Here is a 71,522-nt window from a genome sequence, read left to right as displayed (position 1 = left end):
TTGTGGTGATGAATGGTTGCTCATGAGTGGCTTTAATAATTACTGTAAATTTTAATATAAAGAAAAAATGTTGCATTTTATTTTCTAATTTGCCATCTGGCAGGAAATCTTCTGTGTCTTTATAAAAATTCACCAAATATACACAGGCTTGAGCAAGAAACACAGAAATATTAGTCCATGCTTTCACTTTGGGGAATGGGCCCCTCAAACTGAACCATACTGGAATATATCAGCAACTGGGCTGTGACATAATTCTATTTTTAATCTCAGAAACAGAGGGGACATATGCTAGGTCACAATAATTTTCAAAATGTATTTTTAAATATTTCATGCCATTTGATCAAGCTGTAGAATTTAGAGATTTAAAAAAATCTTTAATTATTTGATTCACTGGTTAATATTTGATTAGACATAGCTTTTCCTTGATTCTTCTTTGGCTTACTGTGATATTTCATATTGATTTAAAAAATTTACAAACATTGATCTCAGAAATTGAGTCAAGGTTTCTGTTTTTATTCAACAGCATGAGACACACTTTGAATTCAGAGCCTGCTTAAAGTGATATTTGCTCTAAGATACTGAGTGTAAAAAACCCACTATTTATATATAATAGCTGTTACTTGTGAAAATAATATCCAGCAACTATGGAAGTTTCTTGATCTCAAGCCATTACTGACACTTGCAGAGTAAGACATGGGAAGAGGAAATGAAAGCATGAAAAACCACAATCAGAGTGAAGAGGTGAAATTGTCTCCTCTGCCTCTTGTTCACAATCATCTTCCTTTTGCTTGAGGAGAGGTAAATATTTACAAAATAAAAACTTAAGTATATGATTTTGGCTTTCATAATGGGCAGATTATTAATGAAGGAGATTCTGAGAATCAATGTATAACACTTAAAGATGGAATTTTTGTTTCTTTCATTTTCCTGATGCCACTTCTGTGATATTTGTGAGAATTTTGTTGATTTTAAGTGGGATTCAATTTTATTTTCTCAACAGATTATATATAAAATAAGATAAAATGGGCTGGGCAAAATTCCTCCAATAAGTACTTTTTTATTTTGTGTCTCTGTATATCAATATTTCTTATGGGCCTCTTCTTAGTCTTTAACACATAAACATGTTTTAAGTGTTTAGTGAATTTTTGTGTCCATTTGGGAAGGCCATTTAGATCATAAACATATCAGGTGGTGCCAAGTATTGTCAATTAAAATGCAAAGGTGTCAGTCAGAGATCAAACATAGGGAGTACTGAAAGAAGGATAGTGTTTTGCTGGCAGGCACTGCTGGTTGTCTCTTTCCTTATTGAACCCTCCTTTAGATTTTTCTTTAAATACTTTTGGAGAAGTAATTCTAAAAAACGTCTAATTAAAACTGAAGGGAGAAACAAGGAACTGAAACTCAGCTTCAGGCCCGATTTTGTATTTTCAAATATGCTTTTTGTGTGCATCTAACTTCAACTAAGCCAGCAAAAATCTTTTACAGCTCTGGATACTGCTTACACTTCCTGAAAATTTTGCAATATGAAATGAGTTCTGTTACCTACATCTCTGTCTACCTCCCTCTGATTCTAGGACCACTTCATTCAATTTCCACCACCGTGAAACTCTTGATTTTTGTGGACCTAATTCATTAGCAATAGAACAGATAGTCCTGGCTTAGCAATGCTGTGCAACTGGCAGTTCAGGAAGAAACCCCACTGAATTCTATTACTCCTCTGAATACTTTAAAATCAGTCTCTTATGTTACTTTCATGGCTTGATTTTCTCTCGATATTTCAGATTAGGCTATTTCCCAAGTACTCTCTCCAGGTATTCAAACATCTATTTCCAGAACTTTGCTCTCAAGAATTGCTCCTGCAACCTCAGGTTCTTTCTCTCATTATTATCTCCCTCACTGATTTCTGTATTGTAAGCAGACTCAAATGAGGCCAGCTCCTCATTTGCACTTCTGATCTGGCTTGGATGACTATGGCTGTATAATCCCTTGTATGCACTTTATGCACCATAAACAAAATTTGGGACAGCAGAGTCAGTAGAAACTATTTACACGTACCTTTTCCTGAGACCGAACTTATGCATACAAATGTGATTTGACCTTGTGAAAGGAGATTCTGGGGCATCTCAAAGTACCCCAAGTTCTCTCACCTGTCCAGTGTCCTACATAAAATCACCATTTGCAGTTGGGATAGATGGAGCCTCTTCAGCCATGCCTTGAGGGGCTGGGGCTGTTTGCACTTCAGAGAAATGTGTGACTAAGTGGGTTCCAAAGTGCCTGCAGTACGAGCAGACAAATGAGGAGATTTGCTTAGAGCATGGTGGCTGAGTCACCGTAAAGCAAGGCCCATTTATGTCTTACAAGTCAGCCCTTTGCATACCTGCTGAATATAGCCTTTAGCCCATATTTACAGATAGGCATGCCCTCCCTGCTGACCAGTCCTACAGGATATATTACCTCAAGTCTTGGTGTCTTCACCCTCATGGCAGAGAGAAGGAATGATGTCCTGGGCTGCACTGACAAAGCATTGCCAGCAGGAGAAGGGAGGAAACAGCTGCTCTGCTCAGCACTGGTACTCACTGCCAGTGAATACCAAACTGCATTGGAGTACTGCATCCCATCCTGGATAGCTCAGTGCCACAGAAATGTGGATGAACTGGGCCATCCAGTGGGGGGCCAGCAGGATGCTGAAGGGACTGGAGCATCCCTCTGATGAGGAAAGCTGAGAGAGCTGGGGCTGTTCAGCCTGGAGAAGAGAAGGCTCACAGGGATTTCATCCATGTGCGGAAATACTTCAAGTGAGAGGGCAAAGAGTGCAAAGCCAGGCTGTTATCAACAGTGCCCAGTGATGGGCCCAGGGGCAGTGGGCACACACCAGCACACAGGAGGTTCCTTCTGAACATCAGAAAAGAACTTTTTACTGTCAGGGTGACTGAGCACTGACATAGGTTACCCAGGGAGGTTGTGGAGTTTCTATTTTTCTAGATATTCAAAATTCACCTGAACATGGGCATGGTGAGCCTGCTGTATGTAGCCCTGCTTGAGCAAGGGGGTTGGAGCAAATGACCTCCAGAGGTCCCTTCCCTCCTCAACCAACCCGTGATTCTGTAGTTAATTTAAAACACGAAAGTCCAGCACAGTTCCTAGCAGAACTTGAACATCCCCCTGTACTATTATTTGTCTGTCAGAACTACAGTGTTATATGAACGACCAGATATCTTTTAGGTCATTCAGCTTCCTTACATTCAGACCTCAAACTTTTTGGATATTGGACCTTATATTTGAATTGCCATTTTAGCTCTTTTCAGTTCTGTACTTTCCTCCAAGTCCTCCACAGAAATCTCAAATGTAATTTCCATCAGCTGATGTGTTTATTCATCCATTATCTTAATCAGTCAGCTTTTGTGTATGTTATCCTATAGCTGTGTGCGTGCCAGTTCAGTTAATATGCTTGATGCATAAACATCTGGTTTGCTAACATAATGATTATTATTTTTGCCATAAACAAAAACAAGAATTACAAGCAAATGCTGCCACTGACATTCTTTGAGGTAATTGGGTTTTTCTTTGCCAATGGCTTACAATTACTGTGTAACTATTTTTGCATATAACAGATTTCATGATTCGAGTAGAAGGGATGAGGTCACTGTTTCATATCTATGGAGATATGGATCAGCATGCAGTATTCTACTTTGTACAGTAATTTACAGGAGCTCTGCATTGTTTCTGTTTGTACTATGAATTCAGAAATCTGTACTTGCTATCAAAATAGCATATGCACACCCTTTAAGGCAAATTCTCCCCCCTTTTTTTTTGCTGAGAAATTTTTGTTTGCAGAGAAATTCTTTCTTTCCTGGTTCTTTCTTTCTTTCAAGGCTTTTGTTTTCACATTTAAAACTCCTGCCATTCCTAGTTTGAGGAAATGCCATTTTAACAAAAAGCATTACTTATTTATGAAATATTCCCATTATTGCTATGGATCATTAAACCACCATGAAAACACCAGAGAATTTGGATGCTGCTGTGGTACAGATGATTTCCGTCCTTATGCTTCTTTTAGTAATGCTCTGTGAAGTGATATTGACAGACACAAGGTTTTCTATGTGCCATATGGTTGTAGGCCTTGGCAATGAAAGTATTTTAGCTTCACTTTCAGATAGACAAGATGTTTTTAAAAACAAAAATTTTTCTTTTTGCAGTAATCACATTTAGCTACAGTTCTTTTGAATGAACACTCACCTTTGTGTGAGTGGAAGGACATCCCTTAAAGTATGAAAAAATTTCTTGGTCCAGTGACATGCACGCTAAATAATCAAGACTGCAAAGTACCATCCAACCAAAACCAGGTGAAAACCTGGTGACTCGATATGGGTATGCATTGTTGTTGAGTATCAGAATAACAAAACAAGCTTATTGTGCCTTTTTCTCAGAGCAACTCCATTATTCCAGAAATATTATTAATAAAAAAATATAAATTCTTCTCTATGCTTAAGAAGAGATGTGAAATACCATTTTTATATGTTTTGATCATGCTGTGTAAGCTCATTAATCTATCTGCTGTGGGGGAGAAAAACAGACTGCAAAATCGCTTTTTTTTTCAGCCTCTGCCTTTCATTTTGCAAGATATGAACTTTTTTTCCCTTAATAATAACTAGAAAAGTTGTTCTTAAAAGGCTTGACCTGGGTGCTTGACTTTTTGTCTAAAGAAGGCTACACCCACATAATTGGTGTAGAAAAAATGTGACCCTTTGTTATCAGCAGATGCTAACGCTCTGTTTTATCTTTTCATGGGTTCAGTATGTGCCTCCAAAGCTATCAGCCTGAGATATGACCTCACATTCTTACAGTTTCTTATGTTATTCTGAGATTCTTACAGTTACTATGCAAACCTTTCCTTCTTTTCAAATAGGATTTTGCTTGAAGGAGTTGTGAAGAAATGTTGCTGTTCTTTATTAGAGGTGAATTCCTAAATTTGTAAAGGTTCAGTGCAGTTAGGAAACTTGTAAGCAGGAGTAGACAGTGAAACAATGATGTGGCCAAATGCCATTAGAAAAATTATATTGGTATTTGCCTAACAACCCTCTTGAAATCCAGACAGGCCCTTAAAAAGTACTCCTTTTCCTTCTTACAGCAAAGGCATTCAATCCCAGAGCTTTTTAGTAAGGCATGAAGGGATTGCTCCATACTCTCCCCTTCTACATTCCTTAATTAACCAGTAAGACTTAGTTCGTAAGGGTTATCATTCTCTATCCAAGTCTTACTAACAGGTTACAAAAAGCAAATGTCACCAATTACAACTGTCATAACTGCAAGAATCTATTTAACTTTTTCATTGGTGAGTTTTTTCATGGTTGGTAACTTGGTCAAGATCTGTGAGGGGAACAGAGCTCTCTCTGCAGTAGTCTTTTCTATGAAAAGTGTTTACAGTAAAGCTTGTGCTGCCAAAGTGAATGTGTAGTCCATTGGCACCTGAGCCTCTGCCCAGAAAGGATGTTCTGCCTGACTGGCTGTGCTACCTTTCTCCTCAGGTCTCCAGAAGCATAAGTTGTCTTTGTTTTGGTACAGAGCACTGGCTTACAGGACAAGCTTTCTAAGCGTTCTTTCCTTAGTGCAATACAGTCAAGAAAAATGCTTGAGGAACTTGACAAGAAATGTTTTTTTTTCGTAAAAAGAGGAAGAAGAGACTGACATGATCTTAATAGGCATCCATCTGCTATGTGACTTCATAGCTTGTGGATGTTATGCTGCATCCATCTGCTATGTGACTACAAATGGCTTCCTGAAACTCTTAAAGAAAAGGATCTCGCTATCTCACTCCATAACTCAGGCTTGGAAGACTTAAAAGATGAAAGGGGCCAAGGTGAAGTGTCAAAAACAGAAGATTCACCTACAGCTATTCAGGAAAAAAAATTCTGACTTGTCTGTGTAATTCTTGGAAGATGAATTGTTTGGGACGTCTGACTTGCTGTTGGAAGGTCCAGTCCCACCTGGAAGAGAAAGGTAACATTTTCTGTGACCAGCAGGACTGAAGACAAAGCCCAAGACTTCTAGAACCAGAGTTGCTAATGACACAGTTCAAAAAGAGGAATGAGGCTGGGAAAGTCAGAGGAAGGGTCCCGAAAGAAGCAGCAAATAAACCTGCCATTGCAAAGAAATCTAACCCTTCTGCTCTTTTCGTAAAAATGGTGCTGTAAACCAGAAACTTGAACTAGAAGTGTGATGTTTATCAGGTTTCCAGATAGGATAGAACTTGAAGACATGTAGAAGATGTCTGTTGCTAATGCCTACCATTATATTAAATTAGCTAGTTCCACGTATTATATATATGCATTAAGTGGTCTTGTTTTTTACTGTTATATGGATTTCACCACAGTTCCATTTAGATAACTATTTTGTGAGACAGTTTTGCATAATCAAGCTGTGATGAAAGAAAAATGAACTCAGCATTATATCATAAAACAGTAGCAACAACAATAATAATAGTAATCTCCTCTCATGACTCCTTAGAGCCTCAAAGCTGAATGTCAAATAAATATGAGGGGAATGAAAATAATCAAGATTTTGTTTGAAGAACGGGGATTTTGTTTGTGTTTCAAATGTATTGTTTGCTCTTCTGAACTTTCAGAACAATATGCTATTCTCAGATACTGCCATACAGCTGTAAACAGTAACAGTATTTGTAGTCATATGTTCAAAGAAAGAAGCGAGCTTTGAAATACCTTCACTGGATTTTGTTAAGAATAATTTTCTAAGATACAGACATTTTGCATTAAAAGGAACCCCAGTACACCACTGGACACCTTCCCCTGCACCAGTGGATTTGTAGTAGCAATTTTCAGCAAATGCCCAAGAATAAATGCATCTATGTGCAGATTTAGATCCTGATAAAATATGAAGCTGTTTTACAGCATGGATTTGATGCAGAAATTACAGGGTACAGTTGACTCCTGCCCTAAAAGGCAATAAATAAATGTAATACTCACTTCAATACCATTACCCTAAATTTACATGACAGGAGCTGAATTTGCCTCAGCAGTCTCACATCTACTCAGGAACAACAGATTTTAGAGAGATGGAGTCAAGGGAAACTGCCCAATTTTAAATTTCTTTTTTCAGCTGACCACCTAATTTCAGTTTCTCACTTCATCAATTTCTCCAGTCATAGATTTATGCTATATTTTTATGTCACATATATACCTATTTATATGCACATCAGATAAATCTTTCTGTTAAACACAGCTGTAAAAGTTATATTTTTTACTATTAGTCTTAAATGTATTTTCTTAGTGAAGAAAAGGTCTTTATTTTTAAAAGTGTTGTCAAAATATTTGTTTGGAATACTATAAAAGCAACTGCCAGATCAGAAAAGGACTAAATCCAATGATTTAGTGGATTTTTCTTCTGTTCCCAGATTTCATTCTTCCAGTTGGTAAAGGATGTTTTGGGATTTTTTATGAACTATCAGCATCATACATGAAAAAGACAGGTTGTGTTATTAAGTTAAAAATCCTAGGATGGAGAAGCAAGGAGTAACTGACAGCTTCAAAATGAACTGTTTATCACCAACCTCACCCAAAATTAGCCTGGAATATTTATGCCAGAAGGAAATCTGCTCTTGGATGCCAATGCTCAGTTAAATAGGTTTAATTTTTAATAGATTAAGGATGTTTTATTATTCTTGTTGTTGGACAGAAAATGTTGGATATATCTAAACTTCAGATCAGTTGTAGCTTGCGATCTCTCCCATGAGAAGTTAATAAATCTTGGACTGTGCTCATAAGGAGGATGCAACACTTGCAAATTCCTCATCCTTTGAGGATGCCTAGGCCAGCCCTGGGTTATGGGCATAGAAAAGTGATCTGCAGAAGTCATGTGCCTCTACCTAAGCCTGTAAAGAATAGCACAAGGTGATGTCTAAGACCTGCTTGTCAAGGATGGAAATGTCTCCTTTTAAGCTTGGGATACCTTTCTCTTCTTTGGCTTGACTGCTCTTATTAAGTATGCAAATTCCTTTGAGTAGCTCCCTTTGAAGATGAGATTATCAATCCTAGTCTTTTTCCTTAAAGAAGATAATCAGTGTAGTTTTGGACCCATTGTGAGGTAGTCTAGTGGTTATGGCATTCACCTGGGAGAAGGTAAGTAAGGATTTAAATTTCTTTTTACACAGTAGGGAAATGCTTTTAAAGGAAGTCTTGAGAATCTCAGCACCAGAATACTTTCTTGTCCAGAAGGTACATGGTGGAGATTCAAAGTCTCAGACAAAGCATGGGAATGATGCTAATGCTTTGATGCCATGGATCACAGATTTATTTTTCAAACTGTTGTGGAAACAGGCACTATTGCTAAATCCTTTAATAAAGTGGTGAGCTAAGAAGAATGAATGACTGTTATTGAGACACAATATATTGTCATGAGCATCTGGCCTTTTTTTTAATGTATGGTACTTTTAATGTATGGCAGCTTGAGGTACTTTCTTTAAAGAGCAAAATGCCCCAAAGATCCTGTGACTTTCAACAGGAAAGAGATCTCACCTTCAGCCACAAAGGGACATGGCATCTAGACCTTGAGCTAAGTCTAGGACTCTTACTTAAGGTTTTGAGTTTTGACTTTAAAAGATCATTGGTAAAAGCGATATATAGCTGTCCAAAAGAGTAGGAACTTGACTTTCTGGAAGAACAAAGGGTTACAGGAGCAGTTCCGAGTCTTGTACTCAATGGCTGTTATATTCAGAGCCACTAAATGAGCTTAGTCAAAAACTATCCTTGTGCAGAACAATTCTCTCCAACGTTTATTTCAGCTCTCTGGCAAGGACAAGTGAGCATATTGGCTTATGGCTACAAGATGGTGATTGAAAGAGAGGGCTAACCTTTCTTACATGTGAAGATTCAAGGTTATATGCAGCACCTTCACTTCATGCACAGCACATTTGTACTTCCTTGTGATGCAGCCTGGCAGACTGGTTCATAGAAATCACAAATTTTAAAGCCCAAGCTGTCAAACTGCACCCTGAAAGCTTTTAAGATAAAATTGCTTCCTTGTCCAGTAATGTGTCTTCACAAAGCTTAGCATATTATGTTTACTGGAATATAAAATCTAAGAAAGACATTTGAACAAAGAAAAAAAAATCTCATCCTACCTGGACTTGTTAGGTATTATAATGCTCAAGAAAAAAATGTTCTGCTTTTCCTGTTGATGATGCTGAAAAAAATAATAACTGAACTGCCGTGTGATTATGGTTGGTGAGTATAGCAATTTCTCTGCTTGGGGAATTGCACTCAGATTATAGACTACAGAGATATGTAATATATACATATAATATGCCTATGTATCTATATGCTTATATCAGTATACAGCTGGCTAGTGTATCCCTATATGGCTATATCTAATCCATATGATTAGATGGAGATATAGATATAAATAAAGATATAGAGTTCTAATTGATGCACAGCATGGTTCAAGAAACAAGTACTAAGATGGGCACCTTTCACTATTCTGAACTCATTCAGATGTTAATTGAGAAAAAAAAAAAACTATTGCTCCTGGCTGACTGGTGGAACAGATTGATTTTCTTAATCCATATGCCCCCACGTTATGAAACAAAGCTTCAGTGTCCTTCTGAAACCCTTCCAAAGTGTTCCCCATGCTGTAGGTAAAAGAGCAGAATCACCTCAAAGGTGTTAGCTACAGAGTGCACACGCTTCTCTGAAACTGTAATTTCCGATGTAAAAATGTTTTTGTATTTTAGATTTGACTTTAATATTTGACTTAAACAAGCCAAATGGGCTAATTTTTAAAGCATTAAAAGTCGATGTCAGGCTTAAGCAAGCAATATCTTCAGAAAGTAGAGTGAGAAGTGTAAATATACAGTACAAAAAAAGTGAAAATTGAAATAAATTTATTAATATTGATGAAACATGTTGACATCTTTTTGCAAAAGTTCCATACCTTCTTGGCGATTTCTCACAGACAGCTCCTCACAGCACTGACTCCTTCCTCACAGCAAACAAACTCCAGCTGCCTTCTCACCCAGCTAACCCACTCTTTTATAGCACTCATCCTCATTGGACACAGCTGTGGCCTGTTAAGGGCAGGCCTGTTCCTAACCTTTGGTGATTAGTACAGCTGCAACTCCTCAGGGGTGAGACTATCTTCTGCACTATCTCTATTCTGTAACTTTCCATCCCCCCACAGAAACATATATAGGTAAAAAAGTTTTAGATTTAATTGTATTGAATTCTATTAAATATATTCTGTTTCTGATATTACCACTGGTTTAATTCATTATGCTAATTCTGCTACATTCACTTTGCAGCACCAAAATGTTCAAAGAGGAAAGAACATAGTATAGATGGAAATACCTTCCAAGTTGACATTTATCTTCTATCTTCTACCTTCTTCTATAGGTAAGTGCAAAGAAATAAGATGATATGAAATACAGTGTCATCCTGTCCCTTTACACTAAAATAACTGGTACAGCTTAATCCACAGCTTTTTCATAAAGGCAGACATTTTCAAGATTTCACATCAAATATCACTGAAGGTGCTCTAGGATGACCCTGCTTGAGCTGGGAAGCTGGAGTAGATGATCCACTGTGGTCCCTTCCAACCTGAGCCATTCTGAAAAGCACAGACTTGCAGCTGCTACCACTGGAGACACTTAATTGCCAGCTCAGTCATGTATTTTATGTGCAATGCAGTTGCTAAAGTGAACAAACTCCAGATGCCTGTTGCTGGGGCTATTGATGTCCTTTCTTTAGAACCTTGCACAGCTGGTCTGATTAGTGTCTTTTGAAGTACTGCTTTGATTGCCAGGTCAAATTGGTTTTTTTCAGGTTGGTAGATTGTCATCTGTTGAGCAGTTAATCACTGTGTTTAGGAACCGCAATCTTGCTGTGAATCATCTTGTGTCTAAATCTGCAAAACCCCATGCACCCAGTTATTGTGGTTCATAAAACATAATGACTATAGTGAAACTGGTACATATGTTTGAAATACCTGTTCCACTTGTGATATGAGCCTTTGCTATCTCATTTCAAGAGAAAGGGAAAAATTAATAGAAAGTCAAGTTGAAAAGACAAGTTTGTGAGTCCTGATTCTTCATTGTGTAGGTATAAAGAAATATTTGGGCTAAAATATTTTCCCACTGAAGGGAATTGTCCATGTAACTAAACAGGAAGTCCCACCAAACACTATTTATAGGGTGCAATTCAAAAAACCTAAACTAGATTGTGCTCCTTAATCATCCCCTGGAGAAGCTTCTCTTTCTCTCTTGACTCTCTCTCAGCCCAAATCAGTACAATTGGTTGGATGAGGGATAGGAATTTCTGGGTTCAAAATGGGGCAATTTATTTGGTGAAACTTCAGGGCAACAACTACACCATTAATTCTCCTTGTGATTAAAACTTGAACACCAAAACTTTATCAGCTGAATCTGCTTTTGGTCAGAGTGTATCTCCATATGAGTTTTATATTTCTCCAAATTTGTTATCTTTAGTGAAGATGATTTTTATGAGACATCTCTATAACCTGTATAGGTTATAACCTATATAAATCAGATCCACATTTTTTTAAAGTGTTATTTTTGCAGAAAGTGCTGAGCACTGTCTAGTAATTACTAGTGTATATGTATGTATTGTGCCATAAAACTCAAAGCAGTTGCTTGCTTTTTTTCCTAGCTTGAAATAAACTGCTCAGTTCTTTACATTCACTATTACTGTGAAAATATTCAGGAAGCTGGAATATTTACTGAACAGTCTTATATGTCCTAAACAAATAAAAGCACCAGAGGAAAAAAATCAGTTTTAATACAGCAGATGAAAGTAGTAATCTCTAAATATTTTCTGACCTCACAACACATGAACAGCAGTCACTTGAAGTATTTTAGAGGAACAGAATAAAGCTTCAGAGAGCAGCCCCTAAATATCTGAGTAGGACAGTAAGGAGGGACCATAAAGAGGCTATGAGGTCTTGGGAAGATGTTGACTGGCCTTGAATGTTACTGACATGGAAGCTGGTCTCCTGCAGGTCAAACAGCAATAAAAATATTATCTTGATAGATCTGCATGCAAGTTTTGCAGAACTACTGTAATTAGGGCCAGGGTTTGCTAAACTACCATAGTAGAATTAATAAGGTACTTTTGTCTTTTGAGAAAAGTGTCTTCAGGACAGCACAGTACAAGGTGCTGACATTTACATTAATGTCAGATATTTTATGGCCAAAATTTGGTAGAAGAATGCTATTTAGTAAAGGATGTGGATTTTTCTACAATATTTCATTTGTGAACTTGTTTTTCTTTGACAAAGAGTCACAGAATTCCTGAAAAAGCTAAGCTGGAAGGCACTCTGAATGATCATAAGATTCAGCTCCTGGTCCTACATAGCACCATCCCCAACATGTGCCCAAGGGTATGGAATGTCTGCCTAATTCTCCAGTCCTTGAATACTTACACAAACACACATATACATATATGGAAAGTAAACAGCTTTCATCAGACAGATCTGTAATTTTCAGCTCTGAAAAACCAGGAAGTTTTAGGGAAGAATGTGTTCCCAAACAAAAGCAGCAGAATTCACAACTGATATGATTCACAGGTAGGTGGCTATGTACATTCAGGTGCCTTCATTTCCTTGGGAGAAAGCTGTGCATGCAATACTGAAAGAGCAATTTGTGATTTTAGAGTGATACAAGGACAACACTTTTGCTACATATTGAAGAAATTCATGACTATGAAGGTGGCAAGGTGCTGGAACTGGTTGCCCAAAGCAGTTGTGGATGCTCCCTTCCTGGGAGTATTCAAGGATGCGGCTCTGAGAAACCTGGTCTAGTGGAAGGTGTCCATGCCCACGGGAGGGGGGTTGGATGATTTTTAAGGTTCCTTCTAGCACAAACCATTCTATGATTCTGTTTGGAAGTGCCATTGAAAAACAACTTACCATCCCTGTCATAATTGGTGTTACAATATTCTGTGGACTCTGTATTTGTGAAAGCACAGATAGATAAAGGGAATGAAATTTCTCTGTGGCTTTGTCTTATGCAGAACTGTTTCATAATCCTAAATGATTGGTCACAAGACTTGGTGGAGAATGAACATATTCCAGACAGTGAAAAGAGAAAAAAAAGTTGAAATAAAATTGAACCTGCTGCAGCACTAAGTCACCTTTCAGACATTAGGAAAGAAGGTAGAAAACAGGCTTACTCACCAAAGCTCTCTTCTGTTTTCCCCTTCTCTTTGAAGCATCTTGGGTTACTTATGGTAATAGCCAAAAAATTCCTTCATTATTTTTCTTTTTAAAACCTAGTTGTTTGGCCTGGATCATGGAATAGCACAAGGAAAGAGTAGTCTATCATAAACACTCTGTAATAATTTGGAATTTCCCTTCTTATGAATTTGACTTGATGACATTTCTGAGGGTTTTTTGTTTGGGTCGTTTTTTTTTGTGTTATGTTCTGAGGTTCTTTTCGGGGGGAATTCCAGTAAGCACAAACATTCCATAAATTTCAGATGACTATTCTTTGGTTTTGCTTTGATGACTATTCAAGTTTATAGCCTATTTGATATACTCAGATTGTTAATTTCCTGATAGTAAATATCGCCAGGAATGTACAGTATTTTGTCTGTGCTGCCAGACTGGTGAACACAGGCTGGAATCTTTTTGGTTGTCCTCAGAGCTATCAGAGTTTGCATGAAGACCAGCCAATAATGCATTTCTGATTTCAGTTCAACTACTGAAAGCAGTTGCAAGGCCTACTTTAGAACTCCTGGTTTATTTCTAGTAGTTATGGAAATATTATTTATGGGGTATGGGTGCAGTGCCTGGGGAAGTTCTGAAAAAGAATTTGTTTTAAGAGATTAAGTACAAAAGGCAGGGCCATAATTCAATCATGTAAAAGATATAATTACAATGCTCTGCTCTCATGATTTTCAACGATTTTTCTCAACCCATTAATCAATCAACCCATTTCTCAACCCTAGATCAATCGTGGCTGTTTGGGCCTTAGTTTCTATGGGTTGGTTTAATTTTGAATCCTTCTATTTAAAAATACACCCCAGTGCCACCAGGAGGTGTCCGTGTGCCATTTTTTGGTTACTTTCCGGGGTGCTTGCCTTTTTTTTATTTTTTGTGGGGAGAGCTCCATAATAATGCCATAATAGCAGTTTCTAAAGAATCATTATTATTAATACTATTATACACTGTTGTTGTTTGCACTTCCAAACAAATGAGGATATTGTGTTTGTGTCCAGAGAGTTCTTCATTCTTTCCACAGATGAGAGAATTACGGATGAAAAAGACCTGTTGAGTCATCCATCTTCTTCCCTTCTGGCATGCCCCGTTCTCTGGAATATACTGTATAATGTATTGAGTGAGGATATCAGTCTGTTGCTAGGGAAATGATGACTATAATCAGATGTTACATAGTCTACATTTTGACTGCATTGCAGGATCAAAAATGAGGCTGTGAAAACAAAGATTTTTACTGAAACACTTAAGTTGTGCCCTATTTGTCCTTGTGTATAATTTCCAGGAAGACTGGAGTGTATACCTCAAAAAGCTAAATATCTCACAGTATTTTTATGTTGCATATTCACATTTAGTCTGTGGTGTTTAATTGTAAAGTATATAGTGTAGTTTCAGTGCAAATACAGGCATAAAATATTTACAGATCCACAGGAAATGACAAATAACTACAAGAAATTCTATTACATTTCAGCCTAAAGTAGAGCCATTTTTATTACCACATGGATATTTAGAATTATACGTCAGAGTGTATCAGTTTGGGAGAAAAAATTAATAAACCTGGTGATAGAAGGTATGGTTCAGTTGTACTCCAGAGGGTATCTTGAAAATCCTGTTCCAACCAACCTAAAATACAGTGTATGGCAACAGTCACAAGCATTACCTGCAGATGCTGTGTCTGAGGGAGGGCTATGTGCAGGAATGACACTTTTTTCATGGCTGTACAGTCAGATTGAGTTTTTCTACTTTTTATTGCATGTTCCAACCTATTTTTTTTATAAAGTGCACACAATCCTTGTTGAGAAGAAATAGCATAAAAACAATTTCCAAATACAATGGCGTGTTGTATGGGTTATGGCAAAACTTCTTAAAATGTTAGAAGCTTTTTAAGTTTGCCAGATCTAATTTAGTAGCTACATTTATGGGAGAATATGCTTTTCAGGCTACCTGTGTAACACCCCAAGTTTCAAGCCCCCATCCCTTCCCAAATTTATGCATAATGTTGGTGTTTTACATTCATCTGTAACTGTAATTTTCCACCAAAACCCAGGCATAGCCTCTTCCAGGGCCAGTTATTGAATTCCCACAAGTGATGGCAATCCCAGGACACTTTAAAGTAGATCCTGACACCAAGGACTCATCTATGTTCTGTTCTATTGATAGAGAGAAATATTAAAGCAGCAGATACCTATCATTACAGTACATGTGTTTCTGCATCAATAGCCAGCTGCTCACTGAACTGGAAAGAATGTGGGGAACAGAAGACATTTTACAGCCAAGTGAGTTGACTAAACTAGTGGGAAACACAGTGAAATTTCACTGAGACTTAATTATAAGCTTCCCATAACAAAAACATGTCTAATACACATTGTCTAGATACTTGCCATTTGAGGACCCTAATAACAACTGAATTCTACGAAGAGAAATGCATGGTTTTGCTGATGTGAACATTCTAACACTGAGTTTCTTTGCACAATCATGTGTTCTTTTTTATTGAAAAGAAGAACCTGCAAATAAAAATATATGAGTAATGAAACTGACCTATTAGCATGCTGTGTGGTTAAAAATATCCTGTTTTCTTTGCTGCCTTGGAAGCCTGTTTTTCTGGACTCATACTTAAAAAAAACTGTCTTGTGTATCTGTTTGCAATACCCATGTTTGATGAACACAATGAGACATAATTTACATGCTAATAGAACAAACCAGATGTAGAATAGATCAGCTTACATGCAGAGCAGCTCAAGATCTGATCTCTCCACAAGGATCTCCCATACCTCTTGTAGGTGATATGTCACTATTTCCTATAAATTGCTGCCAAGCTACCTTTTTAAAAAATTTCATCTCTTATCCTTTTGTATGCAAAAACCTGATTAATTTTTCAGGTTCAATAATTTTTTTTTCACAAAACTAAATCTAAGCATTAACTGATTAACCACTGATAAAACAGGTTTATTATTTAGCAAATACAAAACGCTTATCATCTGTCTTTGCTATTGAAAGAAGGTGGTGTGGGTTTTTTATTAATGTTTTTGTCTCAGAAATTTTGGGAGCACTCAGTTGAACTTTTGTAAAACTATTTGCTATCACAATTACACCCATGGATCAGCACCACAGAAATTCCTAACAGCAAATAGGATTTAAAGTGTATACTGATGGCAAATTTGCTAAAAACTTACCTTAAGCACTCATAAGCAAGTCATCACTAGCACTGATCTCTTTATAAACATTTTGTTTCAGGGGACTGAAGCATGTGTTGCCTGAAAATACCAAGAGATCATTTATACACACACATCATGCATTGACAAGTCTGTCCTGTTCTCCATTCTAAAACATCAGCAGCTCCTAAGCCATAATGTAAAAATCAATGTAAAAGGATAGAACATGAAGTCCTGCTGCTTTCAGAAGATGGGGATACTTTTCGTAAGCATAAGTGCACTATATTTTTGTTTAGCTTTACCCTCTGCTTTATAACTTGTTCATATTTTGTTAACTCACTATCAGATAGTGAGCTAGCACTCATCCACATTGATAATCTCTGTCCCTACTCTCTTGTTCAGCCTGAAGATGTAGGGAACACTGACAATGTTCCTGCCACTACCCTTATTTCTATAATTTTATTATCTGTTAAGCATTTCTGCTTTTTAAGAGCATTCTGTGTTCTATGTTAGAGAACAAGAGACATCTTTGATTTCATTAGAACCTGGTGATACTAGGATTGGTCTCAAGGGCATGTGCCCCAGATTTATGGATGCTTCTGTTCTAGATTACTGTTGAGAACTGAAGTTGGTTCTGAAATCAAAATATCACCTAACATTGGAAGAATTTGTCTTCCTTTTAGCTATTACAAACACAACCTAACTGTTCATCATATGATAGAGGAAGCTATTTTGTGCACTGGGCCCACTTGCCTTGCTATTAAGAAAAGATCTCCTCCTTATATTGCTGGCCTGTCTTCTTGAATTCACACTTCCTTCCTGGCTCTGTTGCTTCTCTCATGGAAAGAACTTCGAAACAAATCCCACTCTGTGCATTGACCAAAAAGATTAAGTGAAAAAGTCTTTCTTCTACTCTACATGAGCTTTAGTCAGTCAATATACAATAATACAGCACTTCATCTATTTCTAGGGTATTATTTTACATCAGGGAACCACAGGAAAATAAACCAGCCAGGAAGAGATGCAGAGCAAAACAAAGTAACAAGTCAGCAAAAATACAGCATGCAACACAGGAACACTGGTGAGGTAAGGCAAACTCTGTCAAAGCTGAGGTTACTACACTGTGCTCAGTCTCAACAGCACCTCAGTCTTTTCTCTGGACAAAATTCAGTGATGTTTCTGAAATATAAAATTAAAACATTAAGAACACCTGAAATTCTCTATTTTAGCTGAGAAAGGCATTCATGCTGTAGAATTTCCATCTTAACCCCTTTGGTAGTTGCTCCTCCTAGGCACCAGATAATTAATTATCCATTTGTACTCCTATGAGGATAAACCTTTTCCCATTTCAAAATTTTGGAAAAGAGAAATTACACAGATGAGGATCAAGTACACTGACATTTTTTCACATTCAGTAATTGTGTTATCAAAGGTCATGGTGAACTTTTGGCTCTAAAATGATGGTTTGATGAAGTAACAAATGTGTGCTTGCTGCTGTCTTTTAACACATGCTTTTTGAAGCACAAGGCCAACATTTATGGAAATAAGCTGAAGAAAGAAATGCCACTATCTCTGTCCAATTATGGTGCTAAAAGTTCTGTTTGTTTGAAGTGGAGAGGGAGCCTGAACCCTGCAAGTGCAATGATTATAGCCATAGACTTCATTATGGAAACAAGATGTGAATGCAGAGACTTTTTAAGAGATGGACCTTCAGAGTGACCACAGCACTGAAAACATCTGTCTAAAGAGACTCTAAAAAACCCCCCAAAAATGAAACAACAAACCCACCATCATCCTACCAAAGCCAAACCTTTCAAGGATAAAGAGTATTCTATTATGCCGATATTCCAGACCTAACTTTGTTTTGTCTATATAGCTTTTTGGGAAGATCTTTCTAAGATAAGCATGGATTAAACAGACATTTAACTATAATGAACACAATAAAATAGAAAGAAGGTACTGGAAGAGAAGCCAGAGTGTCAGGTAAACTGAAATAGATAACTAACAAAAGCAAAAATAACCCAGTCAAAGTCTGGTTTTGCAATCAGTTTCCCTGTTATATGATGCAATTACACAGAAGTAAAGGTGTGAATATATTCAAAGCAGCTCCTTTGTAATTGCTTTGGTAACAATAATACTGAAGATACTGTGCAGTGACTTGGCACAGACTAACCACATGTTTACATTAAGTGAGGCCTCCTTGTAGATGCTACAGAAATATCCAAAATTAAGACAGCAAGCACAGTTCAAGGGATAAATCAAGCACTCATACACTTTTGGGGGAAGAGGAACATAAATAGCCTTTTACTCCACTAAAATTAACAACGCTATTTTCCATCACAAAGAGATGGGTTTCAAAAACCAGCAAAAGACACCATAATTTGTTTAAAAACAAGGAAAAAAAAGAGGAGAAACAGAAAAAACAGATACAAAATAGAGAGGAAAGGCTGAAATTAATTTTATTTAACAACACAAAAGAATTAAGAAGGGAAGTATACTGAAATAAAGAAAAGCAGTGAAGGAAAATAAGGAAAACCATCACTTTAATATACTGTAAGTACTTATTTTACTATTGCCTTTTTCTGCAACATTTTACTGATGATGTTTCATGGATCATCAATAAAGTAACACTATAAAAAAACCTCTAGAATCCTATTTCCTTCTGGCAATTGTGCTAGATTGACAGTAACTAGTCCATGAAAAAGGGCAACCGGTTCAGCTTGAAGATTTGATGCAAGAGCGAAAGGGGGAGGAAAAATGAAAAAAAAAGGTGAATAATAATGTGTTAAGTCTGAAAGGGACACCAAGTGAAACAAAAGAATAAGAATTAAGGATAACAGTATTTCCAAAGCAAATGGACTACTTCTCTTGCCAAGAAGATAGGGCATTTGACAGCTAATAAGACAGCAAGGCATTCAGCTTCCAAACACCAGAAGGTGAGAGTTAATATTACACGCATGAGCCACAAGCATACGGCTGGCTTGTTTTTATTAACACTAATAAATGATCTCATAATACTGATCAGAAGTGGGTTTTGTTCCTCCACATATCTCACAAAAAATTTTTAGGTGACAAGTACTATGATACATATGGTAGAAACAAACATCTGTGGCCACAAAGATGTTTTGTTAACTGATGATTAATATATTCAGGAAGCAATCACACTATTCATTAGTAAAAGTTTACAAACATTAAAAAGTGCATAACATTTGAAACCAACAACACAAAAATATATATAATATATATACTATATATAAAGTGACATCACCTCCTATTAATAAAAGAAAACAAATCTTCTGACCTTGTGATTGGTGCTTGTGTGATTGCCATGGTTTACTATCAGTCACTCTCTTCACTCACCTTAGTCACACAGAGGTGTGGCTGCCCCATTTTGCAGCATTCAGCCTCATGAATGGCCTTGTCTATTGGGGCAGGACAAGGGGGAAAAACAAATCAATCAGCAATAGCTACTGCAGAACAGGTTATTAATCTGTAGATGTTTTAAGTGATGTCCTGGATGGACAAGCTATCCTGGTATTTTGATGTAGGCCCAGTTTGGACTGCCATTTGGAATAGATGAAATGGGAAAAAATCTAGTCTTTGGGTGCTAGATGCCAAGTCTCTCACCTCCCTTTCCAACTCCAAGCCACAAGGCTACTGTAGCAGATTCTAGCACTTGGCTGTTCAGGTGCATCAGTAGCAGGCTACTGGCTGTGCAAACCCAACAGCCTGATCAACTGAGGCAAAGGCAAGGAATAGTAAAAATTCAACCCCTTGCTGGATCCAGCCCGGGAGCCACTCATTGGACTATTCTGCATTCTAAAACTCCTTTCAGAATACATACTTGGCAATAACCTATGCCAGTTATTTTCCCATGTGTAAACAAGGCCTATCTTTTACAATGTGAATCAGGAAAACTTCTAGCACCATGGAATTAGTTTGAATTTCAACCCATATAAGGTAATAAATGTATTCTTAAAACTACCATAACAATAAAATACTTGGAATAACATTTTAAAAAAATATCTCAGAGAAAGATTAAGAAATTGGGACCAAAATTAGAAAAATGGGGAAGAATAACATAAAAGATTCAATTTGAGTCTCTGATATGCAACTAACTACAGGCGAGTGGCAAAACTGTACCAAGGACACAACACACGCTCAAGTATTCACATTAACAAATCGTTTTGAAGGCTCATCTAGTAACAAATTCGAGTGTTGCTGAGTCATTCAGGTTTAGGCATAATCAATTTAGCAGTTGATGTTTAGATCTATCATGTGCACATCACCACCTTATGCAAAAAACCAGCCCTTTCAAAACGTGTGGTAGAAAAATTCACAGTAACAGAAATATTCTTCATAAGCAGTTGAGAAGGGGCAGTGTGGAGCATCTAAGTCGTACAATACAAAAACCATTGTAAATAACAGAGCTGTAAAACAGATGCAAAGTTCTAAAAACAGTGCTTTCTTTACAGTTCTTATAATGGGCAAACACTTTGGCCAGAGAATTTTAAACTCTGAGGATCACACAAGCCTTTGCTTAAGATACACAATTAGATCCTCTGATGCTTCAAAGGCCATTTGCTACAAGATTTACCTGTTCTACTTTCTAAAAGTGTTCCCATCGAGTAGTCATTATGAAGGGATCCATCTGATGACACTATCCCAAAAAATCAATACATGTTCAACCATTGCTGATGACAGAGGTAGAGAAAATTCTGTCTTCTGTCACAGCTTGTACCCAGATTTTTAGCATTGTGTTGAGTGGGTTCCAGCAGTGAAGACACATGCACTTTCTTTTCTACCAGCTTGCTCATGGAAACAAATTTGTTCCAGCACACTCTTGTAGCCTGAAAACATCCAGCAGCTGCTCCACTCGGTCAAAGTCGGATGTCAGCTCTCTTGCTTTGCTGCCTCCCCTTGGGCCTCCCCAGTTTGCTCACTTGGATTTCGCTGTGCATCTCCTTCTCCTTCTACAAGACAGGAAAAAAAGATGAGTAATCCACCCTAAAATAAAGAGAACCCTGATTGTTCATCCATCAGCTTGAAAAACAAAGTAAAAAGAAATTGAAACTGAAATATGAAACGCCTCACTACTAAGATAGCTATACTTTGTTTAAGAAATGTCTATTGAGATGCAAATTACTAGCTGCAATCACAAGTATCACTAAATAAATACCAAATGTAGCTTAAAATTAATGACTTTAACAAAAACAGTAGAGTATTTTTGAAAATTTCTTCACTATGATGCTATAACAGTATAAGAGAAAAAAACCTCATTGCACCAATGTGAACAGATACTGCTACAAAGAGATGCAATTTCAATAAAAACAAGAGTTTGTTAAATCTGCTTTAGTTCTATGCATCCATTTTCAGCATCATGTCCATGGTGTTCAGTCCAGCTGTCTCACTACAAACCACAGAATGACCTGAGGAACAGCTCACATCCTACAGAGGCACAGTGAGCAGGCAACTCACAGTCTGTCTAAACAAGGCCAAGAAAAGCATTGTTCAATTATTTTACTATCTGTATGCAAAGTACTGTATTTTACATAACAATTAAAAACCTCACACGTTCAGGCAACAGGAAAGTGAGTGCAAGTGAGACACAAGTCCCTGAACACTGGACTGATCAGCCATAGATACACAACAATGAATAATGTTAAGACATACATGTCTCATGTATGTTGCAAGGATTCGGAGTAATTTGTACTGAAATGGCATGATAAGGGAAGAAAATTCCATGGCTAGGCTGTAAGGAGGTTTAGACAGATGTAGCAGTGCCTCTTAATTTTAATCTATAGATCTTTAGAATGAAGATAGGGTTCTCAGTGCAGATATTTATTGTTTCCTTCTTTCAGATCACATGGTGCATCTCCAGATTTATTTCTGTTTATAGAAATAAGCATCATAAACGCCTTCTCTTTTCTGTGTAGAAGAAAGGGCACACTGGTAGGGGAAAAAAGTTCTTTGCCTTGCAAAGAACATTGCAAACAGCTTAGACATGACAACTGTGTTTTGTGCATGCACTGAGTAGGCAGGAAAATGCCACAAAAGATACTGTGAACTATCACATTCAACCTGATAAAAAGTTGCATGGAAAGTCAATTACCTATTAAACAGTGAGGTTTGTTCTGTTCATTATGGGTTGAGTAGTAAATAGACAATTGTTTTACAAGGCACTTTCCCAGAAAACTCTTTTTCACTTTCACCCTCTCAAATTAGAAAGGATTCCATCAGGATGGATCCGCGTGTGATTATTTATTATTAGACAAAAATCCCTTTTGCCCCAGTTGTCTAAACACTTTCTAAAAACCTCCTACATTTGTTCTAATACTGCAGAAGATGTGATTAGTGTCATTTCAGGGGGTCATTTCTGCCTGCTCTGCCCTCCATTTATTCTGACTGCTACTACGTGGGCAAGCCAAACTTTTGTGGTGGAAATCTTATTAACAAGAAGAATAGGAAACATGTCCCACTGAAGAGCAAAAAAAACTCTTGCAAGGTATTTGTTTTTAAAAGAAAAATCACTCTTGGACAAAAAGCCCAAACATTGTTAAACACAGAGCACAGAGACCCAGGGAAAGAGCACTACGGTTCTAATATAACACTCCCTGAAAGATTCTTCTCAACTTGCTGAAAAACTCATTCATCTAAACCCATTTAATCTATAATACACTATCTTGGTACCAGCTTTTTCTTTCTACTGGCAGAGATCTCCTACCAAAGGCTTTAAAATATATTTACAGAGATAAATTTGCTTTTAAGTTCTGAGAATCCCAAAACTACTAAGCACATGGCTGTTCTTCCTTTAAAACCTGATGGCTAGAAACTCTCAAGAGCAAGACTGTAATTTTTACACAGCATTTTGAAACCATCAGGCAGTATTAAAAAAAGAAACAAAACTAAATAATACAATACTCTGAGCCACAATACAGTTGTGTGAGTAGGTCAGCTGGCTAGAATAACCAGTCCTGCAAATGTACAGCTTTTAACTCAATTTTCTTCCTGTAACATTACTGACTCTACAGTGTCTATCACTATTCCCCCTGCTTACACCCAAAACATTTCTACCATGGACTAAAATCAATTACTTTCACTCACTAATTTCTACAGCCAGTTCTTCATTCGGGTTATGTAGGTGTTTAACACCTTATTACACCCATTATTTGTAGATGCTTGGACCACTACAATTTTTACAAGGAAATGTCCTTTTCTGTGTTCTATAGCACCTATAAAAGCAGCAGTTTGTTTTAGACATTAGATCTGCAGGGACTTGTCATTCTTCATTGTACTTTTACCTCACTACTTCATTTAGCTACAACCTGCAAGATCAAGTTTCTTGGATTGTACTGGTTACCTTGAGAGTATTGAGCAGGAGAGCTACCTGCTGATTTCTGTGCTAAATATCTTTCTTTTGCTTCTGAACTTATGAGTTCTATCTGTCAGATGTACACAGTGTTGCTTTTACCTAATTTATATAAAACATGTTGACACAGACCTTGGAACCTGTATTTTGGTGTTTGGTAAATATATCCATTCCATAGATAATAACAGGTTGTTAGCTTGCTATGGACAAAGAAAACTGGGACAGTTGTTTTGAAGGGAGAGTGCCATACAGTAATTATACTTATTATACATAATTATGCAGTAAACTCTCTATTATCTGTTGTTGGCTCATTGATGAGGGGATTAACCAACACTCACCTCAGGTATCAGCTACTGAGTAACAGAAAAATACATTGTCTTTGAACAAGTCTAGTGCTGTTAAAAGCTGTTCTGGTTTTTTACAGGAAACTTATCTGCAGGCTTTCCGAAGTGAATGTACTAAATATGCTAGGGTAGTTTAATTTACATATGTTTTATAACTACCTTTTTTTTCCTTTAACATCTGCATTATCCTACTCTGCCATTACTCCATGCAGCTGAAAGCAAACACATTTGCAGTTTTGCAAGAAAATGCATGCAGCTGTAAGAGGAATAAAAGGAAGGAATCGAAACTTGATGTCTATATTTATATAATTAAGTTGTACTTAGCATAAACTGTTTGACATGCACCTTGAAAGAAATAAGATATAGCCCCCAAACGTGTTTTCTTCTTAATCCTGTCAGATGTGATGCACATATGCATCCTACAAGGATTAATATATTCTGAACTGGGATTTTACATGCAAAATATTCTTTAGCCTCTCTTGATTTTGAATGACATGAAGTGATAATACTCACATGAATACTAGGTAAGACAATGCCTTTTTCCAGTAATTTTTTGGAGGCTTTTACTTGGCCCCTAGTTGTACTAATAACACAGAATTTAAATGTGTTTTCATTTTATCTAATGGAAATTGAATAACCTTTTGAAGAAGTATGCAGATGTTTCTACTATCTAAGGTAATTTTATGAACAGCTCTGTATGTTTTTCTGTATTGATTAGGTTACCTGGGCTTCAAAAGGGATCATCAAGAAGAACTAAAGAGACTCCTGAAAACACATTTCTGGCTTATAAGAACTCCACTGTTTAACTTAAAAATAGGGACTGTTTTTCTTTTCTAAATGGACAAGATCAAAGAAGATTTTGATAAGTGTAAATTAGAGACTGAATGTTGGCATTGTGCCATTCAAATAGCATCTACTTTTTATTTTTCCAATATTTTACACCTGTTCTCACTAAAATAAAATGACACACCTACACACATAAAGCATTTTTAAACAGAAATAAACTAAAGGCCCTGCCCAGCTAGAATTGCATGCATATAGAATCTCTAGGTCGCAAACTGGCAAAAGGAATGACTTAGGATGTACATGAGTCCAGAAGCCAAAAAAAAAAGCCCTCCTTCAAAACAGCACTACAACCACCTCAACACCATGGTGCCCACATGTGACTGACTTGTGAAGAGACTCCCTCTCAAAACTCATCTTGATCTCTGAGAAAAGTATGTGCACAAACAGGGCAGCTGCTTACCAACAGTTTCTACTTTGCTGCATTTATTACCTTCTGGTATTATTAAAATAAGTAAAACCATGCCTTCCCTAACATCTGAAAAGGGCTTTCTAATACCTGTAACATCTATTCATTAGCTGCTACTCATCTAACATAAAAATAAATACCCAGTCATATTACTATTTTTAATTCATGTAAAGTCCACTCTCCCTCCCTCCTCTCAACTGAATATGCAGAAGCTTTTAAAAATGTTGGTAATATTAAAGATTTAGGATTGCATTACTGCTTGTCATCTTAAGAGAAGGACAAGCATCAGCAGAAAAGAGAAAGAGACAATTTACTCAGAAACAAAGATCCAGGCAAAACAAACACTAATGCATTCCTATTGCTCTGTCCTTTGGCAGCTAAAAAAAAGTTTATTTCACAACAACCTTTCAGCAGACATATGGTTTTTCTTACAGGCCTCAAGTCAGATAGATACACAAAAGGATATTATGCAGACTTGGGTTTTAATAAAAACTTCCCTATTTTCTTCCTTATACTCTAATTTTCATAAAATTTATCCTGATTTGGACCCTGCCACTAGACACTCACTGCAGAAGAACTTTTCTTTATTCAGGGATGTGTTGTACTTGCAAATAACCACCCTTTCCATTATAAAGTCAGTGATTCTTACTGCAGGCAACCCATGTTTATTAGAAAAAAAATAAATTTCTTCTGCTGAGGAACAAGGGAATAATGTGGGCACATAAACCATGCTTTGTGTACTAGTTCTCATTTTAGTTTTAAATAAATACAATAAAATCCCAGAATATACTTACCTGTTTTGTTTATATCAAGCTCTGATAACTTTAAGGCTAGTTCACTAGAGTTCCCACCTGGAGAGGACACAAGGATGTCATGTAATGCATTTCTTCTACCTGTTCTTCCTGAAGCAATAAAGTCTGCATATGTAGATTCCACATCAGTCATTGCTAACAAATATCCACATAGCAGTACCTGGATGGCAGGAAAAAAAGAAAAACAAAAATCACCACTTAGACCACCAGAAAACCAGATGACTTCATGGATTAGGAACAGAAGTTCCCATTACAGGGTAGATTGACACATCTTCTTTTAGACTTTGAGACTGGTTAGCCAGTCTCAAAATTTGGAGAAATTAGAGAAGAAACTGAGTAGAAAGCAAAAACACTGTGTGTATTTCATGCCAGCTGTATTCAACAGTATTTTAACCAATTTCATTTTCCCTGCTTCATAAAGTGATAGTGAGTACTTTATAAAAGCAATGACCTCAGCAACATAATTTCTTTATAGAGTTGTCTCTGCTTTTAATATTAGCTGAGATGTAGGAGGTAGGCAGGGGGTGGAACAAAGTTCTTTTCTACAAAAAGCAGAATGTAACGAGTAAGAAAGTACAAACTGATAATGCTTTTGAGAGCAGAACCCTGTGCTCATACACAAGACACTGTTTTGTTTTGTATATTTTCTTTCCTGTTGGTATTAGTTTTGACATTGTATAAAGACCTTTTCAGACTCAACTAATTTTGGTGTGGTAGGTTCCCTGATGCGTTACCTTAATGCTCCTGAAATGAGGGGAGATGTGCTTCCAGAGCAAGCAGAATAGCTGAACTAGACTGCAGAAGTTTGAAAGCAGTGCTCTGTAAGATAGGTATAATCTCAGAACTTCTTTTCATTAGAAAATAATTATTTCTTGTGTCATTATGGAATAAAGTGATGATGTGCATTAATGCAAGATCTGACAAAGACACAGGAAATACAATATGCTATTTCAATCTCGGGAACAGAAAGAACTGCCTCTCTGCTGCAATATATGCTATAGATCTAAGCTAGCAGAATTTTATTTTCTTAATTTATAAAATCTTAAAGAGAATGGGGAGGAGCACTTTCTCTCACTGATCACATTGCTTTTACTGTAGTTTCACGTGTACGTGTCTAGGGTTTCCTGCAAAATGCTAGGCAACCATGCTTTCCTCATGTTTTATGTTTCCATGTCATAGGGGAATCAGGGAAGCTGTCTGCTAGAGGAGTACTTAAAAGAGAAGAAACACTGCAGAACCACTCAACCAAAGCAGCTCCCCCACAGTTGTATGCCTCCTTCATTTTAAGCAGAATTTCTCTGGTTCTGCACACTGCAGACAGAGGATATGGCCATGCAGGCAGCTACTCACAGCTGCCTACAGCAAGAGGCTTTAGCTGTTATTACTAAAGTGGCCAAAACTTCACATTGGCATAGAATGGTTAAATCTTTCTAATCAGTTCCTACTGCAGGTGCTGGACACTGAAGCAGCTCTTGAAGTCATCACAAATATTAACAGCAGCTAAAGGTTCAGCTTTCTCTCTTCAAATAAACAAAAAAAGCCCTCATTTTTATAAACACTTTTTATTTTAAAAATAGATACAAAAAAGACAACAGCCAATCCTCTTCCACCCTCACCTCTGAATAACTTTACAAACCCTGTTCACTCCTCATCTTCATTCCATTCCTCACCGCCCCAGATTCAGTCAGCTGTATGAGGGTGTATGTATGATGTGTGTGAGAAGCTAAGAAAAGAGCTCTACACCATATTTTATTTAGTCTAAATATAACTACATCAAGTATCATTGCAAGACTGACTGGCTCGGAAAGAAGTTCACTGCTATCAAGCTTTGGTGTCCCAAGCCAAACACTGAATGGCTGACAGGCTAATTTTACTCTTAGGATCAACCACTACGATACAGGAAACTGCTTTAAAAAACCAAACCAACAAAGAAATAAAAACTCCAATCAAATCAACAACAACAACAAAAAAAACCAATCCAGAAAACCTAACACCACCACCTAGGGAGGAAAAGAGGTCAGCATTGACTGAAAGCCTGCCTGACATACATAAAATCGTGCAGTGTCTTTGTTTAATAACAAAAGCTTGCATGAGAATGAGACCCCATGCATTTCTTCCTCTGAACTGCCCTCCTATTTAAACACTGCAAGAATATTGAAGCAAGTGAGAAGTCTACCATTTGTTCTTTGCCCAAGGTGCAGACACTGCAATGCCAAATACATCAACCATGTAGTAATGCAGCATGTAATTTGCAATGGTTCAGGGAAACAATGAGGACAGTTTCTATAAGAAAACAGCACAAGTTTTCAGACTTATCTGACCCAGTCACTGAATAGCATTCACCAAAATCAGAGACTAAATGATTTTAAACAGAAATCCCTTATATTTGTGCATGCTTTTTATTGCAACTGGCTTGTAGAAAAAGAATGCAAACCATGAAAGCAATCAATAGTATTACAGGCTTGGATTTCATATCAATGTAGGACCAGTCCAAAGTCACCGTAGTAATCACTCCCCATGAAGACATTAATTTATTTTTAGTATAGAAAAAAACACCACAGAGTTGTTTTCTTTTCTTCTTTGAAAGGTGCATATGGAGTGCATCAGGCCCAGAATAACTAGAGAAGACCATGACTGAGATGGAACAAACTGCAGGGCTGTAAGACTTGCAAAATAATCCAGGTTGTACTCCATGAGAAATTCCCTGGATGTACAAACTGCACTCCACTCCACAGAATATGCTTCTGTGAGATAATACTTCTCTTGAAACATTCCATAAAAATGGAGACTATCAGGGGAAATCCCAAGCTTATTTAGTTTTAAAACAAGCTATATTTATTTAGCTACAAAACAAGCTATAAAGGCATGGAAAAATGTGCTTGTAGAGAAATTTTTAAATGTTCATTTTCTGTATGCTCAATATGGTATTACTAACAACATTCTGATAAAAAAATAATGTTATCAAACATACATTTATGACACTTCCAAATTTTCCTGTCTGTGTCTCCTCCTAAATAACAAATACCATTCTGTTTTGTATTGGCATTATCTTGAGACATTACTGCATAAATATGGAACTACAATGATATCACCCAAGAGCTCCTCTTCCAATGAATGGCTCAGTGCCCAGCAGTTTGTACTTATTCACTGAACCAGTCATTAAGGAATTAACATTCACTTCAAAAAAATCTTTTTCCCCCCTGCAGTCTCTGTGCCAGGAGTGGAATTTGCTAATAACTGTAAAATATAATTTGAATTTCCTAAATAATTGCATAAACAGGTACTCCTGCATTAAAGATTGTGGTCACAGTCCCGCTAGTTCTAAGAATTTTAATTTTTCAAAAAGTTGTGAAACCAGTACTCTACTATGTGACATTAAACTGAAACAAGAGGGCTGCAAACCTGCCTGTTTCTGCCAACTGAGCCAGCAAACTGAAGAAAGGAGGTCTGGGAGAATAAGGATTAATGAAACCTGCTGTTGCAAGATTGGATTCCTTGGTAACTGATAAGATACTATCCCTTCAGAAATCCCCCCCAGCTGTGATTTACCTTTCCTCCCATGCAGAGTCACTATGCCTGATATGGGTTAGAGTTTGCATCACAGCCCAGGGGATTTTCATACAGCATTTTTTATTTCCTCAGATTCTCAATTTCATAAACATCTAGAAATGTGGGTATCTTAGACTTTTTTCTCTTTCCCTTCCCAGCCCCTTCCTCACAAAAAGTTGTGCTGAAAATTATTTACTTAAGAAATTACAGAGGATGAGAATGGTAGAGTTGTTACCTTGGATTTTAGCCAGTCTGTCAAGACATGCCTGTATTGTTAATGAATATTCTACACTGAACATAAGGGGTAGAGTAAGTATCCAAGGAATGCAGAAGGAGAAAAGAAGGGTGCCAAGGATAAGTGCAACAAGGCCAAGTGCTTAATTTGCACCAGAACAACTCCATGCAATGCTACAGGCTGGAGGAAAAGTGGCTGGGAAGCTGCTCAGTGGAAAAGGACCAGGAGATGCTGGTCAATATCTGTGGAACATGATCCAGAGAGTGCCCAGGTGGCCAAGAATGCCAATGGCATCCTGGCCTCTGTCAGAAACAGTGTGGCCAGCAGGAGCAGGGCAGTCACTGTCACCCTGTACTCAGCACTGGTACAGAGTCTGCACCCAAATCCTGTGCCCAGCTCTGGGCCCCCCACAGCAAGGACACTGAGGTGCTGCAGAGTGTCCAGAGAAGGGCGACCGAGCTGGGGCTGAGTCTGGAGCACAAGTCCTGTGAGGAGCGGCTGAGGCAGCTGGGGGTGCTTAGCCTGGAGAAAAGGAGGTTCAGGGGGGATTTTATCACTCCAAACTGCCTGAAAGGAGGATGTAGCCAGGCAGGGGTCTGTCTCTTCTCCCAAGAAATAAGGGACAGGATGAGAGGAAATGGTCTCAACTTGCAACAGGGACAGTTTAGATCGGATACTAGGAATACTTTTTTCACTAAAAGGGTGGTCAGGCATTGGAACAGGCTGTCCAGGGAAGTGGTCAATCACCATCCCTGGAAAAGTTCAGAAGATGTGTAGACATGTCACTTAGGGCCATGTCTTAGTGGTAAACACAGTGATGTTTGGTGAATGGTTGGACTTGATCTTAGAGGCCTTTTCCAATCTTAATGATTCTATGATGAGAATATTATAATTCAACAGGTACAGAAAGGATCAGTATTTGTGTTTTCAGAAATTTACCAAAATACTCCTTTAACTAACTCCACAATCCAATTTATGTTAAATTTTCCATTTCCACCCTATATAAAGCAAATGTTGTCCCACAAGTCTCAGAAGATAACAGTCAATTCTCTGTAATTGAAAAAATAAAATCTTTAAAAGTTACTGTTGAGTTCACAAATGTAATCCAAATTCGACTGTGTTCTATAATCATTCAGTGAAACCCGGTAATACACAGTGCCCCTGCTCTCAGGGGTTTGGGAGGAAAAGTACAGAAATTATACCAGCATGAATTAAAAATCAGTGTCTCTACTGCTCATGGGCTAGAGGTACCCAGGGTTGTTGAACTTAAGTCTGTTTAAGGGACTAGATACCTAAAAGAAGCCCAAGTGAATGTGAAGTACCTGTGCTAATTGGTTTCATTATTATTTCAAAAGGAAGACAGAACAAGAGCAGGCACTTGACACACTGCTTGTCTATGAATTTGGCACATGCTGCTGGCAAGCACCAGAGAGCTGCCATTTTCTTGGCAAAGCTGCAGTGTAAGGCCAAGAGGTAAAATCCTTCAATGTATGCTCCCGCTCTTTCTCCATCTATGCTTAATGGCAGCATCAAATAAAAGATTTTCAAATAAAACTCTCCCAGGCTTTGGCTGCTAAATGTTGTATCACGATCAGCACATTATTTAAATGTAATTATCTATATTCAGCTTTCACAAGGGAACAAAAAAAAAGAAAAAAAAAAGGAGAATTTGTCATTTAATAGCATGTCTGATTTAGAGAAGATGTATAATTATGCTTTTAAAATAAATTTTGGTTCCAAATCTAGCCTAAGAGACAGGGCTACAGGGCTCTTTCCAGTGAGGATACAGACCTATTCCACAGCAATCTGTAGCTAGATTTCTACCTTATGCATGGTCTTCTAAGCTGAAAGCAAAATCAGAGGAAGAATTTAACAAAAGTGTTTTCTTCCACAGAGATTCTATCTATTGTGTTATACAATAATGTGTTTTTGCACAGACAGATGAACAGAGAAATATAATTAACTCTTGAAAGCAAATGAAAGAAAATATTAATAACAATGCAAGATATAAAGCTGGGCAGTATTTCGATCTGCACTTTGAAAATCACTCCTGTAGTTTTTTTCTGTCTGATGTTTCTGAAGTGACCAGCTCCTTGAAACAGTAATGGAGAACAGGTCACTTGCATTGGATAATTAGCATACTTTTAGGGTGCACATTCTATACATAGCCATCCTAGTACTACTAAGATCATAATAGAAATTAACAGGCAATTCAACTGGTTAAACAATAAACAGAATGAAAAAAAACACCTGAGATTTTATTCAGAAAAAAAAGCCAAACTTGTTTAAACCTGCATAAAAAAGCACTATGAAGTGAGATATCCTTCAGCTCACAACCCATAAAGGCAGATTATTCACAAAGACAGTTAATAGGTTCTCCTTTTATATTATCTAAATTGCAGTTTTCCTAAAGAGATCTACAGAACTAAAAGCCAAATAGTTACAGTTCTTACCGTGTCCTTGCCCAAGCAAATTTCACTGTGCCCAAGACCATAAGAATTTGGTCTATCATCCACCACTTTTCTGAGGTCACAGATTTAGTTTTAGCTTCCAGTTTTCCATGAAAATGGGCAATGGAATAGCAGCAGCAATTAAAAAAAAAAAAAAGGCAAACATAACCAATAAAGCAATACTACAGGGACCTTGGTTCTCTGGAAAGATGCAGTGCAGATATCATTGATGGTTTGGGGAGTAATTAAAAACTAACAACAAATGTTTTGATATTTTGAAATTAACACCCTATGGAAGAAACTAATCACAACATTTAAATATCTACATAGGGACACTACGTTAGGGAGCAGAAGAGGGTGACCTAGAATCCACCATCACTGTTCACTGCCTAACCTAAAGAACACGAATGGCAGGCAATGTGTTTGTGAGAAAAGGCGTCCACTGCTGTGTGACTTTTACCTGCAGCTTGTGAAAGAACCTCTTGGCTTGTGAAGGGAAGGAGCAAGTTAAAGCACTACTTTCCAGGACACACTGATACTCTCTATGAACAGAAAAAAAGCATTGCAAGCACCTTATAATCACAGATAAAGGCCTCAAGCCAGGTGAGAGCATTTCAGCTCCTCACATGACATACACCTGGCAGCCCTGCTGAGCATTCACACATCCGTCTGAGCTGAAAGGAGGTCCATGTTTTAAGGTTCTGACAGGATGAGGCCAGGTATGCAGCACCTTAGAATGCTATGGTGCTTTGAACCAAGGAACACAGGCAGAAGAACACTACATTGAACAAATACAGTGTTTGTTCAAAAGGACTAGTTTCAGCCTTTGGAGAAAGCCTGTGTATTGGGGTCTTTATATGGCAATTCAGAAGCACTTAACAGTTAGATGAAATAATAATTTTTGTCATGAAGACTAGGACACAAAAATCACCCCTCAACAATAAAAACTGGCTCTTCCTCAACTGCTGGGTTACTGGAAAAGACCAGTCTACTGAGAATCCATTAACTGACTGGCAGCTTGGAAACACTGTGCAGAAAAGACAAGAATTGCTGTAGAAATGTGAAGTTGACGTCTGCTCAGGATCAGGATGTTTAGTAGGGGGGATGGGGATTAGGGGGGAGGGAAATTTGTGTGGGCTTTGCTCATGAAGCTCCTAACCTTGCCTTTAATTCAGGATTCGTGCTGTAATCAAGTTTATTCTCTCAGACACTTCTGTCAGTAGTGCCAGCATTCACAGCTAGTGATTTAAAGGTATTGATCAACACAGGTCTCATTAGGTGAGACTCTGTTCCTTAGAGAACTTGATATAAGCACTGCAGTGACTATTTTTATCTCCTTTAGTCACTGCTACATACAACAGGCTGTATACAGTTTCACAGGGGATAAAACTCCCAAAACATTGAACAGTCATCATCAGTAACCTGCAAATATTTTGGCCCAAACTGCTGTCAGCCACTGTCTTCCTTACAGACAAATTTCCACTTAAAAAACCAAAAATACAGGTTTAGCAAACTTTTAACTGAAGCTCTGATAGCAAGATAATTCTGTGAATTACCCTCAGACAGGTATGAGCCTTCCAATCAATGGTATATAGGCAGTGATGTGGAAGACACTAAGAAAAAGGGTTTTCTAAGGAACACATTTACAATTTTTGGCAGAAGTTTAATGCTGTGGAAGGGGCTAAGAATGAGATTTTTAGACCATGAGAACTGCATTTGTTCAGCCTTGAGGAATGAAGGTTTTAGGGGGCACCTTACCACCATCTTTCAACATCTAAGGGGTGGCCAGAAACAAAATGGAGACTCCCTTTTTACAAGTCACATGGAAAAAATGAGGGGTGATAAGTACAAGTTACTACTGGAGAGATTCCAGTTGGACACAAGAGGAACATTATTCACAATCAGAACACACTCATCCACTGGCAGTGGTGCATTCCCTAGTATTCTACACCTATAAGATTCAGCTGAACAGGAGGCTGGGCCATCTTGTCTACAGATGCCTTTGCCAAGAGAGGTTGGACTAGAACATCCTTGAAGTCCCCTTCAAACCTGGTATCATGATTCTATGAATCCTAACTCTAGATGCCCTAAAAGGATTCTGGTCTATTAAATTTTTTAATTCAACATCCATAAAATGCTTATCCATGTAAGATCTATTTCCCTCACTCTCTCTTTTTTTTTACTTTGCAGTTATATATTTTGTTAGATATTACTTAACTAGTACTTTGACTTCTGAGGTCAAAACAATAACACTATCATGACCTCCCCCCCAAAAAAACCCTCAAAAAAACCCCAAAACAAAATCCAAACAAATAAAAGGAAAAGCCTTCATTCTCATTAAAAAAAAGCAAAAAACAAAAACAAAAAAAAAACCCTAAAAAATCCACACAACCAAAAAATCCAATGAACAAACAAGAAGTGGCATAAAGACTGTATGCAGTACATTGTGGTGAACTTTTCCATTTAAATGGGAACCAGCTCTGTTTTCCAAAAAAATAGTTCCATAACACAAGGCGGCCTCCATTTCTTATAAGGGCTCAAATACTCAGATGAACTATAGATTGGAATGGCTGAACATTCCTTAGTAATTCATTACAGTTGTTGCAATTCCTAACAGCAAACCATGAAACTAACATGAAGATTCATGCTCCTTTGTCACAAGCCAAGAAATGTAGCCCATTTCTTATATATTAACCTATGCCCAGTCTGGTAAAATACTTTGCTATGCAAAATACAGCTGTGTTATGCAAATTGTCAGAGCTTGCTCTTCATTGTTTTAAAATATCAGGAAAGGTAATGGCTAGCAAGAAGATATTAATGAGCACTGCCAGGACTTATCTATGCATGTGCTGGGCTAGGGGAATATGATGGCATTGTAAGAACACAATATGGATGTGAAAGAATCAGATTTCAGGTGGGGAGGCAGCATCCAGAAAAGGTAGTCTGTCTGCAGAACAAGACCAGAAATAAAGAAAAAAGCATATGGAGATGGGGAGGAAGCAGCAATCGCCTGAGATAATTAGAGTTCAGTTTGAAAAAACAGTTTACAACCAAAAAGGAAGACTGTGATGGACTCTTCCAGCTGCTCTACCAAACAGCTCCCAGTGGGATAACTTGACTCAAGGACTTGACAGAGCCACTGATGTGAGTGCAGGGCTTGGCTCCCCCATTGCAATGGGTCGCTCCCATCCCCAAGTTAGCTGAGGTTTGCATTTTGTGATGCTCAGCACTCTGTCAATTTGACTGATATGTTTACAGCATCTACAAGAGCTGTCTGCAGGTAACAAAGCCTTTGAAAGGGAAAGCATGCAGTTAGAACAGCAAGGAGAAAATGTCTAGATAACAGTATCATGACAGCATTTATAACTTAGCATTTATAACAGGAGGATGCTCCAGCATTTTCATAAGGTTCCTTCCACACCTATTTGCTAGGATTCTTCAATCTTTTAGTACAATGTGTAGTCTGGCCATCAGATATTCAAGCTAAATGCTCTACAGTTAAGCTGTCCTTTAACTCTTCCTTATTATTAAAACAAACAGCCGTCCCCCCTCCAAGGCACTTTTCCTCAAATCTTTAGGGTAATGTAGGCTACTAAACAGAAGCAACATTTGTTGTATTACATATCTTTTCAGTAATTTCTGGTGAAATAGCTCAACTGTTTGCATGTGATTACCTTTTAAAATCATGCAGTCATGACTCATCAAGAAAGTATGTGTTGCAGCATCCAGAACAGAAAAGCTTCAGCTTATTACTGTTTCTTTTTGGGCAGCGGCAAACACTGTACTGAAAGGAAAGCATTTGCCCTTTTTGATAGCTAGATCAACCATAACCATGTATTTCTAAATATTAAATATTGGTTCCTATTTGCTTTTAATAAAATCAATTACCTCTCAAAAAAAATAAAACTGCTATAGGATAATTTGCTTCTGTGAAGATCTCACATCTCACGTGCAAAGTTGGAGTTTCCAAAAATATACCCAATGACATCACATTTTTCAGTATTTGCAAAGATAAATACCACTGGGCTAGCCTGAAGACCTGTGAACACGAGACATCTAAAGTATATTTTCACTGCCTGGAAGAGAAAAAAAAATAGATGGAAAAGGCAATTTATAAAATACTGATTAATGTATTGTGGCACAAAGATATTCACATTCCTGGTTTATCTGGTCAGCTTTTTGACTTGTTAATAACAAACTGCCTTTCCCATCCTTTTTTTTTTGTCCTGTGGAAGGCATTTAAAACCTACTTTACATTTGAATTAGTTTTCTCAGCCATCAGACATTCTGCCTTTTAATTACTATCTAGAAGCTGCAAAAAAAAAAAAAGCAGCGAACAATTTGGCTAACAGCATTTCAGTTTTTTTAACTTAAAAGCAGTTCAATATATTGTACCTCACAAAATAGATCCACATGTTATATTGTATATCATTTTACTTTGGTTTCTCCTATTCTCAGCCTTACATTTTTCAAGGTTTCCATCATTTTTGCATTCTGTTCCCATGTGTACACTGACTACTTTAGAGACTAAGGACTGCCTGGCTCTGTTGCTATGCAACAGCATAGCCTACTTAGGGCTTCCTGAAATAATTGTCTCAAATGTGCTTTTTTTAGACTTGTTTCCAGCAGGAATACTTTACAGATTCTTTATAATGGACCACTGATATTACCACAATGTTAGATAGTGGTCAGCTGGGAAGTATTGGTAGATACTTAAGATTAAAACAAAGAATATTATGGCTTGCAAAATTCTGGACATATCTGCTGCATTTTCACAGGGAGGTAAATATCAAAAATATCCCTATATTTTTGCCAGATGTTATTCCTGTGTATGAGAGCCATATATTTATCAGAGGAAAAAAATTCTTGATTGTTCTTTGTTTTATTTTATTTAATTTCATTCAAAGGAAAAAAAAAGTTCCCTATTTAGAGTATGTCACCCACCACTTAGGAAAAATGAACCATTTTTATACAGAGTCTATTATAGAGTTAATAATCTCAACAGAATGAACACATATGCAAATACTCTTTATTGCAATTTATTATCAAATAAGTTGATGTCAGAATTCTTTAGGACAAGGCTCCAAATTTTTAAAATCACATTATGGATGCCAAAAATTGGATCTGCATTTGCTTTTTGAGGTATCTTCAAGGAGCCCCTGAGAAACTGTCCCATGAAACCTTCAATCTTTCCAGCCTTCAAAAGCATTTTTCTTGTTATAACCTTGTAGTGCTCCTGCTTCAAGAGTGGAGAAATATGTTGTTTTCTTATAGCTGGCATAACTGAGAATCTAAGGTTAATTAATTTCTGTAAAAAAATATAGAGCAATATAAATACAAGTCTCTTAAAAACAGCATTGATTAATTCCAGAGGGCCAAACGTCTTACAGTACTACAGGCTGAGGGATCAAAGCAAGGAGGTCTGACAGCACAGAATATTTTAATGAAAGAAAATATTTTACCTCTTATTCTTTTTTCTCTCTTGTTCACCTTAGCATGTTCAGCAGCAGTTGCATCTACAGAGAGCAGCGTGTCAGTCCAGAATTGTGATAAAGAGAAAGATGTTTGTCAGAGCCAGAAAAAATAAGAGCAAGGTTTAAATTAAGGTCCCTGCAGAGGCAAGTCCACCTGCAGCCTTTTAAAGGAAGAGGGGGAAGAAAGCAGCAATTTTATACTGTTTGCAAGATCCTAAATCTTAAAGATGACTTTTTCTTAAACAGAGTGGACGGTTTCTCAAAACCAAATGCAGGAGGTGGCGTAAAGGGGTAATTTTCCATATTCATATGCATAACCACATACATGCATAATAGCCAAGCTATCCAAGAATATGAGTCAGCAAGGTTCAGTGAGTGGGACAGTCCCAGACTTCAAGTCTCTGTTCTTTAAAACCACGTAAGTAGTACAGCTCAGACTCAAATCTGTAACGATACTGTTTTAAAAGATAAGATACCAAGACCTGAAGAGCAGCAACGCTTGGAAGAGTCTCCTTTGTGGCAAATAACCAATTTGAAACCTCAAAAATGACCCAGAATCAGGTGGGGGAGAAGAAAGCATTAATAAAGACTCTATAATGGTGATATCTGTTGTTATTATGGGCAGCTTGCATTTTATACTTTGCAGTATTTATGGGCATTTGAAAGAAAGGTCAAATAATTTCTAACCTAGGAAAAAAAAATCCCTTATATTTGTCACAAAAGGCTTGAACATAGGAACGGCAGCAACCTCTTTTGCAATGCCCAGGTTAAAACAAGAATTTCATTAAACAAAGAGGAAAAAAGTGAAACTAAGTCCCTTGCTAAATAATCCTTTGTCACCTAGGATACAACACCTTTGTATTGAAAACTGTGCACTATAGAGAACTTTTCTGATAAGTTTCCATATGCTGGAACTAGCTGGAAACTAATTGGCTTGCACAGACTAATATTTAATTAAAAATTGTGTTGCATTACATAATCTGTCCATGACACTCAGATTTAAGATGCATTTCTAGATGCAAACCCAGGTACTCTCACAAACACATTACCCAGCCACAATCGAGGAACATACAAGTTCTGCAAACCACAGCTGCTTAGAATCACTGTTACAGCTTTGAACCTGATGGTCAAATATTTCTCTTTGCCCCAATTTCAAGTGAAATTAAAGCTCATATACTGAATTCATATTCATCTAATGTCCCAGTTCTTCATCTACAAAAAGAAAATGCCAATCTGGGCAATTTACAAGCCAGTGATGGAAGCATATAAACAAAGTAGAATTTTCTGGACTCTCACACACCTCATCGATTTCAGCCAACCCTAACAAATTGCTCAATAACTTTAAAAGATGGCCTATTTAAAACCACATACAGTAGACATTTTATATTCATGCCAAGAAAAGTTATCCAACCAAACACATATTTCCTGCAGCTCAAGTTCTTAATTCTGCTGTGCAACTTTGCCTTTCATTGAAGTTGCCGTCCACTAAGAAATGTTTGAAAAGCCTAAGAAGAATCTGAACATACAGTTCCTGCCCTATGCATAAAGTCAATAAAATATAATAAAGTGTAAGCCATGTTTTCTGGTTATGAGCATAAACACACAGGTATAAGCAGAAACAGGAGAACTTACAGAACCCCTTACAAAATTCCTGAGAGGAATTCATGTTGTCAGACTACACAAATCCATCTGTATTTGAACAGCTTACTTGAGCTTCAGGGCCATGCAAATTGCAGATTTCTTCCTTTTTACTACCTGCTGGTGGATAATGAAAGGAAGTACCAGCTGTCTGCTTACAGTAAGAATGCGTATGTGGGCAGAATACTTCTTAAGACTTCCAATTTTTAAATCCTGGCACAGGGAAAAACCCTTCAAGAGCAAGAAGCACCCACAGATGTGAATTCCTGGATACCATATTCCCCATAAAAGGCAAGCTGCAGGTATAAATTCAGAGAAAGAAGGTAAAAATATAAAAAATGTTGCTCAAAATCTGAGGCAATGAAATCCACATCTCATAGTCACTAAGGAAGTGTCTTGTTTGAGTAAAAGCTAAACTTTAGCAATAAAGAGAATAAAATAATTAAGTAATTGGGAGACGATGAAAAGACATATGGGCAGAGCACAGTAAAAAAGTGCATGAAAACAAACCCAAATGGACTCTCAGACTGAGCAGATAAAAAATCAACTTGAAGTATTTCCTGACAGAGATAAGACTTACTTGATTTTTATTTATTTTATAGTTGTCATTCTTCCTGGCAAAAATCTTGAGATGCTGACAGCTATCTGTAAGACTCTATCCCATCCCAAGTACAACTATCCACCTTTATACCTAGAAAAACATGAAGGACCATAACACCAGAGAAAACTGGTAGAAACCAGTAATGTTCCTATGCAACAGTTTGAGTGTTCAGGGTTAGAGAGCTTTGAATATCACTTTATCTACCCATATAAATATATGTATGTATACCTGCTGAGATGGGCATCATTAAATATTCCCTCCATCTGCATAACTACTTTCATCTAGACATATAATGTAGTAGAGTCTGTAAGCTTAGTAGATTTCCCATAAACTGTAAGAGAACTACCTTACATCCCAAACCTTTGTCTATTTATTTGTGAAATAATTAGCTTTAAAGAACCACTTGTGGGCTGACCTTGGCTGATGTTCACCCTGCTCTCCCATTCCACCTCAACAGGGGGACAAGGGAGATGATGGTAAGATGAAAGAGTAAAGAACCAGTGGGTTGAGATAAAAACAGGGAGATATTGTAGTAATTATGAGCACTAGCAAAACAGACTTGACCTGGGGAAAACTAACTTACTGCCAATTAAAACAGTTTGGATAGTGAGAAGCAAAGACAAGTTAAACCAACACCTTCCCTCCACATCAGTCCCCTACCCGCCCTAACCTGCCTGTGCCAAGGCTCAGCTTTACTTCTGTAGTTTCTGACTGCTCTTCCCTTCCCTAGCACCCAGCAGCAGCCCAAGGGGACAGGAATGGAATGTGCAGTTACAACACTCCCTAACAGTTGATGGTCCTGCTGCTCCTTCCTCCCCACACTCTTCCCCTGCTCCAGCATGGTCCTTCCCATGAGCTGTTCCCACAGGCTCCAGCGTGGGCTGGAGCTCTTTCAGGAAACACCAGGGAGCTCTGCTGGGGCACACACTGGCAGACAAATGCCTGTTTCTATACCTACTCCACTGTGGTCTCCTCCAGGGGCCAGGAGCAACACATCCACTTCTTCCTTTTCCTGCAACCTTTGTATTCCCTGTGCTGTGTCTCACTATCTTTATTTCTCCTCTACCTGTGTGTTTGCGTTTTTTTTATTCCCTTGCTTAAATATGTTTTTCCAGAGATACCATTGTCACGGCTGAGGGGCTCAGCTGCATCCTGCAGTAAGTCCATGGAGCAGACTTGATCTGTGTCCAGCATGGGACAGCCCTTTCCCCACAGAGGCTGCCCCTAAGGCACCTCACTGCCAACACCTACCCAACAACAAACTTCCTATCTGTCAGAAGATACTCAATGGCTATAAATTATCATTGGCTATAAATGACCATTACTGTGCTTTCCAGTGTCTTCCTTAAACTCCACTAACTGCTGAGACTGCCCTCCTGTCACTTTTCACTTTCCTTCACTTAAGACTAAGAAATCACAACGATGTGAGGACCTCACCCTGGTGTCTCGCAGCTGATGGGAGGCAGCCTCTTTCCAAGCACAGGCTATGTGGATGAGCACATTAACACCATGAGAGACAGTCACTAAGGCACTATTATCTACTCACCAGCTTCTACCATCACAGATCAAGAAAACCTCAGTGCTCATGATCACTGTAGGTGGGACTTTTATAGCACCAGCATCGATGTGTTTTTTCCCCAAGACTGTAGCCTTGTTTTACTTGAGAGAGGACAATGAATCTTTTCTGTTATTTTAAATAATATTAATACAAAATTAACTTTGACATTTTAAGGTTTCTGTACCAAGAAATGTAAGAGAGGAGTATATACCAGCTTTTCAAACTCAACAGCTACTTCCAAGAAAGCATACACTACAGAAACTAAATTACAAGTTTTTTTTCAAGATCACACCATATTATTCAATTGAACTAATGCTTCTCAGAAGAGCCAGAAGTGCCAAGAATGCAAACACACTGCAAGAGGCAACATGTTTGGTTTTGGGTCTACTCTAAGCATTGATTAGCTTGTTCATAAAGTAAATATTCCAAAAGAACAACAGGTAAGAAGACAATACTTGCCCATATGCCAAGTTTGCATGAGTAATTAGAGTATATAGAGACTCATATTCTCAGTTTCAGGTGGCCAACATGGGATACTACAAAGAACCTTATGCTTCCGAAATTTGTATGAACTAACCTTTATAAAGTATTTAGGGTTAAGTAGTGAAATAAACTACCAAATGCAAGCCCTTTTATCACTTCTGAAACTTTGACTTAATGTAACATTGAAATGTAGGACACCACCCATGAAATTTGAAGATAAAATGCAAATTTCAAGACCAAACGTTAATGAAAAAATATCCCACTTAGATTTCAGCTCAGTCAGAAGTTCATCTAGACTGTAAAAAACATTAAGGGAAGAAATATAGGGGGGCAGAAGAGAGAAGGCAAAAACTTTTTTTTCTACTCCTAACCAATTAATGGCCACATTTTCTAACCTGCCTATTTACACCTGGATTAAAAGCTTCACCGAACATGTACTCCACAGGCATCATTTAGGTAAGCAAATTTTAACTTTTAGTGCAATACATTTGAAATTTGCTATCTCAACCACCAAGAAGTATCTTTTCTACCCTCCCCTTTAACAAAATTTTCCATTGCTACTACATACCTTTTACCTACAGCCTCCTCATGATCCAGGAGAAACCCTGCCAGTATTTTCAAACAAATAGCACTGATATTTACACAGCAGATAACATCCCGTATTTGTTTTCATCAGACTCCAATGAATTCAGAGCCAAGATAAAAATGGAAAGGCAATGTATCTTCAGTTCAGAAAAGCTTTTCAGTAATCTGAATGAAATAACATTCTGGTAAGACACATCTTAACTATACCATGCTCAGCCTCAAAGTCTTTTAAATCTTTCTGCACAAAATGCTTCTACCTCCCCTTAATAATTTGCTTGTTAGCCCTTTGTGGGGAATATCTTTAAATACGAGTTTCAGAACCAAGCAATATTTTCTTCCTTTTGTATTTTGCCACTTATCTTGCTCAGCCCCCTGTAAGGGTTATTCAAACGTTAGCACTCAAATATTAAAAACAACTAAATTACAAAAACCATTTATCTTGAGAATTATGAAATACAAAAATTTAAACATGCAAAGCACTGAAAGGAAAAAAAAATCAAGAATCTGGAAGGCTAACTGCAATAGAAAACTATTTCCCCAGGGATAACCTTTGGATGAAGACTCACAAACTCTGGGTGCTACATTCCTGTGTAGCTGAATCCACATGTCTTGACATGTGTCCCCTCCTTTCCACAGAGCTATTTTTCATGATGTCATTACAGGATTAACATATTTGTAACCAGACAGAAATGATCTACGCGTGACAAGATGTGTTTTGGGAATCACTGCAAATCTTTTAGCCATTTGACTTGTATGCCAAATGAAGCAAACTTATCTGTAAAGTCAAATTTGGTTATTGCCTGAAACTCCACATCTATCACACTACATAACATGATGATTCTTAGGCTCATTAAAGCTATTTTACATAAATTTTCCCCTTGTTTGGCCTACTTCAGGATGCCATTTAAGGGACTTCAAAAGTTAATGGGGTCAACAGAAAGTAATATCAAACTTAAAATTTCCCACAAAAAAGAAATAATGAAGGATTTTTTTTCCTTTTCTTAAAAAAGATACAACTGAACTGTAAACATGCACAGATTCTCTGAGTCTTACATTCAAAAGAGTAATATGAAGACAAGAATAAACTAAGTGCTATGCCATCCCCAGTAAAAACAGTAGAACAGGAAAAGGCATTCACCATATTAGCTCTAAGAATATAAGGAGAAAGAAGGGAGGGCTGTTCATCATTAAAAATCAAAACAACTCTCTATAATTCCAAGAAACACAAGCACACCTCTTCCACTCATCACATCCAAGACCAAAGAAATGCTTCTTACCCAATGAAGTTTAGTTGGAACAATTTTAACCAGTTAACTTTCTGGTTAAATGACAAGTTGAAGAAAAAACAACCCCAGAGAAGCTAAACAAAACAAACCACCACCTGTAATTTGATTAAACAGAGATTATGATTACACTGCCAGCAAAGGCAAACTGGTTTAGTCTGATTATTAAGCAGGTAATCAAATATTCCACTGAGCTCTAATGTTACTGTATGAAGTTTTAATGAAGCAGCACAGCATCATGTCTTTTAGATGTTCCACCAGTAGCAAGCAGCTCTTTTAAAGCAAAACCATATGAGACTCAGGTAATTTTTCTCTGCTCAGTTTCATATCATGATCTTTTCTCTGCATTCTTCCTACTAATCTTGGGCACTCTACAACAACAGCAATAGAGCAGAGGAGGTCCAGAGATAGAACCATGCCTGATACTAGGTAAGAAGGTTCTTAGAAACAAATGGTGATGAGGTACCTCTAGAAGAATAAGTACTTCAAGTCAGATCACATGCTTCATTAAGAAAATTACTCTCATTATGCCATTATAAGGCTGAATGTATTTTTTCTTAAAACAAACTGAGCCAGAAACATGCTATGTCACAAGGGTATTTCTATTTGCTTTGAAGAAGACTGGAAAACATTGTCCTGATCGTGGTTCTCACCGAATAGATTAGGACAGAATTTAGAAGATAAAATCCAATTATAGTTTTGTTATAAAAAAGCAAGAATTACAAATAGGAAAAAACAAAGTATAAACTATAATAGTGCAGCATGCATAAATAAAAAAACCCCTGTGCTTTATACAAAGTGCTTTACTTCATATAATGCCACTAGCAAAATTACTACCAAATACATTTTTTTTTTCTATGAATTGGAGAAAAAAGTGTTTTCTCTATCCAGAATGAATATTTCTTACTAGCTTTCCTTAACAGATCTGTACAGAAAGAGTTTGGCAGTTGTTTAAAGTGAATGCAATTCAGGAGAAAAAGCTACAGGGTCTCCTAGAATAATGTTGACAATATTCACAATTAAAAATAACAAACCAAAAACCAAAACACAAGAAAAACCCCAAACAGTCTTGAAATTCCAAGCTCTTTAATGGATTTATGTGGTTTCTCGTGTCATTCCCTCCCAGTACAATATGAACAATATACTGTTATTAATTTAAATTAATTTACTTCCCAGGGTTCTTTTATGTTTCACAGATTTCAGCATGTGATGGAGCTTTTCTTGAATATCTTCTACGTGGGTGGATTTTATAGAAGGATAAATTTAGTTTGCAAGGCCTGTTGTCACATATCTGTGTTTTTCTGCACCAGAGTAAGGTACATTAAACAATGACAAAGTCATTAATACCTAAATATGGAATTGCTTATTATGTTCATATCTCATTGTCTTAGTAAGAACTTCATATGGAAAACAGGAATCATCTCTTCACAAAAAGACTGTGGTCATGTCTTGCAGGTTCAGGCAAAAAGGAGCTTGCCACCACTCTCTTCTACACGTGGGAGTTTGAGACCCATTTCATCTCAGCACTTGAGCATTGCTCTGCTGAATTTAGATACTCTCAGGTGTAACTGGAGCTCTGTCTCTTGCACAATCCTTGATCAGTTTACTCCTGTGAAATAAACATTGTGTGATGGAAAACTTGTCTTAAGCAAAACAACAAAAACTAAAAGGATTTCCAGAACTGCTCATGTATTTTACTCCAAAGATCATTAAAATCAATGCACTTAATTTGAGGAGCATGATCCGGAAGCGGAGGTCTCCTGGTCTTCAGCACACAAATCACAAGACTACAGAGTTAGGCATCCTCATCTGCAAAAAGGCACAGGACCAGAAGGAAAACAATTGTGCTTGTAACTGATAAAGCAATTTCAACATACCTTTTATACTGAAGGCTCTGTCCACGGGTTCCTTGAGACTGAGAACAGTCTGGATTACAAGTCTTGTCGTTCTACAGAATGAAGCTATTATGTGGAAGATAAGCAGTGACATTCATTCACTTCTTCCCCACCTCCACACAGGTTTTTGAGTTAAACTTGAACCCTGAGTCAGGACTGGTAGGTCTGTATGGACACACCTAGTAAACCACCACTCTGAATCACAGAAAAACTTTGGAAGGGATATCTGGAGGCCATCAAGTCCAACAACCACTTGAGGTTAGGTAAGCTAACAGTCAGGCTGCTCAGGGACTCAGAAGAATTTCAAGTATCCCCAAGGCTGGAGGATCCCCAGGCATTATGCCAAGCTGTACCCGTGCTAAGCCATTTTCTAAGTGAAAGATTTTCCTTCCAGGCATCTGGAATTTCTTATTGCAAGTTGTGGCCATTGTCACTTATCCTTTTGTTGCAGAGCTCCAAGAAAAGTCTATAACATCTCCACAATGCCTCCTTGAGTAGTGGTGTTACATCTTGTAGTGTCCTTTTCATGCTGGACAAACCCAGTTCCCACAGTCCCTGCTTGTACACCATGTGTTCCAGCCTCCTGTTTTCTGTAGCCTGTTCTACCCTTGAGTAGGCATGTCAATATATCCCTGCTGTAGCAGTGTCCAAATGACCGTGATGGCACACTGGTGCCTCTTAGCAAGTTCAAGATCAGAAAGTCCTCGTTACCAGATCTTAGGTGACACAAATACAAAGGTATGCAAAAACAAAGAGTCTGGTCAGCAGTTCTAGATACTTACTGTTTCTAAATAAAATAGGAAAGATTAGAGTCTTGAATTCAGTTTTCTGAAGGCTGTATGTAGTTCTCATATATTTTCTTGGCTCAAGAGTCCAGTCTCATTAAAAGCACTGGAGAAGTGAAGGGTACAGGAACATTGGTCAATCCATGATTAGTGAGTTAAAGTTATCACCATGTCATGGGTGAAATACAGCCCTCAACTAAGACATACAACTGTGTCTTGACAAGACAATTCTCTCACATTAGTGCAGCCTGCTACAGACTTGCTTGTTCCTAACATACAGTACAAGTGACTAAATATTTTCGCTGTAATCACGCAACTGCATGGTATTTGTAAAATCAGATTTTAGCTTTCTGCTTACTGGAGCCCAGGTTTACACTGAAGTTGATATCCTTTGAATCCTGGTACAATGCAAAACAGTAACATTACAGCCCATTAATCTACAAAGGATTAAACTACAACATTAATCCACAAAGGATGAGAGTTCTAACTACACAAGAAACCTGTCCTCTCAGCTTGTGGTCTCATGCAAAGACTACCTGGGTTTCTGCTTACAGGCCTGAGACTCCAGGAGGCTGCCTGCATGAGCCAGGCTCCGAAAGATCCAACTGTGAGACAAGACAGCGTGTTTTAAATTACTGTCTGTGTAATTAGGCACAGTAAAGGCCACCTTCTCACGTGGAGAAAGACCTGTTAATTACTTTGCTGCCTCTCTTCTGCTGCCATTCCTTGCCCTGAAGGACCAGCTGCCCTTTTCATCTTTCTCTGTCTTCTGCTCAGAATCTATTTCCTCTTTAGAAAAGGGGACCAATATCTACCTATCCCTCCCCTCCCACATAACAGTATTCAATTAGGAACATACCCCTTGATATTTTTAAGCCCCAAACTGTGCAATAGATTGAGTAACCATTAAAATTTGATTAATTAAGGTTGCAGAAAGTAGAAGTATAATCTGATATAAAATTAATGCAAAGTGTTCTCAGGATACCAGCCTTAATTAACTTTACTGGAGAATTTTCACTGGCTGAATTCTCATCAGATTCTACCAATACAGTCAAAAATATGTAATTTCTCAAGAGAAGATGAGGATTTGCATACTTAACTCCTAAACTTGCAAGAACACACATTCTCTGGCCTTCAGCTTGATGATAGCTTAAAGGCAGTTATGCATTTTTCTTTTAATACATATACTATTCTATCTAATAAAGTCTTACATATGTACTATACCTATACCTACAAGCTCAGCAGCATAGTACAAGAGGCAGAACAATGATCTCCTTTATAAACCGGCCCACAAAGTGAGCCTTTGGGCAGACACTGAAATAAGATTTTCTTTTTAAAAGAATTTTTGAAGTAGTAAAATAAAAAAAGGTAAGAAATTGTATCTATTAACAGCATCTGGAAAAAATGACTTAATTATGCAGTTTTGTAGAGAGGTTTCCTCATCAATACATTGCAATTATGAACTTCCCAAGCCTTTGTTTTCAAACTAGGAATTTGTGAAGGAAGCTAGGAGGAAAAGCAGTATCTAATAGTACAAAACAATCACTCAGACATATGGATTGAGCCCAGAGATGACCTCCATATTTGTTCTTAGAGAGAAAACAAGAAGAAGGGGGAGGGATACAAACACAGAGTGATCTCAAACTGCTAGAGGCTGAAAACAAAAGATTCTGCAAAAGCAATTCTCATATGGTGTTCTGGACACAGCACTGCAAAATACATATATTCTAAACTGGGAGAGCTTGGGGACTTTTTGTTTGGTGTTTGGGTATTTTTTAGTGGTTTCTTTTGGTTTTTTGTTTGTTTTTTTTTTAAGCTGCTTCTCAGAGACTCCTTGAAAGTTCTTTTTCATCACAATTGGTGAGCTGCTTCTTTGCATTTCTTCATGTTGTGTTTCATATGCCAATTTCAACAACTGATTTGAAAGACCCACTCAGCATGCTCTGACTGCAACAGACACAAGAGGTTCTCTTCATGCTACTAGAAAACATGCATAATGCAGAGCTGGCAGTCTTCTGTTTCCACAGCAGTCAGGATTTCATTATATCTCCTACAAGAGGAGCAGCAAAGATAGTGGGACATTAAACCACTCCCTTGATTTTCGGCAACATGCTGAAGTTTGGAAGAATCTTATCCTGTTGTAGGTGGAACAAGGAGCTGTAATGGAGAACAGCCTGTACCAAAGTTTAAAATGTAAAAAGACAAATAAAACAAAGTTGTTATTGTCCAGTACAAACAAACTAGAAAGAACCAAGATACACAAAATAATGACAAGAAATTAATGAGGTGCAAAACATTTACTGAGGCAAACAAAGTGATGAAAGAAACATGGAAAGAAACAGAGATGTCCAGTTTCAGTGTTTCAATAGTTTGACAGTTTTACAGCAAGAAAGGGACCATTTTAGTGGATTTAATAATATATAAGTTTGCAATGAACAGGAACACAGGTGCATTACATGTAAACAGACAACATTGCACTAGTCATGCAGGTCTTTTAGATGGTCTGGGAGAACTCTTAATCTGCTTTGTGCTGCCTTTGAATTCTCCTAACAAACATTCTTAGCGAGCCTTAGAGAGAGGTATTTTTAAGACACTGCTGAGAAATTTGCTATACTTATGTATTCTGAGTAACAACACTTTTGAACAAGTAAACTTGGTATGCATTTCTTTGGTTTCAGAGTTTTATTTCAAAAGAAAGATTTGTGTCAAGGTAAGTTACCAGTAGGAAGACGATTCTTTCCAACTGGTGCAAAACAGAAGCTATATGTGACATCATGCAGCTCTCCAGATATTCACAGCTCTTTTGAGCACTTCTGAATTCTGTTTCTACTCTCTGCTGTAGGAAAAACTTCCCTCTTGCTTTATTTCTTGGCAGGGCAGGTGAAGGAGGGGGTGGTAGTCAGGGAAGAGACAGAAAAGAAAGGGAACACTCACAAATATTGCAAACTATTGCAGAGACAGAGCAAAGAAGGGAAAAGCAGGCTTTTGCCTTCAAATAGATAGTCATTGGTATTTTCTGAGAAGGCAAGACTCTCACTCCATCTTTTAGGAACCTTTTCACAGTGGACACAGAAGGAGCTGCTTGCACTCTGGGCCAGTGCTGATCTAAACAGCACTATGAAGAACTTTTTGGGAAGTTATCACACATATAGCATATAGGACAGGTACAAAAACAGATGCAGTGGGTAATTCATAGGTATGAACTGAACACATCTGAATGCTGAACAGTGCTGAAACTACCACTGTGTTTGCCTGGTCTAGGGGAAATAACATCAATTTCTGTTTTCATTGAGTAACATAGGCTTGATAGTGTATTTCTTGTAATCTCCAAAATATGCAAAGCCAGCTTGTCAGGGTCTCTTCGACAGGATCTTTTTTTTCATTAACCATAAGTGATTTGCATTAATTATAATCCTGTCTCTCAATACACTTTACACTTACAGCTTCGCTTCTTCTACTGTTTTGCCAGGGATTTATCAGATCAACAAACCTTGGTAAATAAGTCATTAGATTCACCTTTTTTTGTAGAAGAAGATCTTAGATTAGCATTCTTTTGACTTCTGTAATTTCTTTGCTATTCCAAAAAAATTTAAGTGAAGAGTACATAAGCATGGAAGAAGGAATGGTGGAAAGTTCAATTGAAATTTGAATGACACTGTTGGGCTTTTTAAGCAAGATTATCCAACAATGTGGGACAAACAAATTCCACTCTTTTTGGTAGTTTATATACACATAGGAGAAAAAGACTATAAAATTGGTCACAGATGCCATCTGAAGATGAGAAGAATACCACAAAAGTTCCATAGAAATAAATGGATGTCATAAAAGGCTTGTAGAAAAATCTCCTTTGAATACAAAAACTCTCTTGCCTATGTCTTCTCCCAAGAAGCTTGAGGAAGGAGGCAAAATTATTTCAGTTATTAGGTGAAAAAAGTGTCTTTTCAAAAAGACATTTTAGCTCCCTAGAAACACCTGGCAGAAAGTTTGCATGTTGAGATAAGTCTTGTAACTGTAAATATACACTTTTTATTCAGCTTCAGATAAATGGAAAAGCATCAAGTACATCCTCTTCCAAGCAATTGTGGAAAGAGAAACTACTTGCCAAAACAGGTATTTTCACCAGAAAACTAGGGCTAAACCACACTTTCTGATAGATCCTACTAGATCTGCTCCAGCACATGAAAGGTTTGAAGTATTACTCAGTGCAAGTAGCAGACTGTTTTTTTTTTCATTTTAAAAATTATAAGAAATTGCAAAGAAAAAAAAGTGTGCCTGTCGAAAAAGCAGTAAGACGTGACAGTCAGTAAGACCAAACAACAAAGTCACATGTTTTACAATTACTTTGCAGATTTGTCATGATTAAATGTCAGGATGAGACCTAGGCATTCCCATTCTTTGCACCCTGATTCCAGTTTCCATGGAAAGGACATACACATGAGCACAGTCCAAGTAAGTGCGCTGGGCATTACCCAGGCGCACATGGTGAGGCACTCAGTCGGCACTTAAGAGCTTATTCCAGTCTTTGCTTATTCCTCTGGTGTTCAGAGACAAAAGGATTTTCAGAGGACAATAAAAGATCCTTCAGGAGTAACTGGTTATTGTCAGATATAGTTGTGTGCAGATTTCCCAAGTGAAATCAAGCAAATAACTACAAAACAAGAATTATGTTTTCATCAAGTTTGACACGAAGCTCTGGAAGCAATCAGTAAATAGGGAAGGAGAAATACAAAAAGAAAATAGCAGGTGTTCTGCTTTGGCTAGGTTTTGAACAATCAAGCATTTGAAGGAACAAAACTTGAATTAAACTGGTGAGAGTTAGCCCTTTCAGACAAGCCAACATTCATCAAGGCCTTGCATGCAACCTTCTTTATTTATAGAACCACATGGATACTAACTTCAACGCTGGCTCACCCTCAGATGTCATTCATGCCACCTTAAATAACCAACAATTCTGGGCAAATGTGTGTAAAACCATCCTCAAGGGTAGGACAGAAGAGACTCTTTTTCACTTAGCTGATTGTGAGCAAGTATGTAACATCCACTTCAACAAATTTACTTTGTCCCTAATAGGCTTCTTTTCTATCTCTGTACTTGATCACTTGTAAACCTAAGACCTTGATTCAATGCTTTCAGTTGCTGAAAGGATTCGAAAAATCATTTTCTCTGATTCCCATTTTACATTAACTTCCCAAAATTAATGCCTCTTTCTTTAGCTTGCTTTTAGCTTTCAAAGGCTGCTCCTGCATGGAGTAAACCCTTACGCTTTGCTATTTAATCCTACTGAATCTTTTCATGCTTCTCTGAATACAGAGAAGTGATACATCAACTGGGTTCAATATAAACAGCCTTCAAGCCAAATATAAGATTTTGGCTTTCAGTGAGCTGGCTAGTCAGAGAGAATAGTAGAAACCTGTAAGAAAACCCACACAAACCTTTGTTCCTTAGCTTACAAGAGGTGTTTATGCCCAAACTGCAAGATAAAAACACCTAACTAATACCCAAATACACATACAAGCAGAAAAGAAAAAAAGGAGAGGAAAAGTTCAGAGCAGAGATCATGGCTACCTTTACTTTGGGTTACTAAAATTTTCCTATTACTAATCTTCATAAAAGGAACTACTCCTTCACTCATATTGGGCTCACAATTGTTCCACAGAGATAGCACTTCATTTGGAAGAAGAGAGAAAAAGCCACCGGACAAACAACTGACACATCAACGTTACCATGTGCACACAATTACCTTTTTAGATCTTATGGTTTTGCCTTATCCAGAAGTGCATGCACTAGATCCACCCTCCCATTCTTCTGCTGACATTTAACTCCTATTAACCGTCTTCCAACTTGTCCACATCTATGTCCTTACTTACAAAAGAATCTCTTACAACATAGGAGTGTTGGTGACAAAATAAACATCTAGTATTTTGGCTATGGTCACCAGAAAGTTAGTTACATTATAAATTAGTTATTAGTTACATTAGAATGTTAGTTTCATTATAAATTAATGTAACTGCATAGAGATAATCCAGAAATTTAAGGTGCTGAATTATGACATCTTGGATTTTCACATCACTCACAAAAAACCCCACATGTAGAAGTAAATCTACTGTAAGTATCTACACCTGTTACTATGAAAACCATGATACTCCAAAATATTTCTGCTTTCCTGAACAAGGCTTTCAAATATGCTCAAAAATAGAAATAAAGTAGAACATTTTACTGAAATTACTGCTCCATGAGCAGAGCAGGAATATTTCAGAGAGGGGGATGGGAAGGTGAAATTTCTTCAACAGAACAAATGGCAGATATGATTACATGTTCAAGAAGAATGTCACAGAAACAACATTAGCTGAAAGACAGGCATCACAGGATGCAGGATGCATAGAAAGCTTCCACTGATTTCAGAAATTTGAACAGAGAAAAACCAGACAAATTAGCTAAAAATCTGGCCTGCTTCAACAGCAGCCACATCAAAGGAGAGACAGGTAAACTAAGAGGCTTCTAAAAGGAGAATTTATTTTCTAAACAACATTCAAATCACCTACTGGGAAATGGCCCCTAAACCACAACAATTCCAAGAACAAGTTTTGTCTTGTTCAGAAGAACAACCTGACCTAAGTCAAAAATGCACAAAAAAACCCTTGACAACAGTTTAACAGTCATGAAACTGTCCTAGTCCTCAGCAGAATTCAGAGACATTGTTTATCCCAGAACAAAGAGTGCCACTCTGATCCTGCTGACAGCCATGCCATACAAAAAGAAAAAAAAAAAACAAAAAACACCCAAACTCAGAAACTCCATACTTGCCACCAAAATTCATACAAGAATAGAATTATGAAAGATGACACTGAAGAGCAGCCCTGAGAGTGTAATGAATCATTACCAAGCACAGAGACACAGGCAACTGCTCCTCTCAAGGGGAGCTGCATAAAAGAGTTCACTCACCAAAAACATGCTTGGACACCAAAATGAAGTGCTCAGGTGCTGCCTTAAGCTCAAAATATACAAAATACTCAGATTACACAGTCAGGAAAGCAGAGGAAACTTAGGACATTTTTGTCAGTTCTTTATTCTCCCACTGCAGTAGGAAATAAAAGCAACAAACCACCATAGGAATATGGGCATTTATTTGGACATTGACCTCAGAATACTGGTAAAGTTTTCTTTCTATTCAGCCTTGTAGTTGACTTTAGAAATCATATGCATTTATTTAAGGTGTGCAAACTGTTAGTCTCCAAATAAATGTTCAAGACAATAGTTAAGAAATATGGTGCTACCAAGAGGGACAGAACTTTAAACTCAAAAATTTTACACAAAAAAAAAAAATCAGTAGAAAAATACACTTGCAAAACAAGTACCAGTCCCTACCTTAGCCAAACCAAGAAAGCCAGAGGGAGACGGAGGAACAGAAACGCAAAGAGTCGACTTGGAAGACCTAGAAAACTTACACAAAATATATTTGCATAGTGTGTTATCCCACTAGAAACACTGCTTAACAAGCAGAGCAGCAGTCTGTAACGGATGAATGGTCTTCAAAAATTGCTTCTGTGAGGCACACAAGTGAAAGGAAAGAGAATTTTCTGCCTGGAAGGAAACAGCACAGGTCAGCGTGCTGCAGCAGTCATCAGAAATCAGTACCTTTTTCTGGAGACTCGCATAAGTAACTCCCTGATCTGCCGCCTTATCGGCTATACAACTGGGAAAACAATGTTTAAATAACAACTTTCATCCCTTATTTCCAAATATTGTCAATGAAAATGGAAGTGCTGAAAAGCATTTTGAGATCTTCCATGATTAAAAGGGCCACATAAATAATACATCTCTCCAGTATCTGAGAAAAAGAGGCTCACAGAAGTGTGTTTCTTCTTGCTCTTTGGTCTGTACAGCAATTCCCTAAGCGTGCAGAGTGTACAGCTGAAAAGTATCTTCTTGAGTGACAATTAGCTAATGAATTATACTATGCAAAACACTTTCAATTCCTTCCTTAAATGCTAATGAAGTCATTCCCCATTATTAGCTAATATTAAAAGCCTACTGTTACATGAACATGTAATGAATGCTAAAGTATCAGCAAGGAAGTGATATTACATGCTTAAATTTCTTATACAGTATCTGTGTTCCTCTGGGTGCAGGCTATCATGTTCATCTTCTATAAATACCCATTCAAACTTTATCTGTTCTGGAGATGCTTTGTGCACGAGTTGGGGATGACTGAAGGCTTTGCACCTGTTTTTCACCATGTAGCAGGGATTTTGCTTTTGTAAAACTGAAGGGAATATTGCCATTGCCCCAGTCAGGCCCAGTCAAGTAGTACCACATTAGATATAGCAGACTAATTCGACTTTAAAAGGACACGTAGCAGTGGTGGCATTATTTTTGCTGATTGTCACTAGCATCAATGTAATTCTTACCATCATATAATATTATAACTGCCATTCAATAAATCACCACCTGTAGTCCCTGCAGGCAAATCATCACATAGAAAAAGGGGCGGGGGGGGGAAGTGTTCTATAAAGCCTAAAGCTATTCAGAATTGCTTAAGAGAATTCCCTATTCAGGCCAAATACTTTGCTTGGAAAAGGCTTTGGTGTTTGCAAACATTATTAACTTGTAAATAAACAAGTATATGATAAAATGGGCTTATTTCACTGATAAAAAGCTGTAGTTCCCTTAGGCTTTACAGGCATGCTGTAATCATTTTGATAAGTTATGTCTCTTTCTCAAGTCATACAGCTTCTATATTTATGCAGACTCCATTCACATCTCTTATCACGCTTTGACTCCACGAGACCTTACAAATAACAGTTACTTAAAATGCAGCAGTCTATTTTTGGTTTTGTGTGGTTTGTTTTTGGAGTTTTTTATATAAAGTGTTTCACATTATGCCTGCCTTTTAGAGTCTGAATTATTTTCACATGCTCCAATTCTTATATGCATTAACAAATCCTACTCACTTATTTTCTGCTTCCCATGCCTGAGCTCAAAAACATTAGCCCATTCCAGTAAAGCTGCCACCATCCAACTATTTTAAAACAAGAATAACACAAAAAAAAGGAAGGGTTTATGACTGAATTTCTCTGTAAGGCTACACACTGCAGTTTGTTCTTTCCTACATTTAAAATGCATTTTTGATATCCAGCTATCAACTTTTATGTCTCTTGCTAATGGCACCAGTACCTTATTGTCATGCAAACATATTGTTGTATAGATCCAACAATGAAAAGGAACCTCATAGGGACACAAGAAATCAGCCCAATTGAAACATAATGAGTAACTGGAAAAAATATGCTTGGTAAAAAAAATGGGAAAGAAAAGGGACATAAATATGAAATTATTGCACTATTAAATAGAGCTTCTAAATCCTGCATGTCAGAAATAAATTTTCACAAGATATAAAAACAGTGTCAAAGAATAAATCAAATATGAAATAGAGTCCATGTCTACAGAAGGAGTGTATACAGTAAGATAACTCTGTTTTTGAGGAAAAAGAACGTGACAGAAAATCTTGACTCGTAAGAAACTTAAAAGGAAACAATTGTTTAACATTACTCACATCATGCATGTCAATTAAAAAGGCTCCCAATTAAACCACTAGGCAACAAATTTTGAGAGAAAACAAAGAGACTTTCTTCCTTACACTCCACATGCTCTGAATCATGCCAAAGGATACTGTGGAGCCTGAGAACAGAAATCAGATCAACCAAACACACGCAGCAAGGACACGATGTCTCCTGCAATTAAATGTAATAGGGCAAACATTGCTTTGTGCCCAGGGAACTCCTAATCAATGCTGAGCAACAAACACTGGGAGACTGTATCAAAAGATGATTACTCCACCTAATTTAGTCATTACTTCTCAAGAATTCTTTACTGGAATCTTGCCAGCCATCTTATTTTAACAACAGACCTACATTCTTACAAGCTACATTGTAATACGCCACAGAGTTTTTTCTTCTTGAACAACAAGAGGTTTTTGCCCATCCTATAGAACTGGAACTGGCATCTGACAGTCACTATTCTAGTGTGAGCAACTATTTCTTTAATTTATTAGCAACACTAAACTCAAACAATCAATGCCATCTGTCATGTACCCCAGGAAAAAAATATTTCATATTTCATTAAAAATAATCACAAAAAATCCAGAGCTACTCATACTACTAGTTATGAGGAGTTTTTGCTAAACTTGAACGAAACATTCTTTTGTTTCTTTTTTTGTTATATGTTTTTTTCAGTGTATAATAGTGTTGTCTTGGAATTCACCAGCATCATACAGATATCAAGAACTTTCTGTGCCTCAAGTGGGCACCTTGGGAAAGTTGAAAGTAGCTGAGTCTGTCTGGCCTGACAGCACTTTCACATTTACATCTCAGCAAAGTGACCCTTATCATCAAGAAGTTTTCTTGGTATACCTGCAGATAGACATTTTCGAAGGAGAAATACATTTTTACCTTCCACTTTGAATGGGTTAGAAAACAAAATCCAAGACAAATGTAGAGAGCTGCAGATCAGAAACATTAAGCAGAACTCTAGAAATTGTTTAAAATTAAAACTGAGAACCCAAGTGACTCATGAGATTGAACAAAGAACACAGGAATTGATGGAACATTTACGTACCTAAACTTAATTTAGTGAGTTTAGATATTACTTTTCTATGGCAAAAAGATATATATATTAGGCTACAGTCTTAGTCAAGGTTAGAGTTTTGCAATTATTTGCTTTCCCTTGCTTTGAAGTGTCAAAGTGCTGTTGAGCTTGTCCCCAAGGAATTCACTTCAGCTGAGCACAAAACTTACAAGTGTATATAATCTGTGTGCTCATGATTTTTGTAGCTCTTGGGGTTGACTAGCTGTCTAATAGGCAGCAGGCATTTCCACAGAACACCTTGTGAAGGATTCAATGACAGCTCACTTGATGAGCATCACAATTTTGACGCTTGTGTGGAGTTTATCTCACTCCTACCTACTAATGACCGACAAGTTAAGCCAAGATGCTGAACAGGAATCAATTTAAGGCTGCTGCTGAAGTAATAATATCCTTTACCAACATGATCCACAGTATTTTAAGTGAGGTTTCACATGTACTATAAACAGCATCATGGAAGGACCATTAATAAGCATCTGTGCTATTTTAAAACAACAGGTGGTGAGATCGTTTCACCAAAGTTATGTGCTCACCATATGTGTAAGTGGAAATACTGTAGGAGGTAGAAGGCAAATGAGTGAATAGTTAGCAAATATATATATTATATAATATATATAATTATATGGATATATTAAGATCTATATGATCTCATTAAAGCTGCAGCACATTTCATGGACTAGCTAACAGCTGCCAAAATAACTTCAATATACCTTTGAATCTTTTGGAATAGTTGCTAGAACAAAAATGTGACAAAAAGAAGCAGTCAGAGTAAGAGAAACTAAGATTGTATGTTGGCATTAGATCTATTTGCCTCTAATATCTGATGAACCATCAGGACATGAGTGCAGAAAGGGATACAGAACTGTGCAGAGACCAGGCAGTTGCCATAAAGGCAGGTTAAATTCCTCATGAGTCCTGTAAAGCCAAAGAACAGCAATGCAGTCAATTTTTTAATTCATTTTAATAAAGGTTAGAAAACAAACTAAATTCTGCTAGAGAGAACTACACCCCAGCTGACATGGAAATTCTTCTACTGCAGCTCTTCCTCATAGTTCATGTTTTATACTTAGTCCAACCAGGGAAGAAGAGCAGAGATACCCAGGAATCCCTTTACAATCACAGAAATATGACCGGCTTAGAAATGCAGCATGTCTTCAGTATTTTAGGGAAGACAAAACCCACTATCATATCTTATTAGTTCTACCATAAGAATAAAAGGAAAAATAAAAGAAGTGTTTTGATCTGGCATTTGGCTGAGAGATTTGCACCAACTGTCCTATGCGAGTCCATTTTGTGTCACTTTCTCCTCCGATATGATTATCTTTTGAGACTGGGATATATACTAGAAACATACAGTTCTTGTACAATCAGATCCTCTCTTTTATAATGTTGTCTTAATAAAGTAATTTTCTCAGAGTAGACAATATTAAGTCTCTGAAAGCTAGTTTCTCTTTAATGACACATCATGAATGCAATACATATAAACAGATCCATGCTTTTGCTGCTGTTAACATGCAGTTCCCTTCAAGGGAAAAGCTTCAACCAGCTTTCATTTGCAAGAAGCATACATGAACTCTGCATTTCTATCTCTATATTTCATATTAAACTCAGGGCCTCATTATCCAGGTTGTGAAGTGCTGACTTACTTGAATGTGTCAAATTCAAAATAAGATTATCAATACCTGGTTTGTTGCCACCACTAATATACTCTAAATGGATAAAACTCTCAGCTCCCTTTAATGATTGCTACCTTTGCAGTTTAGTGGGCACTAACATTAAGATCCTCTATTGACAGTTAGTCCAATATGGAATCCATCTGCATAGCAGGAGACAAAGTTTCAGTTTCTGCCTGACATTTATTTTCAAAAATCAATTTTTTTCTCTCCCAGAAACATGAGCTATTGCACATTAAGGACATGCATTTTGAAAGTGTGAACGCATTTCTTCTTCAAAATAAAAATGGTATGTTGAAATACTCTTGATTGTTTGCACATGCTAAAGTTTTAAGTTCATTGTGTAATATCTGTCCCCTTTTACCCTGCTCAAGCCTTTTTAAATAGAATTCTTAAATTGGAAAAAATAATCCAACTGAAAGCCTAGTAACAACATAAGTAAAAAATGACCTGCTTGCTCTGAGACATGGTTATTTCAGTTAGTTCAAACAGCACTTGATAACACAATTTTTAAAATTTTCATAATAACAGAAAATATATTCAGGTGAAGTGTTTCATCTTAGCCCTTGGAAAGGACCAGAAGTGAAATCAAACCTCTGCAACTTCAAGTGCATTCAAGGTCACTGGGTTTTCCAGTTTGTTCTACTAAGGAAACAAGCCTTTTGCAAACATACCCATCTGGTCCCCACTAATAAAATTGGGTAAATGAACCTGCTGGTTCAAAGGCTGACAGCAGCCTAGAAACCTCAAAGATAATTAAGCTCTTACATATCTGAAGAACAAACCCAGATGAAGTATTCCAAAATAGGAGAACCTCTGAGGAAAAAGACAACTAAATCTCAGCTGCTCCCCAGTCTGTCTGGCACCAACCAGCTGGCCAACTAGGCTGTTCTTCCAGCCAGTGGTGCTGCTGCCCCAGATCAGCCGCAATAAAGATGCTCTCCTTTGGCTGGCAGAAGTATGGAAAGTTACAGTAACAGAAGGAGCAAGAGTTCTGGGAAAGAAATCTGTAGGCAGTGGATTTACACCAGTTATACCACTGAACTATACTCACATTGATAATTAGATGTACTTTTTCTTCTATGGCCACGCACGCATTACACCACCTGCCTTTAGAGTACACAAGATAAAAGCAATTCAAGTTTGCAGTGGGGCTCTTGATCAACCACTGCTTCATCTCTGCTACCATATTTTTAAAAATAAAGTTATTTTTTTGAGAATGAAGAGTCTTGAGAAATTAGGTTTGCCAGGAAGCATGAAAAGGTAAATTTGCTGCGATAACATTGTGCCAACATTAGTGAGTAGTCATACTACACCGAGCTTGTAACAACTGCCTGGGGGGCCATTATTTGATTTCTTCACTCCGGTGAAGAAACTAGCATCTGAACTCAGCTACATGGTTTCTTTTTCCAACTAAATGCAACTAGAGAAGAACACGGCAGCTCTGAAACTGTCAGCCATGCTTAATTCTAGAAAGGAAAAAGCAACAGAAATGTCCTAACCAATGCTTCAAAGTTTTTACAGGGACAAAATAAATGTGTGGTCGATGAATGACACAGGTTTGACAAAACTTTGTTGGTTTTTTTCCTAGTATACATTGCATGTGCCACGACTTACTTAAAGCCTATACAGGATCATAGTTAATCACCATGCTTTGGAGAAAAGATTTGTCTGTTGGACTGATTTCTGACTCTGCAGTTCATCACTCGCTCTTTGTTTCAGCCTTGTGAAAGCTCAATTGGTTTTTTATATACATTTTCTGTCTCTGTAGCTGTCATTTGCCTTCTGCATACCCAGCAACAGTACAGACTGCATTTAAATATCTTCCCAGAAACAATGACAACAAATAAAGCAACTCCCTGTTACGTCCCTAAAGATTAATTGTGTCACTCTAGCACCACGACCAGAGGCTTCAACCACTACCATCTGAGCTTCTGTGAACCCTTGGGTAACAGGATCCTCGAAGATGAACATACAGGTAAACAGACACTGAATAAAATAACCTTCAGCTTTCAGTATCCTGCTTTCTTTTCATTCAGAACAGATTAATTCCCAACTCTTTACTTCCCAGAGACACAGTAATTTCTTCCATTTCCAAACCACACAGAGCCATTAACTGTTGCATACGCAGATAGTGGCTATTCTAATGAGCTATCTCTGCATGCCAACCTCCTGTATTGCTATACCGGCTTTAGGGCAAGTTTTCTTTTTAAAAGCAGAACAAACAAAAACTAAAAACAAACCAATCAACAAAAAATAAAACCAAACCAAAACAACCCAACAAAAACCGCCAGTGTATCAGGCACAGAAATAGGTCAGGCAAATTTTTTTACCTTCTCAATTCCAAAATAACGTTCATTTGATGTTAAGACCTATCTACGCACCACAATGTGCAATGTTAACAGCCAAGCTACAATATGCATACGTTCTTTTTTCCGCTTCTACAGGTGATTTGATAGAACAGCAATTCACTAATTCTTCCATTAACAAACAAATGCATTTGAATTTTGCTGCTATTTTGTTTGTCGGGAACCTTAGGCTAGATACAAATGAATAAAGGGAAAAAACCACGCAAGTCTTGGAAAAAGACGACAGAATCCATTTTGGTGTAAGAGCCGGTTCCCCAACTTCTACACTCTTTAGTTTCCTGTGAAGCGACTTCCAAAGCCAGGAATGTGCATGAAATGACATCTTTTTTTTGCTTCTGTTCCCCTGAAGCCCTTCTGCCCTAAGATGTCTTCCCCGTCCCTTGAGGAACGCCGGGGCAGCGCGGGGCGCATTCCCGCACCTGTCGCAGCCCTGCCGCTCCCGCCCCCGTCCTGGGCTACGCCACCGACAGGGTGCCCCGACACGGGCACGGAGAGCAGCCCGAGCGGGGGCTGGCACCGAGCCACCGCACATCCTGGCCATGGAAGATAAAACGCACCACTGTGGCGCTTCAGAGAGCGCAGCCTTGCCGCTTTTGGAGGGAACCGCGGCAGAAAAGAGGACAGGGAAAGAGAAGGAAGCTACTAGCCCCAGCACGGCTCCAGGGCGGCCGGCAGAACCGGAGCGGGGGGCTCGCAGCGGCAGCGCCGCGCTCCCCCGGCCGGGCAGCGCCGCAGCGCTCGCCCCCGCACTCGGCAGCTCCCGCTCACCTTTCAGCGACCGGCTCAGCGCATCTTCCTCCCTCCCTCCTTCTCTCCCGCAGCGGCTGCTGGTGGCGGCCCAGAGCCCCCGGGCTCGGCGGGTGCCCAGCGCTGTTCCTCCCTCAGCCGGCGGCAGCTCCCGCTGTCACTTCACCCTCACATCCCGCCGCCGGCGGCGGCAGCTGCTGCTCCTAAATTCACGGCGCTCCGGCGGCATGAAGTCATCCTCCCCGCCCCCTCCGCGGGCCGCCGCACTCCACTCCCGCCGCGGAGGGGGAGACGGCCCCGCCGCCCGGCGGTCCGAGCCCCGCGGGGCCCTGGCGCTCCACCCGCCCCGGAGAGTCCGCCGCTCCCGCGGGAGCACCCGTGCCCGACTGCCCGGGAGCCTGCGAGGGGCGGTACCGTCTCCCGGGTGCGGTGGCGGTCCGGGGGACCCTCCCCAGGCACGGCGGCGGGATGGGCCGCTCCGCCCCGCGCCTGCCGTGCCCTCCCGGGGGAGTCACCTCCGCGGCAGCGGGCAGCGCGGCGCTCCCGCCCGGCTGTGGGGCTCCGCGCCCCGCTCCGGCCCCAGGCTCGGCACGGCCCGGCTGTGGGGCTCCGCGCCCCGCTCCGGCCCCAGGCTCGGCACGGCCCGTCGTGTGGGGCTGCGTGCCCCGCTCCGGCCCCGGTGTCGGCACCGCCCGGCCGTGCCGCGCTGAGCGGCGGGGAACGCGAGGGGGCAGCTACCGCCGCGCTGCAAGGCCGGAGCCAAGGGAGAGCGTCCCCGGGCAGAGCTCTGTGTGTATCTGGGTCTCGCCGTTTGAAGGAAAAGGCGCTGTAATCGCTCGGGCTCGTGGGTGGCTCCCTGTTCCCACTCTCACCTCCCGGCCTCAGGACGCCCAAGCGCTCTAGACTCGTGCCCTAAAAAAATGCAGCGCTTCCTGGGATGCAGGAGAGCTCCCCTGGCAGTGGCTCCTGCTCTGTGCCTGGAAGGGGGAGCAGGGGACAGGCACTGTGCTGTGCTCAAGGTCACCTGGGCAAACTTTCCCCCTTACCAAGGGCGTCCTGATATTTCTGAGACCCAGCAGTAGGCAGCATGTCTATTTTTGTTACTTAGAGAGAGCTGTGCACATACTGAGTGACCGACAGGCTTGTAAGGAAGGCCGGATTCCTATCACAGTTTACAATTCCATGACCCATCCCATGTGCACAACAAGCCCAGCTATGTTGGTGCATAAATGACACCAGGCAGTGTAGTGTGGATGTCACCAAATGCATGTCACCAGTGCATGCCAAATCATTGTAGTCTGAGAGCTCTTCATATCTTACCAGCAAGGCAGGGTTGTGTCTGGTCGAGAGAAGCTGTGCTGGATGAGCTCCCAGGAAAAACAAACACAGGAGTTTCCCAGGTGCTGCACCTGCTCAGTTGACCCAGTGGTCAAGTGGTGCCTCAGCAAGGTTTAGGAGTGGACTCATGCTGGAAATGTTGACGATCTCCATTTTGGTAAGGTCTGAAACATGAAGAGCTGCTTCAGTGGCCTGGATATAGGTAGGAAGATTGTCTGTAGTGGTAGAGGAAAACAGCAAAGAGAAATCTCATTAAGGTAAAGTTCTTAGTCTGTCAGATAAAATATAAAAGCTCTGAACCTCAGTTCCCTTTTGGAAATTCATTGTCTTTTTTTTTAAGGTGGTTATGGTATGGCTTTTCACCTGTGCAGTTCTACAGTTGCTCTGTTTTGGGCTGCTCCTGTTTACTCCCTGCCTTGAACCTCTTCTGTTGATTGGCATTGCAGACCTAAATGTGCAGCGCCGGCAGCATCTCAGCAGTGTTACTTAATCTCAGCTGACAGTGTGTTAGCTGCTGACAGTGTGTTTGGAGGCTCATCTCCACATGCACAGAGGAGTTGAGGGGCACTTGGGCAGGTGGGGGACCCAGGTCAGGCAAAGGGAACCCATTCCCAGCCTCTCCCAGGGAAGCCTCAGTTCCCATGGAGGCGGGGGACACACCCAGCACTCAACCAAAATCTTCTGTGTGGGTGTTACTGCCTGGGGTTACACGACACGCTGTGGAATGGATAATGGAGCGTTTTGGGATTAAGATTTATGAGATGTTTAGGGCAAGAACCAAAGATGGGGAAAGGAAGGGATCAAGGTGATATGGGAATGAGCACATATGAGAAAGTATGGGATGAGGAGGTAAATAGGGCTAGTCTGGGGTAAACAAATTGCTGGTGAGACTGCTTGTCTGGCTATGCCCTGCACCTGATCAGTGCAGTCTCTCCTAGACTAGACTGTGTTTCTAAACCTTACTGTGTGAGAGGTCTCCCTGTGCTATATGTGTGCCCTGCATGGGTGTAAGTGCCAGCAGCAGGAGTCACACCTCGGGTTACAGGGACTCATGCCAGAGAGGAGGGCTGGATTTCACCGTTCATGCCATCTGTGTTTGAGTGAGTGCTTCTGTCTATGTTGATCTGTGTGGTTGGCCTTGGGCTTATTTATATATATATATTTGTGTGTACATACTTTCTGTGTGTGTATGGCTGTTAGGAATATGTGTTCAGACTTGCTGCTTACTAGGCCTAGGAAAACGTTGCTATGGCAGCCTCCCTTCTATTGGACTATATTGTTCAGCAACTCAATGCAATTCACTAAATGATTAGCATACTAGAAAATCCTAGATCTGTGCAAAAGCAGGAATTATTAGTATTTAATTTTTATTATTTCCTTGGTAGCAGTAAATTCCAGAGTGAAGAGAAGCAAAATGCTCTTGGCCCAAGGGTTTTAATTAGTATTATTCAATATACATGAGTGCGAAAACAAGGCAAAGAGGGAGACACCTATAGGATTTTATTTTAGTAGAGAAAACACATAGATATTCATCATTTAGCAACATTCAAAAGCCTCTTTTAGTCGGAGGATATAATCTTTGATTTAGCAATCATGGGTTCAAACAGTTTAAAATGAATGTCAATATACATTGATTGAAATGTAAGCATTTCAGCTTTAAAAAGTATGCTGTAGGGAAAATAAAAGGAAATAAAGAGCTCTCATGAATATCTGAATATGGGGTAAGTCTGGAAATGTCTAGTAAGTGAGAAGATTGTATAAGGAAGACTGTTTGCAAAGGGAGTGACTTCAAAGAGGATTACAGAAGTGTTAGGAGAAAATTGTGTCTTAGAGGTTAGAAACAGCAAGGATGAGTTTTTTCAACATTCAAATTGAATTAGATTGTTAAAATAAATAATAAACAGCAAAAGGTGCATTGTAAAAATGTAAAGAAATCATGAAATGAAGAAGTTGAGCTCTTTATTTAAGTGAGAAAGGGGTGAAAAATCAAGGCTCTTACTCAAACTGAGTACTGGCTTTCCTGATAATTGCTGACTGGAGTAAAAGGTGAAGCAAAAGAAAAACAATGAAGGGGAATAAATGAATCTATAGAAATGGATGTTACTATTTTCACAGGGAGATTAAAATCAAGAGTTGTTCAAGTCAGAGGAATAAAGCTCCATCTAAATTTGTGAAGTCAGAGGTGCTGCCCCATTCTTGGAGACTGTCAGGTAGTACCAGTATTTATGAAATAAAAAGAGACACAGGAATTTACAGTTACATGGCTTAATTGGTGATAGCATGCAACACCACAGCCAGTAGTACAAGAACGTAAGAGACAAGGACCACTGCACACAGGCTTCTTTAAACTTTATACTCCTGAGACCAGAGAAAATTGGTTGTACTGAGTATAAAAAAAGAACTCTAATCTCCCATGCACTTTTATTTCTGCCTAAATAGCCTACTTCTTATGGACCTGCTTGTGTGGCAATTATTTATGGTAAGTTACATTCATGTCTTCCAAAATTCGGATTCTTTGGGAGTTTCTGCAGTGCAAGCCAATGTGCTGTTTCCTGAAGAGCAATAGAATATACTGCCAGTGTTATAAACAGCTATTTTAACTGTTATAACCAGCTTTTTTGTCACTTTGCCAGAAGCTTTTTGTTTCCTTTTAATATTAAACTGAGTACTAATGTACACTTTAATAATAGGGTTTTTCTGAATATCCTCAGACTGCATTTAAATAAAAGCAAGACAATGAAAAAGCAGTTATTATGAATTTTTGCATTTTTTAACAGATGTAGGAAAAAATTTTTCATAAATATTCAAAAAATGATTGAAAAAAATTGTCTCATGTCAACAGCAGTGTAGCTTAAGATACTGAGCATTATTTTATGGTTCCCATGGAGAATATAGTAGAGTATAGTAGAGTACAGTAATATTCCTACTGGATATCAAAACAGTCTTACTCATGTTGAAATATAATGTAGGAGTGCACCATAAGAACCCTTAGTTACACCCCTTAATAAGTTAATATCCAGCTGATCCATCTGTTTATTTGAATTAATTTCAGGTCCCACAAATAAAATTATGCACAAAATAAAAATTGCTATAGGCTTTCTACTGAGAAAAGACAGTATTTAAAAATCTTGATATTATAAGCATGGTGTCTGCAGATATTTTTTAAAAGCAAATAGATTAAGCTGTTTTTCCATGACCAGTTTCACTTACTCTTCTTTTCTTTATTTATTTTTTCTTTCCATTATGGCTTTATAAGCAGTTGAGTAAATTGAGTAAGTTAACACATTTTTTTCAATTGGTTGGGGTGTAATATATATGCCAAAAACAGTGATTCAAAAGTACTGTGATGAAGAAGAATATTGCAAGATGAACTGCAATGTCAGCAATACTCAAATAGACTTCTTTATAACTGAATCATTATCAAGAAAACATTTTTAAAGGAGTTCTCTATTTCTCCAATAATTTCCAAACCATTTGTAAGGGAATAATTTTTAAAGTAAATTCTGGTTGATCATTTAACAGCTAATAAAAGAATATGAATTAAAAAGCATTCAGTATATTATTTTCTAATTCTCAGCAATAGTAAATTTAAAGTAATATGATCTGGTTGTACGTAGTTTAGAATAACCAAATTCTGGATGCAGTCAGTCTCTGCCAATGTTTCTCAGTATCCTCCTCTTAATGCCAGTTGCTTATTTTCTTAGACTCAAACTTTCAAGGCAGGGACTGTCAAAGATTCGGTTTGTACAACATTGTTAGGCATGAGCAAAATCCATTGATAATAATTTATGGCACTTGACAATACTGTGAACTTTTGACTTGGATGCACAGGGCTCAGCTGCACCCTAAGTTACAAGTTTCTTCAGCTGACAGCAATGGTAGCTGTGTGTGCACAGGGGCAGAGCCTGGCCCTTGGCCTCCTTGACGTCAGTAGGAACAGATGTGTTCTCCTTGCTTTTCTCTTGGGGCTTCCAGCATTGTCTTATTACAAAGCAGTCTGAATTTCTTAATGCTTTTAATTGAAACCTGCTTGGGTTTTCTAATTTTCCACTGTCAGCTTCATTGCTTGCCTATATGTTCTCTGAAGTTGGTAGGAATAATAGTCCCATCATAGCATTTTCTATGCTTAAAAATACATTACTAGAATTGTAGTATAAAGCATCCCTCCAAGTGGGAAAAATAACTTTTAACAAAATAATGTTGCTGTAATGCATATGCCATAAGGGGAGAAACTAAGACATTAATCAATCTCAATCCTGGTATTAGCTACAATATTTTCTGAGTTCTTGACTTGTCAGCCTCTGTTTTCTCACATTTTTTTGAAGTAGTATGTGAAATCTGTGATTTTTTTAAAGAAAAAAAATAGTGTCATGACAATTCTGATACCTACATAGATCTTCAATATGTTAACTTCCGTGAATGGATATCTAGTGACCTGGTGTAAAGTTGTCCTTGCCCATGACAGGGGGTGTGGATTAGGTGATCTATAAAGGCCCATTCTAACAAAAAAAATTCTATGATTCTATGATATTAAAGTAAGATGTAGTACTTTAACTTTTGCTTCCATAACTGTTTGTCAACAGTACAAAAACAAAAATGGGAGAATCCTGACATTTGTTGTTCATGTCCTCTTCTAACTCTGTCTTTGCATCCTACTGGATCTTCAACCTAATTCCCATCTGCAGGTTTCTTATATCAGCCTATTTCTTTGACTGTTTAATACAAATTTTAAATTCTGTAACATTTTAATCCTGATTTCAGATTTCTTCTCTTCCCTGTTTGTTTTGGTGGAGGAACCCATGTAAGATGGGTCCATGAGTCCAGGTGCATATTGTTATGTAAAAGTCATTAAAAAGAGATTTGTCCAAAAGATTGTCTTCTCTTCATTTACTATGCAGCAGAGAGCCTCTTGCAACACATATCTTTAACTAAAAAGAAGAAAAATAAGAAGATTGCTACCAAAATTTGCAGTGCACAACAAGGAAGAGAGGCAAAGACCATGAGAGCTGCCAAAACTCGGTGCCTTTGCAGATGCAGAAAATTTGACAGCAAAAATGTGTCACAGTGCTTCTGTATATCTTTGATTATTATTCACTGCCAAAACAATAAAAACCAGCCAAGAAACATGAGAATCCTGTCCATCTGACCAGAGAAAATATATATTTTCCTAATTCCAGATCTAGCACATCCCATTTCACAGTAATGTCTCAGCACCCATAAACTTTGCCTAAAGCAATTTCTAAAACTGAGGACTGCTTGTTTTCATTCTGTATGTTAGGTTTGCTTCCCATTTCCCTTTCTGTATCCCTTTCTGTTTAATATTCTTGGGGGAAAAAAAATCAGTTCAGAATTAAAATAAAAAACCCAATGATTTTGGATGGTAACTAATCTTAGTTGGCTAAATGAAAGAAGCTTGTGGGTTGCTTGTAGTTTTTCAAATGTTGGTGAGTAGGTGGCATTTAAACATATCCAGTTCTCCTGGGTTTCAAGGCATTTATAGTTCTCAGTTGATTCTTTGGGTACCATCTTTTGAAACTTTTGATTAGGTCTGTCCTTCTGCCTTTTCTTGTACAAGGGTAATTTTCCTGACTTTAGTGCAGTCAGGACAAAATTGGACATGTGGAGTTCAAGATTTTATCAGTTAAGTCAGCTGCCTGTTTTCTGAGAAATCTTCTCTCAGTTGTACAGGTATGTATGTTTTGTGATTTTTTTTCTTCCCTATAGACTAAAAAGAAGAAAATTCATTAATAATTGCCGTGCCAAAAGCTGTGTTTGATGGCTTTGCTAAAGCAGTTGGGGTGTTGGAGCTTTCTTCTTAAAAATAAATTTCCCAAACCAAGTGTTATTGTATCAGTGCTAGCGAATATTCTTTTCCAAAACATAATTGTATAAAAACTAATTGACTTGTAATTTGTTTTGGTTTAATTTTGTTATTTCATTTCTGAGTGTGTGTTAGAGAATTCTGTAACTGCTACTTCTGCTGCCCACTCACAAGCTTGATGCCTATATAGAAATCCCACTTTCAAATCACTCTTCTGTTATGATCGTGGATTTCTTTGAGTCTGTTTATGTTCCTAGAGCAAACTGTGTCAGACATGAAAGAGAAGAAAGAACAGTTTTTGGAGACTACTTTCTCAGCAGTGGGCTAGTGGGACATTGTTTTGTGTTATGAGGGGGAAAACAGATGCTGGAAAAGTAGACCATTTCAGCAAGAGCTGTATGGAAGATACAACTCTCACAAAATTCTTCTGCAAGGACATTTTTTTCCAGTCAAGACAGAAAGAAAGGATTACCAAGGAACAATTTGTAAGAGAAGTAGTAGGTGTTTTAATGAGCTCAGATATTAGTATTGTGATAAACAGGGGAATAAAATGTTACTATCAGTGGAGCATTGACATTTTATAATTTGTGGAATTTCATTGTACTTGTAGAGCGATGAACACTCAGACAGATAAAATTATATGAAATGTCCCTTGGATCCAATGGTAATATCAAATTGCATAATATGGGAGCAGGAGAGCATGCTCCACCTGAGAACTGCTGCTGGACAGTGTATGCCAGCTATCTCAAGGCAATAAAAGATTATTAAGTGGATAAGGAGCTGACTAGCAGACTTGTAACTTTCAATTTGTAGGGCAAATATTTTTTTCCTAATCTGATCTCTGATGCTGATGCCCAAAGATATAGTTTTATTCACTTCAGTTTTATGAGCAACAACAATTTTTATCATCCTTTGCATATGAAACTAGAGATGCAGGAATGCACAGAAATGCATGCTGCAATCAAAGTTATGGGATAGAAAGTTCATTGTTGTAACAGTGTTATGACTTTGTAGGGCACGTGGCAAAGCCAAAAAAAAGGATATTGTGGTAATTCATAAGAACATAAATGAGATTTCTGGTTGCATAGCAAGATAGAAAACAGAAACCTGAAGCACATTTTAGAAATGTTTTGAAGACAGACCATGGCTGAAATAAAATCTGAAAGGACAGCAGAAGAAGAGTAAGGACACAACTCAGAGAAGGCGAAGACAGGAGCTAAGAAAACTAATTTGAAGGCCGCCCTAAAAGAAGTGGGAAGAGACCAAGGATGCTGTTTCACACAAATGAAGGAAGAACAAGGTTCCACAGTAAACAAGTTAAAAATCAGTGGGAATAAGGTAGTGCTCCTGGTTCTGATATTTTGGTAGAATGGTGGTAGGAAAGAGGAGAAGCTTGTTTTTTCTTGCTTTTCCCTTCCTTCCCCCTGTAAAAATTTCCTTCTTTTGGTTTCTTAATACAGCTACTGCATAAATACTGTCCATTTTTTTAGTTTTCTCTAGAATATGAGTGGATATATTGCTCTATATTGCAGCGCTTTCCAGCTGAAAATTGTCCTTATATAGGGAATATAGAGACTATTTTTGCAGTTATTTATATTTCAAATGTCTCTAAGAAACTTTTATTATGATCTTCCATTTAATTATTGTAAAAACCCTTTTCTAAGTGAAAACTACATCCAAAATGTAACATACTTACGTAGTATGGGCTTGATGATCTTATGAAATGTAAATATAATTATAAAGGAGTAAGACCTTAAAGAAAATCCTTTTACAAACAGCCACAACAACATTTCTGTGTCTTAAGTGTTTGATGCTGGTTTTCTGTAAATTTTCTGCACAGATAATGTTCTTATGTTAATTTTGCAGCTACAAGAATCTTCATTAAACCAGCTGATTAAATGTAGTTTTTATTTTAAAAGAGACAAAATTAAAAGACTTGTCTATAAACTTTTTTATTCATAGATTTGTCATTATTGCTGCATCTTCATTGAGAAGGAACTCTGCTGGGCAAACGCTGAGATACTATCTAAAACTCTGGATAGGCAATGTGAGTAGCAAATCTATAGAAATAAAACTAGAACTTTCATTCCCTGGTATGCAGTAAAGTTTTCAAAGGAAGTCTGGACCCCACAATGTTTTGGATGTTGTACCTATGCATAATGATAAAAATGGCATCCATGTCACCTAGATTCTGCCTTGCCTTGACTCTCAGAATTTAAATTTTTCTCAAGTCCA

The 71,522-nt window shown here is 38.1% G+C and overlaps 1 protein-coding gene across 1 annotated transcript; it reads right to left on the bottom strand.

Moving 5' to 3' along the window:
* Positions 1-19,359: 19,359 nt before the first annotated feature.
* On the bottom strand, positions 19,360-62,358 carry PKIA (cAMP-dependent protein kinase inhibitor alpha). The gene is made up of 3 exons (XM_063170697.1): positions 62,150-62,358; positions 26,148-26,325; positions 19,360-21,361 (listed from the first exon to the last, which is right to left on the bottom strand). Exons 2-3 carry the CDS (start codon positions 26,296-26,298, stop codon positions 21,282-21,284), a joined length of 231 nt encoding a protein of 76 aa, XP_063026767.1. The 5' UTR covers positions 26,299-26,325; positions 62,150-62,358; the 3' UTR covers positions 19,360-21,281.
* Positions 62,359-71,522: the final 9,164 nt, after the last annotated feature.

Source organism: Melospiza melodia, chromosome 1 (assembly GCF_035770615.1).
Source record: "Melospiza melodia melodia isolate bMelMel2 chromosome 1, bMelMel2.pri, whole genome shotgun sequence".
NCBI classification, from domain to species: domain Eukaryota; kingdom Metazoa; phylum Chordata; class Aves; order Passeriformes; family Passerellidae; genus Melospiza; species Melospiza melodia.
This window is presented reverse-complemented; position numbering and strand designations above follow the sequence as displayed.

Bases quoted from the DNA above. Each gene is read 5' to 3' on its own strand.
- PKIA (XM_063170697.1), bottom strand. From the start codon at position 26,298: ATGACTGATGTGGAATCTACATATGCAGACTTTATTGCTTCAGGAAGA. The intron at 21,362-26,147 runs GTAAGTATATTC...CCTGTCTTGTAG, and splicing joins GCTTGATATAAACAAAACAG to AAGGAGAAGGAGATGCACAG.